General features: G+C 39.4%; 3 protein-coding genes and 1 non-coding gene across 4 annotated transcripts; 1 reads left to right on the plus strand and 3 right to left on the minus strand.

The window, feature by feature from the left end:
• Positions 1-6723: 6723 nt before the first annotated feature.
• On the minus strand, positions 6724-12563 carry LOC149302750 (mitochondrial inner membrane protease ATP23 homolog). The gene is made up of 6 exons (XM_089482190.1): positions 12410-12563; positions 10651-10696; positions 9741-9822; positions 8580-8717; positions 7471-7554; positions 6724-6927 (listed from the first exon to the last, which is right to left on the minus strand). Exons 1-6 carry the CDS (start codon positions 12561-12563, stop codon positions 6724-6726), a joined length of 708 nt encoding a protein of 235 aa, XP_089338316.1.
• Positions 12564-14114: 1551 nt separating this feature from the next.
• Positions 14115-37271, plus strand: LOC149302751 (RNA polymerase II-associated protein 3-like). Its single transcript, XM_089482154.1, has 16 exons — positions 14115-14267; positions 15202-15339; positions 16085-16210; positions 16823-16950; positions 17087-17208; positions 17885-17955; positions 18741-18878; positions 19364-19491; positions 20590-20711; positions 20983-21059; positions 22193-22276; positions 25653-25858; positions 34334-34520; positions 35419-35516; positions 36578-36678; positions 37189-37271. Exons 1-16 carry the CDS (start codon positions 14115-14117, stop codon positions 37269-37271), a joined length of 1962 nt encoding a protein of 653 aa, XP_089338280.1.
• LOC149302752 (small nucleolar RNA SNORA35) lies at positions 30978-31107 on the minus strand. The gene has a single exon (XR_016272071.1). It is a non-coding gene; the product is annotated as a small nucleolar RNA SNORA35 (small nucleolar RNA).
• A 3919-nt stretch (positions 37272-41190) lies between the features above and the next one.
• On the minus strand, positions 41191-42642 carry LOC149302753 (G protein-coupled receptor 61-like). Its single transcript, XM_089481964.1, has one exon. It carries the CDS (start codon positions 42640-42642, stop codon positions 41191-41193), a length of 1452 nt encoding a protein of 483 aa, XP_089338090.1.
• Positions 42643-72089: the final 29447 nt, after the last annotated feature.

Raw genomic sequence — 72089 nt, forward strand, 5'->3', positions numbered from 1 at the left:
TTCCACCAGGATCTTTCTCCAGGAAAGAGAGTGGAAGTCAGCTACGCAGAGCTGATCCAGAGGAATTGTACCCACCTGAAGCTCTGGAGGGAGGTTCTCCACTTGGAAATTAAGTACAAGGGGAAAAGCCTCCCAACCTTTGAGGAAAGGTTCTGGCTCCAGCGGAGGTTGTGGATGCCGTTCTTGTGGAAGTAGCCCAAAGAGGAATGGGTGGCTGAGCTGGAGGTGCTGGTCCAGACAGAGCTGAGGTTGGATGATGGATATCGGGCTCTGCGGTGGTACGCAGCACAGCTGTGCCTTGGGCTGGAGGATAAAGGTCCCACAGAGGGCTATGGTGGCCCGGGATTATTATTGAAAATTATAGAAAAGGATCGGTAGTGCGTGGGAGTGTCGGGGGGAAGACGTCCAGGAGCGAAGGGGCGGAGGATATCCCATACATGCCTGAGCTATGGGCTGACCTGGATTATTTGGTCACACAAGAATGGGAACTGGAACAGGCATATCAAGAGTTGTTCGACCATGTGCAACAGTATGCCCCAGTGACCATGGATTTCATGGATTTTACTGAGTGGTCACCTGAGGATGTTGACCCAGGAGGGGTGGATGGGACTGCGGTCTCTGCCCCTGAGTCACAGGGATACTGGACAGCTAACCCAGATCCGATAGTGGAACTATGTGACTGTACTCCACAACCGGATCCAGAGATTGTGGATTTAATTGATTTTACATCTGAGGATGTTGGTCCAGGAGGGCTTGCAATTGACTTCCCCTCCCAGAGAAAGGAAGAACGTTTTCTGGGTGTAGTAGATGGCACTGCGGTCTCCACAAGCACCCACACAGCAGAAGAGCTGCCATCGGGGCAGAGTACCGCTGTCCTCTGCCTGCTCCTTTCCCTGTTTCCCGAGCCTGACCACAGCAAGCTTGTAGGGTCCAGTCAGGCACCCCCAGAGACTGTGGTAGTTGATGGGACTGCGGTCTCCACACCTGGGTCCCCGGAATGCTGGACAGTTGGCCCAGATCCACACTCCCCAGCAGAAGCGCTGGCAACAGGGCAGAGGGCTCCTGTCCCCTCCCCCTTGTTCCTGAGTCTGAGCATGATGCTCCCGCAGTGCCCGCTCAGACCACCCCAGCCGAAATACTGGCAACAGGAGAGAGGCAGGATGGCCCCTCTCTACCAGCACTGGAGGTGCCCACAAAGCCTATAGAACAGCTTTCTCCAGGTCGGAGTGCAGCTGGCCTCTGCCCTCACTCATCAGACGTCCCTCCACCAGGGGATGGTACAAAACCAGCACTGGGGGACATGTATACCATACAGGTGGATGAGACTGTGGTTGCCACCTGTGGTCCCCAGAATTGCTGGGCAGCTGGCTCGGATCCCCAACCCTGGATTGAAGGGGGCCCGCCACCCTGTCATCTCCCCAGCGGCTAAGAAGACTCCAGAGAGAAGTTGTAATTGTCAATTCTCTCCGGCGGCAGTTATATTTTTTGGGAGAGGCAGAGGTCAGGCGGGTGAGTACTGCTCTTTTGTTAAATTGTTTTGGGGAGTACCAATTTGTGGCTGGCAGTGGCGGTCCAGATATACAGACTGACTTCGGAGTCAAACCATGTGGGATCTTATGAGACGTCAGTCTCCCCATCACTGGGGCCCCTGGAGAGGACTGAAAGCAAGCCTGCTATCCACAGATTATGGACCCTGTCTCCCTGCCCTGGCGAGTGGGACTGTTGTCCTCATCTGGGACCCGAACTCCCCAGTCTCTAAGTGCACCCCAGTACTGGTTAGTGGGACAGGTGCCTCTTGCCAGCCCCCTGCATCCACAACTCTAGGAGTGACGGAGCTGTGCTCTCCAACTGAACTTGTTGCAGACCCGGTTGGGGTCTGGCCCCAGTTCAGTCTTTTTTTTTTTTTTAAAAGGGGAGATATGTGACAGAATGACCTGTCATACAGGGCCCCAAGGTAGAGATGGCTCCAGCCTGGCTGTCAAACAAAGATAGCACAGGTAGGAACTCCATTGTTTAATTAATCCCATCAATAGGATTGCTGCCAGGGGATTAAAGGTTGTGTTGAATACATGTATCTGTTAATTTATGTTAATGCAGTTATGTGGATATATGAGTCTATGTTTTACAATAATAAACTGTTCATTCCTGTTGTACTCAATTCAAGGTAGTTGTGTCTACTTATTGAGTACACATAGTAGGGTGTTCCAAGGTGTGCATGCTGGCTGGTGCTGGAAGTGATTCCGGGGACAACAGGAGGATACTGGGTGATCTCTGGGAGTTACTACAGCTCTCTTGGAGATACTACAACATCAATGCTTGATCACGCAAATGCTCTTTTGGCTAAATGGGCATTGTAACGGGTTAACCGTTACAATGCCCATTTAGCCAAAAGAGCATTTGCGTGATCAAACACTGATGTTGTACGAGAAGGTCTGGCTCCCAAATGGCATTACAATTCATCCCATAGAAACATAAAATTTAATAGCCCAAATTTACTCAATGGGATCATGCTACCGAGGACAGGCAATTTTACGTGCTGCACCCTCCAGCACTCAGCAGGCTGGGGGATTTGTATTTTTTTTTCAAGAGCTCATTTGGTACAAACACTATATAACTGATTTCCTGATTAAAATTGTGCTGTCAACAGTCACAATCAATTATTAAGGCTTTATTTAATTTAGATTAAATGATGCTGCTTGCTCCAAGATAAGATTGTATTACTTGTCTCCGTATACATTAAAACATGTATACTTTTTCCTATATTAAAAATTAATGTCATGTTTAAAAGGTTTTACTTTTTAGTATGCATGGAATTTTTGATAATTTGCTCAATTATTAAAAGTACTTTAAGTTGTACATATATTGATAGAGCATAAACAGATGGAAGATCGGGTTTAAACAGGGAATCAGTGTTGCTGATGGGAATTCTATTGCTTCTACCAGCTGTACAAGTGAACTGGATGTCATCGACTTGACAGACTTTGAATTGATGTGTTGGGGTAAATAAGTTTTTTAGAAACGCAAATTAAGTTGCTCACTGGAGTTTTTGCCTATATATTGGCTTCTTAAAGTTTGTGAGTTAGGATGTTTAGATTAGATTTTTTCCTTTCAAACTATTTGATACACTCCATACCCAGAAGCAAAATCCAGACTTGAGTGAGCCCTTTTTTCAACTATTATTTAAAAATCTAATTTCCACATAATTATTCCAATAATGGAATGCACTGAACAGACTTGACATGTTGACATATTGAAACAGTTTGCTGTTTAATATTTCCCACAAGCATTTGGACCACTGAGTTTTCAAATCTCCGTTTATTGGTTATGCACATTGTCGAAACAGAGAGAATGCAAATAAAACAAGTACAATATGCATGATAGAGTACAGAACAGGAGGACAACGGGTAGTTATGATCCACAAGTAACAACAACAGAGCTAAAGACTACGTGGTATCCGTACCAGGCATAGACGGCGAGCCAGGGTCAGAGTAACCCGAGGCAAGTGTGGCACTACCAGCAATCCAATGTAATGACGACGGAGCGAAAACTGGAGAGTCACAACGTAAACAACAAGGCGAAGTAAAAATAAACAGTAACAAAACAAAAAGAAAAAAGCACATGCTGCGGCGGAATGGTACTGAAAAAGAAACGGCCATCACGAGACGCGACAAACAACACGACCGAGCCCAACCCTAGGCAAGGAGGGGACGGGGACCTGAAGACAGTAGGCTGTCCAGCAGAGATTCAGGAGGAGGAAAACCGTACCTCCAAAGAACCCGAGGTGGCAAGCGGGATGGGATCAGTAGCATATGTCAAGGAGGCGGGCGGATGAGATAAAGGTCGTCCAGGGGAGCCAGGTGAGATCATTCCCATATTCCCTTTTTGGACCACTGAGTTAACAAAAAGGAAATCATATAAATGTAGAGTTTAGGGTGCTGCTAAAATTACCAATTATGTACATAAAACAAAGCAAAGAATCAGCGCACAAACAGCAAATACTATTTAAAAGCAACTATCTGAAATATAAATATTGGGGATTCTGTAACACTACTGTATATACCCATATTTTGTTGAGACCTATCTATCTATCTATCTATCTTGGAAATAACATGTATTGCCAAATCCCATTAAATATACAAGTTACACAATAAAAAAGCCTAATATACACTCACTGGCCACTTTATTACACCTGGTTAGTACCCTGTTAGACCCCCTTTTGCATTCATTCTTCATGGCATACTTTCTACAAAGCACTGGAAACATTGCAGATTTTGGTCCATATGGACATGATGGCATCATGCAGTTGCTGCAGATTTTTGGCTGCACACGCATGATGCAAATCTCCTGTTTCACGACTTCCTAATGGTGTTCTATTCAATTAATATGTGTTGACTGTGGAGGCCATTGGACTACAGTGAACGTATTGTCATGTTCAAGAAACCAGTTTGAGATAATGTGAGCTTTGTAACATGGTGCATTATCCTGCTGGAAGTAGCCATCAGAAGATAGGTACACTGTGGTCGTAAAGAGAGACATGGTCAGTGTCATGTTGATCCCTTTCTCTGTAATTTTTTGCCATTCTTAAGTAATGTGCATTATGTCTAGTGTTTATATATAAAGCTATTTGCTATTGTTTCATGGCCCCTCCCACTCTGGTTCACATGTGCTTAGACTCCATCTTAGAGTTGCCTTGCTATAGTTGACTGAGCTTCTAGTAGCTATCCAAAGAATATTCTTTGACCTAACAGAACCATTTCAGGACATCCAGATCTGTTTATGCTTGTGTCTAACAATAAAGGACTTCATAAAGCATCCATTCCCCCCTGTGTGGTGATGTTTGAGTTCAACTACTGTAAGAGTCTAATAAGCTGTAAGTTGGTTTCATCTTCTTTTATGCATCAGAGGGCTGCCATTTTGCTACACAGTAGATGAAAGCAGAATAATCAGCAACAATACTCGGGTAGGCTGTCGTGTTTAAACAATGCTCAATTGGTACTAAAGGGCCCAAAGTGTGCCAAGAAAATGTTCCCCACCACATTACACCACCACCAGCCTGAACCATTGATACAATGCAGGATGGACCCATGCTTTCAGTTGTTTCTGCCAAAGTCTGACCATGCCATCTACATGTCACAGCTGGTACGTGATTGGCTGATTAGCTATTTGTATTAACAAGCAATTGAACAGGTGTACCTAATAAAGTGGCCAGTAAATGTATACGTTTAAAATCAAGTGGTTGACAAATATGTTTCCAAAACCTGGCACAAATGAAAAATGTTAAAGTCACTGTCTTTTATTTTGCAAAACTCCAAAGTGTCCCTCTTTAAGAGAATCCCTCTTTCTTCCAGTGATATCCCTGCTTCCTAGGAGTCCAAAATATATATTTTTTCATTTAAATGCCTTATTTGGTTATATAGATATCATTAGGTTACATTTGCATCAAATGTGTTGGTAAAGCTCTACACTTCAAACCACGGTCCCTAAAAATTAAATAGTTCCTCCTTAGCCATTTGAAATATTGGGAGCTATGCTTTTGACACAGTAGACCACATACCATGCAAGGGGCATTGTGGCATCAAGTAGCCTATTGAATGTGTGATTAACTAGTGACAAAAAAAAAAAAGACAAAAACGAACAAGGAGTATAAAGGAAACAGAATGCACTAATATATAAATTAAAAGGCTTTCTTTCCTTGAAAGTTTTTTTTTCATTATTAAAAATCTAGAAATATTTGTGCTTCAACATTTAATATATGGTGTAGCAAAGTACATTTCTGTTACATTTGATTAATAACATGAAGGGCATGTTTAGTATAAATGCAGATCTAGCACAATAACCCTGCAGAATATATACATTTTATTAGCTATTATATGCAGAGAGCTAGTTATTTCCTACACAACAGTAGGTTTGACAGGTTCAACACTGCACTTTTCCTGAGCTTGGGGCTCCCTCTGCTGTTTGAAGGAAATATAAAGTTTACACTATACCGTTATCACAATAAGTGGCAGTTTGAGCATTTTGGGGTTTGATATTTATTCTTTTATTACTGTGAGATATTTTGGACTTAATATATTCTTTTTTCATATTTACCCCTGTGTAAACAAGAGACCTAAATGTAAAATTGTTTGTTCAATTTTTGTGTACACTACATCGCTTGCTGATGAAAAAACAGCAAATGAAAAAATCCCAAGAGATGAAATTGAAGTGTCTGTGGCACTCATTTTTCTTTTCTCTTTTGTTTTCTTGATTTACTTCATATGTGGAATATTTGGAATTCGCTTGGAATACCAATTACATTAAAGACAGGCATTCTTTTTAGAAAATTCACTAAAGCACACTACATAAAACTTTGTTTTATTAGTTGTGTGATTGGGGTTGCTGCTGGGGTTTGGTTGAGGCGCTGGGCATTTCACAACATATTTTTTGTATTAGTAAGAGGTTGTTGCCATAGAAAGTGAAAGAGTGCAATTAAGGTTTTATCCAAGTGAAACTGCACCTTTAAAAAGGGACAGTATAGCATAATATATTATAGTCAATGTAAAAGAAAGAGTTGAGACATTTTTAAAAAGTTGGAAAAAAAAAATCTGGGTTTATTACATTTTAGGTGGGGGTAAGCACAACAAAATAAACAATTTGTAAAATGCCTATATCTATTAATTTCATGATTGCAATAAAATCACACGAGGAAGTTGATTTTTTTTTTGGCTGAACTCAAACTCATTTTCAAAGATTGGCATGGTAACGGTCCCGGTTTTGAAAATCCCTGTAAGCGTATTTTGCGTCTTTTTTGCTGTGGGGGATCCGTCCAAATGGCTCATGGTCATTGAAGCAAGAATCAAATACTTCATCCACTGCTTTTTCAGCCGTTTCTCGACTGACGTTTCTAACAGCCAAAATGGATCGAAGAGCTCTATCACGAATACAGACCTTAGAAGACAGAAGCACAGCTGTCAATTTTTATGCTATTCGTGTTTAAAAACTTTAATTTCCTCCACTTTTCATTTTGAAGCTGCCATGCTATGTCAGTTTGATCATTGTTAGGCAGACATTTTGAGTTCGAGGGCATTAGTTATCTTTGTAGTACTACCAGTGTTACACTTTAGCATGGTTTCTTTTATTACATAACAGGCTGGAACAGGTCTAGTTTACAGTCTACTTATATGAATGATTGGATACCACTGATCAAGGGATGACACTGCTGGGGAACAACAGCAAATGAAAGTACTGCTGAGGAAAGCTCTGAAACACTGAAGGTCTGCCCAACCAACAAATACACAACTCTAAATACAAATTCATGAACGGACGTTAAAGCGCTGTAAACTTCAACATTTTAGCACCTTCCTTGCAGTGGTGCACGGCCGTCTTAAGCGCAGAGCCGCTGCCCAGTTCCCTCTAATGACACGACATCCTTGGTTGTCAAAACATAGATTAATTATCAAATAAGAAGTACAATTAAATAAAGTCACATACCTTATGGTGCTCTTTAACACCGAATTTAAATCGAGAAAGCTCATTGCCAAGTGAGCAGTCTCCACTGAGATTGGCAGCTCTGATCTACAATGGAAAAGGGCAGCGATTCATTTGTGTAAATCTCAATTTGCCATTTGGTTTAGATTATGAACAATTGTTGTATTAAAGAGGTATAATGAGCAGCTTATTAAAATGACATATTTGACCCTTATACAACTGATAAGTCATGTAAAGCCTTCAGATCTAATTGGGACAAAAAAAAAAAGGTACATCAATACTTACATGCATCTAGACAGCACTAATCATTGCAGCCTTAAAGGGCTACTCCAGCCATTCAAGTGTCACTTTTAAATTAATGTTTTTTTCATCATGCAAAGGCATGGAGTGATTCATCATAATATGTTCTATGTGTTTGCACTGTCCCCCTCCCCTGCTACACACCAATGCACATGCGAGATACAGTACTGTGCAAAAGTTTTTGACAAAAATAGACATGTTAATTTTTATCATTTAACCAAATGCAAAGCGAGTGAACAGAAGAAACATCTAAATACAGTCAATATTTTTATTGCTTTCAAAACAGCATCAATTCTTCTAGAAACAGGTTCACAAGACAGGGATTTTGTAGGCATATAGTTAGGCGTATGATTAAATAAATATACCAAACAGGTGCCAATGATCATGAATTTATTAATAAAGCCAAGCAAAAAAATGTTGCATTGACAATGCACACCTGCTTGGTGCCTCTGTTCCTGACAGTCTCAAGCACCAGATACAACTTTTTACTGTTGTATGTTTTTAACAAATGCAAGCATTCTTTTTTTCCCATAATCACTTTACCTGGAGATACCAACTTAGCAGCCACACAAAACACTTCAGAATTTTGTTTTATAATCATTCTACTATATCTTTAGTGGGTAAATAGCTATGTAACAGACAAAAGATGTGCACACTGAGCTATACCCACACTTCATCACTTCTGCTTTAAGGCTGCATGGAGAAGAAGAACCATGCATGTAAATTAAATATATACGTTCCTTCCATGAAGATGAATTTTAGCAATATTCCCTTTAACCAAAATATAATCATGAATAAAGCATATTACATACCTCAGAGCAGGCCAAATGTCGAACATTGTTGAACCAATCTACATGTGCACGGCAGTGATCAAACGCATGAATCAGCTCGTGGGTAACCACACGGTTCATATGGGATTGATTCTGAATGTTGTTTTGACACAGTACAATCTGTAAGAGTAAAATCAGTATTAAAAATGAAAGTGTTTTGTTTGGCAACATATATCTTTTAAATTTATGTTACAATTACAAAATGTATATTGTTTTTAACAATGTTGGTTTTCAACGATAATATTTTTCTGACTATTTGTTCTGTTGAAGACAGCATTCACAGCATTCACAGCATTTCTATGTACTATAGTCAATATTGTAAATATGATGTTGTGACAAAAACAAGAGGTGGAGTTTTAAATAATCATATAAAAAAACCCTGAAAACTTTGGTTAGAATATATTCAATGTAAGTATCAATTCAGTTTCCTATATACATTTTTTTAAAAATGCCGAAAAATACAAGCAGATCAGATGTTGAGCATGTCTCATTTCCTAAGGTATTTAAACCTATTATACGTTATAAAAATGTTTGACTACTTTACTTTGTGAAAGTGCTAAGTGCATCTGTTAGCACGGAAAAAATAAATAAATAATTTGGCTCATGTATTGCCATTTTTAACATACCCCAATTTTAAACATACTTGTAATTATAAAAAATAAATGCTTTCTGCCTCTTCTGCTTATAAAATTATCAAAATCCACCTATTGCAATTAATGGTTGCACTTTCCACACATGTGCACAGGAGTCTGAATAGACTTCTGCATGCAGCATTCACCTGACCCGGGGCTGGAACTGAATGGAGGTGAATTATCACATGGAGGGAGATGAACACATGGGGGTAAGGTTAAAAAAAAAAAAAAAAAAAAAAAAAAAAAAGGGGGGGGGAGATTCTGCAGAATCCCCTCAAGCATTTTCCAAACTGACAAGAAAATTAAAAAGGAACCACGCAGCTATCGCACGCATATGATGGCTGGTATTAATCCCTTCCCTGCTACAATCAAACACAAATACTATTATTTCATTTGTAGATGCATAGACTCGATAATGCAATGACAACTTATGGTTAACATTTGTTTACCCTGATTTGTATGTTCTATGACTATAAGGATATGATTGGTGGCGGGGGGGGAACTTATTTACCTCTGAGGTAGCTGCATCAAACCCTCCACTCACCGCACCATCACATTCTTCACAAGAAAAGTGTCTGTCTTTGTAAACTGTGCTAGAAAATAGCAAGGTAATTTCAGGTCTACATTCCTAAACACGGTCATCTATACTACAAAAAAAATAATTTGGCTTGCCCATATAGATATGTATGCCATAGCAATCAATATAACTATTTAAACATCAATATACTTAATACGTTTTATACATTTATATGCATGCAAGAATAATTTAGTCCAGGTAATACTGATTAGGCTCTACTAAGTACATCATTTCTAATATTCTATTTATCTGAATACTACATATTAGTTTAAACACTAATGCGGATAGTATCTTACTTGTTTGGTACACACAGTGCTACATATCCTGCCATTTTCATGTTAGGAAAGGCGCATTAGGATGTAGGACAATATTTGTTTGCATGGACAGAGATGAAACACACAAGGGTCTATATACGAACTCAGGAGATTGCAAAATAATTAAAAAGCTCAGCTCCACGACTCGGCTTAACTATGGGTCATAGTGAAGTCAGGTAGTGGAAACGGTTAACCCTATTGCCAACTCCTGCTTTAGTCAACACACCCCTAACGTGTCTATGGGGCCAACAACCATTGTAAAAGTCCTTATGTTTCTGACAATGCATAATTTTGATGACTGCAACTAAATGCCCATTTTGTAGTAGACTAGACCACTCAACAGTGCATATCCCGGTGTGTTCGATATTAAACATACAGGAAAGGTGTTTGTAGTGGATGTAGGAACTAGTTCTATACTATATTGTATAAGCATACAGCTTATTTGAGGTTTGCCGTCAGTGCGAGCTATATGCATATTTGTAGTTCTTGATCTGTTCTGTAAGAGTATTTAAAGATTTAATATTACTTACCATCCATGCTGCTTCATTGCATCCAAAAGCAACTTGGCATATGGGCCTAAAGGGTCAAAGCACATAATAAGGCCAATCTATGACACAGCTAAACATTACAACCTACATTTAGCATATCTCAGAGTGATGTTCCGTTAAACTTTTTTCAATGAGGTACTAATAGCAAGTTCATTCAAATAACATTTTATTCATTGAGTATAACCAACATCCGTTTCCTACCAAACAACATAGTGTTCTGAAGTTAAGTAGGTTTTGAAGTACCCAAGTCCTGTCATATGTACAAAACATTGAGAAACCATTCTATATAGTGATTTAATTCCATACAGTAATTTTTTAGGCTAAACAATCACATTAAATCACTACATGTCAAAGTGTGTCCATGTTAGAAAAGGAGACTGCACTTTGTGAAATGCATGTATATTCAGACACAAAAAGGTAGTAGTACATACTAGACACGTGCAAATGGACCAATTTGCACAATTTTTTTGTTTTGTTTTAAGTCCATTCGTTGTCAATGAATTTTGGTTCCTGCACTTTCACGATCAGGCAAAATCAGAGGGCATTTTACATTTGGAAGCTAAATTAGTAGTCGCTCACCATCATTCATGTTCTCTTACACTCATTCACTTTTCCTCTCACGTTCTCTTGCTGAATGCCTCCCTAATTTCTCCGTCGGCTACTTCTGTGTCCCTGTCTCATTGCCACACAGCTCTGCTTCTTCTCTTGCATCTTTCTTGTTCTTCTGTCTTCGTTTACCTCTTCGTGGACATGGCCCCTCTGTGAACTTCCAAAAAAATTGGCAGAACGGGGAAGAGGCTATCCCCATGGCTCGGTTCTTTTGCGCAATTGCACAGAAAGGCAAAAATAATGCAGATAGGTCTGCACAGAAACACTTCTCTTTCTAAGTTATTCCAGAACACCCTCTCCGATTTTGCAAGGAGCAGCGGACAAAAAAAAAAAAAAAAAAACATAAGAAAAAGAAGATGCAGTGAGAAGCGGAGCTGCACGGCAAGAAGACGGGGACAAGAAAGCGGTCAGCAGGGAAGATATTTAGACATTCAGAGAGAGTGTGAGTAAAAGTGAACATTGTGATAGAGCATGAGTAAAATTCAAATGAAAATTCTGCGCTCTTGCTTTGTTTTTTTCATTTTGGGTCTTTGGAGATTCATACAAAATTGAGAAATTGGGTAAAATTCATAGAAATCTTAATGCACAAGTCTAGTACATACCACAATACAAACGTACAAAGTATCAGAAGCATAATAGCAGAAAGAAGAGCACCATGTGAGATCCCCCAATATTTCAGTGTTGTCCATTATCAAGGGTAAGGATCCACCAAAACCTTTACGAAGAGGCAAACCCAAGGAGTTTCTGCTGCTAAAAGCGCTTTGCTAGCCCCATATAATGCATAGTTAAATCAGCCAGATCTCTTCAAAGTCTCCTCACGCTTAGCATTTTATGGGGTTAGCTCAGCCCATCATGCTGGATAAATCTGCTGGTGTTGGCCATTCATAATGAATAGAGAAGCAGGGAGTTGAAGCCACAATACTATTGCCACCACTCTCTTTAGTGAGTTACCCTATTAGTGGCAATTCAGGTAACACTCATGTGCAGCAAACATTCTGGGCGCCAATAAAAAAAAAAGTAACATCTGTGGAGGAAAGAGGGGACAGAAAGACAGGACTGGCCTTAATAAAATGGTCCCCCAACTGCATATGTTGCATGTGTTTCTTCACATTTATAGCGCTGTAAGACTTACTTGTTTCTAGAGCTATATTCAGCATAACCTGGCACTTTTTATGGTTGTTAAAGAGTCTGTTTAGTGCTAGTCCTCCCTTCTTACGCTCCCCATTGTGTCTCTCCGGAAACAAATGATACCCGAGATCAGGTTCCTCTGATTTATTTTGCTCCATGAGTTTCTGTGCAAGATTCCAGTCCGATAATGAACCTAGCTGACCCTGTCAAGGAGGCCGCCATGTATACGCAGGACTGGTACGTAACCCCTAACACTGGAAGGTTACTACCGACGAGCCCTAAGCACTGGCTAGATGCTGCACTTCCCATGCAAAGTCCTATCGCGTTCTCTGTATTACTGTGTTCAGTTTAGGCGGCCACTTTCCACGAGATGAAGATTCATTAATATTTTTAAAACTACGTCCACGAAAATGGATCATAAAATAGATACAAGAGAATATGAATATTGTGTCTCCGATGTTTAGAACTTCTTGGTATTGCGTGATTACGTCACTCTCCTTGATGCCTCCGCCACCATTTTTGATTAGGATACAAAGGAAGTATTTCCCTATTTTTTTTTATAATATATATGGCTCATTCTTATCGTGCTTAACCCTTGAAAGAGTATTTCTAAGTACGTTATTTCAAAATCTCAGTTATTGTCATCGTGGAATACTTTGTTTACACTTCCGCCATGCGTGATGCTCGCAGAGGTGTCGTGGCATCAGGGGGCGCTGTCTTCTAGTGTGACAATTCGGTTTACCCGATGCCCGTGTGGCTTTTGGTATCTATGACTACCGGCTAGCGGAAGACATGCTGGTGGTTAGTGTCGGAGTTAGTGTGGTGGTTGACTACTGAGTTAGGTGAGTATGGCTCTGTTGCCCGGCTGACGTGCCATATACAGTGATTACATTGGTTTCAGTTCAATTCACCCGGCTCCAAAAATAATGGGGGAGGGTCCTATAGCGCCAGTTTCCTAAATAGAAAACATATGTTTTACTGGCTACCATTACTGCTGCTGTATTTGCTTTATGTTGTATTATTTATTAACACTTTCCACATCGATCCAGAGCTATAGAGCCAACAGGGCCCTAAAGGTAGGGGTTGCCCCACTCCAGTTCTGGAGGGCAGCCAATATGCCACAAATGCTATGTGTTATTGCTAAAAAATAGTTATTCAATGACTTTTTTAATTGTAATGTCATTGTTGAAACTGGGGTAACTGAAAACTGTGATCCTTGAGGACATGAGTTGTTCGCCCCTGTTCAAGAATGTAAAACGAACATATAACCACACGCAAGTAAACATTACCGCTACATGTGTTAATATGTTACCAGACCATTTGGAAGCATTTCAATAATTTGCCTATATGTTGCTACACGTTATGCTTAGATCAGTTGCACTTCTACCTTTTTCTTGTTTTTCTTTTGACACTTTTTTTATAAGAAGATTGTTATATTTGAGCTGTAAGTAATATGGGGTTTTTAATGCATTTAGTGACTTCAGAGACGATACAATTTAATGTCAACTGTAAGGTAGGTATAACTAATATGCTGTGCACTGATGAAGCTCATTTTGTACATGGTTACCTGCTATGTATATTTTGTTCCCCGAAAGCTGCCTGATGCAGTGATATGTTTATGCTGTTGGGGCTTGATGACGTTCCACAAAGGCATGTATTTAGTGTTCGTATTCTTCAAGGTGGACAGTTGACTTGGTTGGAAAATCAGGATGTCTTCTCCAAACAAAGCTATCGAGCTGCAGTTACAGATGAAAGAAAATGCAGAAGAGTTGCAAGACTTTGTGAAGGAGCTGGAAACTTGGGAAAAGGATATCAAGAAAATGGACGCTAAACTGCATAAACAGACGGGTCTGGATGAAGAGGCAAGTGGTGAATAAAATGGTGGTTACAAGTGTAAATCTGTACATGTGTTCTACATTCAGAGTCTTCATTTTGCTTACTTGGATTGTGAGAATTCTATATAGAAATTTCCTTTTTTATCTGACCTTTCCATTTGTCATGGGAGATATGGTTGCTGTTTCTCTTGGCTCAGGTAGCAAGGCATCAACATGCTTGCCAACTTCTTGTAGGCCTTGTCACTAAAGTATTGATTGTGTATTTATTCACACTGAGCAAGGGGTCAACATTTATATTTTGTAGGAGCGAGGTGCTCATGAAGCATTCTCAGCAGTTAACAAGTGAGGGAAACAACTGCTTTAGATACTCAAGTAGGGTCCATTCTGTAGGTTAAGGCTAGATCAAGAATGAATAACAATTTTTATGTTTTGTGTGCATTCTTTACTAAAATTTTTATTTTGTTTGCTTTATTTAGATTCCTTTTTATTGAACAACTTTAAAATGCATGTTCTAGTTAACAGTACAATAATATTTATAAAATTCAGGCTTTGCAGCTCTTGATGAGTTAAAGTTAATGGCAGCTGTAGTCAATGTCTTAAAGGAACAGTCTAGTCCGCAATTTTATTTTTAATTTTAATGCGTATAACTCTCTATGTTAATGCAGTGAAAATATGAAAAACAAAAGTGAAAAGAAAATGTGGTTAGTCAATATATGTTCTGCTTCAAAGTTTAAAAAAAAAAAAAATAAAAAAAAAAAGTGAGTGAAACCTTATGAATGAATGTATGTATGTATGTATGTTTGTATGAAAACATGCATAGCATCATTGGGTATTACTTTTTGTTGCAGGCATACTTATTAGTGGATACAAATACTCACAAAAAAAACAAATGTTTCTGGTTACAAACTTACAAACATTTGTGTTATCTGTCTGCAACATTCTTCTGCTATTTTATATGTAGGCACTACCACCAATTAGAAACAAAGATTATAAGAAGAAGAAAAAGACCAAACTGCCGACTGATAAAACGAACCACGAGGAGGTGAAAAAACCCAAGATAAAACCGCTCGATTATGAATACTGGGACAAGCTTGATGTTGTAAGTTGACAGTATTGAATTGTGCTTCTGTCACATGAATTGGGGATCTTTCAGCTTTACTGATGGTTTTTTTTGCAGGAATAGCATGCATTCTATGTAGTTAGATTTATATTTATAAATGTACATTTATTGGAACACTAGTATCACAAAAAAATGACACTAATAGACATCTCCAAAGTATGAAAAAATAGTAAAGTAAATGAATTTCAGTTTGTTCTTATGTAATGGTAAATTTGATGTTGCAGTGTTCATACACACTGTTAACTATCTAGTTCATCTTCATGCTGGTGTCACTGTACTTTACAGATAACCTTGGGTTCATTTTGAAGAAGAGAAAGCTAGTTTTACAATGCCACCAAGCTGTTTTCTCTGGTTGACTGATGCTCCCTTTTTGCGTGCAGTGATACCATTGCCAACATATATATTGATTAGAGGGGTCTTAACTAGATTCATGCTACGGCTCTGTAAGCCAAACAAGCGTTCCTTACTGCTGAAGCAGATAGAGATCATCATTTGTTAAGTTTCCACTGGCTGAGGTGTGCGCTATGATCATTAACACATGTCTGCTGTCCACTATCTGTCAGTCTGACAACCACAGAAAATGAAATGTACCTCACTAGATGCACATAGTAACATTGGCTTTCTGTTGATGTGTAATGAATAATTTCTGCCAAGATATGTTTTCTCCTCTTTTTTTATTTTAAGCAGGGAATATCATATCTGCAGTTTCTGTCTTGTTCTATAGGACAAAGCATTAGAAGAGCTTGACAAAGAGGAGAATACTCATGAGTCAATGTCAGCAGAGTCAGATTCTGGGGATGAAGATGGAATAGCTATAGACACCGAAAAAGCTCTTAGAGAGAAAGAAAAGGTGAAAATGCTTGCTTTGCTCCTATGTTAATAAATATCCATCTTTTCATCGTAGCTCAGTAGTTGATCTGTTGAGTGTTATGTAAATTAATACCTTGTGAGATAGTTTTATTTAAACCTTTTGTTCACATATCTGCTTTGTCTGTAGAGTATAGAAGAATACTATTGTGTAGGGTGCCATATTTGTAAGCAAATTACCACTTGTGAATATGCATGCATATTCAGTATTGGTGTATGTGCAATATTTTCTTAACATTTATTTTCTGTTTTAAATCTACATCACAAATGTTTATCGGTACTTTAAAATTATTACCTTCCGTACATTTGGCACAAATATATGAAAGTAAAGAAATGTATTAGTCAAGAAGTCTTTCTCGAGCTACAAATTAAAGTATTTAAGTTTATTGCACTAGAATGTTCTCTGTATTGTGGACCAAATATTCAGTGTCTTTTTGTCTTCATTTGTAAAACGTATTCATGTAGATGTGTATATATAACATGCAGAAGTAAACCATATTGTATGTTCATACACAAATGGCCTTTTTATTTGCTAGAATCTCCTTTCTTCTGCAAAATAACATGAATGTGTTACTAAAATTAAGATATTTCGCAGGGGAATAATTATTTCAAGATGGGAAAGTATGATGAAGCCATAGAGTGCTATACAAAAGGCATGAATGCTGATCCATACAATGCAGTATTGCCTACAAACCGAGCATCTGCGTTCTTTAGACTAAAGAAGTAAGTTGTGCATTAAGTGGATGTTTTAAGAAAACGGTATTACAGAATGAGAAGTCATAGATTGCTTAGTCTGCTATCTTTCTTTTGAAGCAGAACTTTGTCACTTTAAAAAAAATTTTTTTAATGTTTCTCCCAGGTATGCTGTAGCTGAATCGGACTGCAATCTGGCTATTGCTTTGAATCGAAATTATTCAAAATCATATGCTCGCAGGGGAGCAGCTCGTCTTGCACTAAAGAATCTGCAAGGGGCAAAGGAAGGTAAGCGCTGGAGAAGCTATTAGCCTGTTTTCATATGGCCCAGTTCTTTGTATTTTATACATTCCTGTTTTAATATGTATGTTGAATATTTTAAAATAGTTGTGTTAAAGACCTAACCATCCCCCCTACACGCACACATAACACGTACGTTTATTCACTAAAGGGAATGTTTGCAGGAGTTGCGATTTCAGCTTACAAACTTTACTATGCATTATAAAGGGCTATCACTGGCAAGTTTCTCCTGCAAAACAGCCAAGCTTGCCCTGTATAATTCATAATTCAATCGGTGAGCTGAATTCCAATAACTATTTCTGATCAGATTCTGATTTTTTAATGTATATATATATATATATATATATATATATATGTATATATTCTACTTCTAATGGAAGGGGTATGATATGTGTCTTTTGGGCAGGGTTTGCTGGTCTTTATAGATCTTTCCCATAACCAAGGTGACATAATTGTATATTTTATTTTTATTTTTATTTTTTTAAATGTATTACACTTTGTCAGATCACCAGTTCAATAAGCAAAATAAGTAATTCTAATTTACGCCATTCAAATGGGGTCTTTATGAATTTTGTGGACTTGGAGGAAGTGGAGTTGAAAAGTGCGCTTATATAGGTAGATATATATGTATATGATAAATGTTATTTTTTTATTTTTTTGGTAGATTACGAAAGAGTTTTAGAACTTGATCCAAACAACTTTGAGGCTACAAATGAACTTAAGAAAATTAATCAGGTATTTATATAATTTGGAAAAATGAAGTGTCTTAAAAGCTGCAGTAATGACCTGTTTTCTGTCATAACCCCTCAGCAAAACGCATTAGAGCTTCTACAATAATAATAGCGTGCTTATACTCATATCAACATATTTTTTTCTGTATTTTTCTATGAATATGTATGTTTATGTATTAATTAAAAATGTAAAGTTTCTCAAATACTCTTCTACCCATCCTCTTTACCCCAAGAATGACTTGCTGTTCAACCATTATTACTTCTTACCACCCACGTAGCCAGGATATCGCCCATTCTGTACCTGTTTGAATTCCTTACCCCATTCTGTGAGGCTTATTATTATAACATTAAGCGCTCACTGAAAACCTAACTATTCAGGGAGGCATACAATCTATCCTCCTAATACTCCCAAGTTGCATTCTAAAAGAAACCATCTGTTTTAACCAACTTCGAGATCTAACTTCTCAGCGACATCTCAGTCACAATTCACCAAATGGTCCATCATCTTGTGTCTCCAGTTTTCAACCTCTGAAAAGACTAGAGCAGGACCCTCTCCAACTATACCAGTATGTCTTAATGTATGGTAATGTTATAGTCAATCTTAAGTTTCATTCTTCCCTTTTCACCCAATGGTATCCACTCTATAAATTTAATGTGGAGTACCCTGTTCAAATTTTTTTGGTGCTTAGATAATGTTGTTTTCTTTGGATTGTGATTCTTCCGTCATGCTTATATGTACAAACATGTCTACATATATATGTTTGAGGAATAATTCAGGTTTTTTTTTAGCAAATACAGCCTTCTCCCAATACACCACAAGAAAAAAAAGACACTGAAAAGCCAAAACCTGTTGAAATGAGTGAAGAGGAGATGAAGCAGCTAGAGACACAACGGCTGAAGCAACAAGCAATTGTCCAGAAAGACCTGGTAATTGTTCCTTCTTTATTGCAACAGTAATGAAATCTCATGAGAAATTGTTGTGACGGTGTTCAGACTTTGCATGCTTACTGTTTTGTTGTACGTGCTGACAGTCCACACATCGTAATTTTTGCAAAAATGTGTTTTTATTGCGGAATGCAACAATTTTACAGATTGTACCAAGATGTTAACACAGTTGCTGATGTTGAAATACAACATATAAACCTTTCTCATTCCAGTATCTGTTAATTATCTTTTGGAAGAGGAAGATTTGCAAAATATCTGCATCTTTCTAATTTCACAGATTAATTTTGTTTGTATTCTTGCACTTAAACGCATGGTGCATTTCAAATACTGTATGTAACAGTTTGTTTTTCCTCCATGCCTTTTGGTTATTATTACCATCCTTTCTTTCATATTGAATTACAATTTTCGCATTCCATTTCTGCTTTTGGTTTTGGGATTGGTATTCAGATCATTTTTAAAATCTACAGGGCAATGCTTATTTTAAAGAAGGCAAATATGAAGCTGCTATTGAGTGCTACACTCAGGGCATGTCTGCGGATGGCACCAATGCATTACTTCCAGCAAACAGAGCCATGGCATATCTGAAAATCCAAAAGTAAGTGTTCTTTGAAAGTACTATGTCAGAAGAGTTTTCTGCAAACTTCTAATATATTATGTTTTTTTTAAATCTTAACATTATGTCAGTGTATAAAAAGTATTAAACACGCAACTTAAATTGTCTAATATTGTATTTATGTTTGCTGTTTTGGAAAAAGAAAATTCCCAAAAAATAATAATTTTTTTTTTTTTATACCATGCTAGTTTAATCTCAGACGGCAGCATGGGATATATGTATGATGTGTTCATTTAAATTATTGCTGTATAAATAACGAAAGGGACATCCTAATATCCCATACATAAATAAAAAGCCGTTATCTGAAGCTCCAGCATAACTCACCCTCTGCTTTCCTTGTTTTATACCAGTTTTGGCTACTTGAAGCCACCAGTCAAAGAGCTCCCATTGTGCGAGGGTCTAATTAGATTCCACCAGCCAAATGCATCTCAGCTAGAGGCGGTGAAAAGGGTTAATTTAAACGGTGCACACAGCTGTCATGTGCATTAAAGTGCGTATGATGGCTGGACTGTCTCTGAAAAGCGAGCCTGTCATCCACAAACGTGTGATTAGCTGTTATGTAGCAAGCTTAGAAAAGTCAGTGTTTCTCTGAAAGTACATTATTTTCACAAAATTGCAGAGGCATCTTAAACGTAGCATCAGCTTCTTTAAAAAAAAATACAAAATAAATAAAGTGTTCTCATAAAGATATAGTGGCTCTTTAATTCTCACTTATAGCTACTATTAGTTTTTGGAAGGAAAGCTAGTATTTACCATAGGCACATACAGTATACTGTGGTTTTTATATATTCATGTACAGTATGTTTATGTGTCTATCATTTTGGACCTAAATTCCAATTACATGAATTGAATGTAATATTTGTAAGTTATTTCAACTTATGTTTCTTAAAAATATCTACTTTCTTTTATCTCGTTATCTGGGAGTTGTGTATAGCTTATACGTCACACTGTATAATCCATTTAAGTAACTATGGAATAACATGTAATAATGTGTTAGTATGTGGCTTTTTCATTGCATGGTAAAAATAACCTCAGTTTAAACAAAAAATTTATTTCTGTGTATGTTATCTGTTTTACAAGATATAAAGAAGCAGAAGACGACTGCACCCAGGCCATATCTCTGGACAGTACATATGGAAAAGCTTTTGCTAGAAGAGGGACAGCCAGGTCAATGCTTGGAAAGCTGAAGGAGGCGAAAGATGGTGAGGAATACAAATCACTACCTCATGTTACTTAGGGTTCAAATAGGACATATTTATGAAGGCACAGATGAAGTATTTCTGGGGCAAATTGTTAAATGTGAGCAATCGCCAAGTAACTAATGTCATGTTCTGCCTCCAATAGACATCTTAGTTTTTGTTGTGTACCATATCAAGCATTTACATTCATGTGGCCATGTTTTAAGTAGATTTGCCGCTTTTAACCATTGCTTAATTAAAGTAACAGTTTATATTTTAATTGTTGTGTTCTCAGATTTTGAAATGGTTTTAAAACTGGAACCTGGAAACAAGCAAGCGGTGTCTGAACTGGCTAAGATATCTCAAGTATGTGTGGTTACTTTGTAAGGCCTTTGAAGCTGTGGTTATTTAACAGTTTTGTGATGGTCCAAAAATGAAAGATTGAAAACTTCCATTAGACAATATTGGGTATTACTATAGACCGACCTTCATAATTCCTCTTCACAGAGCGATCTCTGGTGTGGCGCACACTTCTGGATCGTAGATTCCTTTGAGTGTTATGTGTAAATTATTGTTCGAGTGTGTGTCAGTGTATGTATGTTTGTAGCACGAATCTGCTTTGTCTGCCCCCCCCCCCAGGCCAAAAGAACCAGCACCATGACTGCTTGTCAACCTACAGGAAAAATAATCCAATCCCTGCTTCTGTTCATGTATCACATGTGTATGATAATTATGTCCCCTACTGCCCTCTAATAAACAATAAAAAGTTCACTACCTAAACAGATGTATGATGTTTACATATAATGTAAGGAAATTTTGCTTTAGGGTCGTAGATAAATAGTACTGCCTCACATCGGAAGTGGTAGAGGCTAATGCAATACAGTTTAGACTGTCCTGAGACCTCTGAGCTCTCCTTGCATGCTGATCGTAGGTGCTGTGGTCAGGACAACGGAGCCCTGTAAATATGAAATATTAAAAATATACATAAAAAACCCTTTCTTGCCCCAAAGTAGAAAAACTATGAAACAATAGTGTAGAACATAAGGGGACATTTTATAATATGATCAAAATAATAATATCTAAAAGAAACCCTTCTTGTAGTGGGGGGAAAAAAACAATATGTAATTTTGTGTGTTCAATAAATGAAAAAAAAGAGAAATTAGAGCTAAACACAAATTGTAGAAATGTTAAAACAGCCATTGTCACAAAGGGTACAACATTTGAAAACCAGTCCAGTCACGAAGAGGCTAATGACATATGTCACTCAAATCACTCGCAAGGTTATTAAAAAATATATAGCTCTTCAAACAGCTTTCTTCATGTTTGAAGAATGTTCTAAACATTTACCATTCATTTGTGAAATATATTTATCTTGCAAATTTCTCTTCTTTCTGCCAGTTTCATCTCTTTAAAGCATGTTGTCTTCATGAAACGTAATATTTTAGTAATTTTCCTATTTCTGTATGGTCTAGGAGCTAGGTACAAGTGATGTAAGCGGCAACCAGCAACAAACTACAGTTAACAATACAGGGAATGAACAACGTAAAGTGTTAATGGCAATAAACAAACCAGAACATTTGAGATCTGCTGTAAGTATTTTTCTTTTTTTGGTCTGAAGTGAAAAAATATGGGTAGAGCCAACGGATTGCAGCTTCATGCGTGAGCTGACACATTACAGTAGTGTCATCACAGAGCAATCGTGAGAAATTATGCAACATTTGCATAAAACTTGCTATGGTTTTGGATGAACCTGAGTAATCTACATTCTTTAAATGAAATAAAATAACACATATGATAGATGATTTTTCCTCTTTTTTCCCCCCTCTTTTTTTAGTTAGCAAATGGCTATATGCATTTGATAAATTGTGTATATGTGATCTGTATGTCATTAGCTTCCAGCGCAGGAGAAAACCATTAATAGAAAATAATAGTATTATGTTTTTCTGTTTTATTATTTTTGTATTTAATAATTACATACGTCACTTAAATCACTCAGAAGGTTTTTAATAAATGTATAGCTCTCAAATAGCTATAGCTTAGAAACAGAAATTAAGACATGGAAGAATGCACAACCACACAAAGAAAGTTTCAGTAGACTAAGTAGTAATTATTTGCATTAAATATTTTGTTTTGACAGGTAATAAAAAGTAAGACTAGGCTACCCATTGTTTTTGTTTTATTTACTGCTTAGTCAGAATACTTGATCATGGGAGCCTCACTTTATTCTCCTATAGCATAGATGTCAAAAATTATCTTATGCACATGTAGGATTTTTACATAATTGTGTCTCCATCTAAGAACTTATTTTGTTTTTTGGCCTTGTCCAAATCGTTATTGCTCTTGAATTGTTTTCTTTTTTGAATTATTATGTTATTGCATAGTAAGGTTGAGAAAAAAATAGTTGAACTATTTCAAAATTTTCTTAACTGCAGTAACGCAGACAGAGGCAAAAAAACTCCTTAAACACATGCTCGTTTTATCATATAGAGTGCATTTTTGTGCTTTAAGGTGTTTGTAGTGCAGAACATCCTTTGTTTAAGAGAGAACCATGGCTAAAGTAGTCTTAATGCATGGCGCCAAGGACCTCAAATGTACTTTTATTTATTTTAACCAAGCTGCCAATTACCCAGAATAAAAACACATATGGTCAAGTACACTAAACACCTCATTTTTATTTATTTACATCTAAATGTCAAACTGTAGTCTTTACTCCCGGTATGTGGCCTTTCAACCATAAAAGATAACCGTAAAAGATAACCGTAAAAGGCCATTGATTCATGGCTTTCAAAAGTGAGAGACAAAATCAATAATGACTTGTTGATCTCCACAGCTTCAAACATCTTTGCCTTTTAAAAGTAATTAATGTCTGTGTTCTAGCGGGGGGTAGCCAAATAACTTGTATTCTTCAATAGACCGATTGTACTATCAAAAAAAGCCAGCTTTATTAAAGTTGATGGTAGATGTTTCAACCACTAATGACCTGTGCCTTTTGTATAGAGAAAAAAAAATATATAAATTTTCTTATTAAAAATGCCAGGAAAAAAAAAGGAAACAAATAATGCTTAGAATACCATCTTACAACATGCTGAAACAAGCCGCAGGGATCACACAGCGAACTGAAGAGATTGCTAGGACACTGTTCCACTTATCTAACCACCATCTCGGTGAAGTAAAACAATATGGGTTTCTCTTCTGACCCTGAGGATCCAACAGCTTCTTGTGGACTCTGAAGCAAGAAGCGATTGCTGGTCCGTCACGGCTTAAGATAATGATTGTGCAAACCTTACTTTTTATATAAATAAGGTTTGCTTAATAAACTTAATAAATAAAGTGTGAAAAATAACGTTCACCAGGACTCTAAATTACATATCTGTGTAGGACTGTATTAATGAAACGACAAGCATTTACTTCTTGTAATAGCAAACACATGGAATTTAAAGACCGGTTACTTTGGTATATCTAACTGTAGCTACCTGCCACAAAACCTCAAATCTTTAGGGTTTATTCACTACATCTGTGGCTTGCAGGTGGATTTGCAATTCTAGTTTTAACTCTCACTTCATTATGCGTTATAAAAAGCTGATGCCGACAACTTATGCTACGCACAAATTAGCTAGCTGGAGTTTTTGATGCATAATTCACTGCAGGGTGAAATTCAAGAAATTTTCACACAGTGGTGTTGGTAAATTGAAGTCATTTTCAAGCTCCCACTTCTAATGTATTATAATTCATATTCCAAGCATTCTTGCAAAAAAAAAATGGATTGTTCACAAATCCTACAGATCGGTATGCTTATTAACCCCTTCATTCCCCTATAGACGTACCGGGACGTCCAAAAAACGCCCACAAAGAAACCCCTTTGGACGTCCCGGTACGTCCAGCCCTTGTGCAGCGTCAGGGACACATCCCTGCCGCTGCACGGGAGACCAGGCTGTCCCCTGGACTCCCCCCTGGCAGCAGAAGCTGGCATCGCCGGCTTTCTGCTGCCCGATCTCCCGTAACAGCTTCCGGCATGAAAGCCGGTAAGCTGTTACAGTTGAAAGTGCCCGATCGCGCAGTTGCAAACGCGCAATCGGGCATTCCCTTCTGGGTTACTTCACTGCTGACCATCTCTCTCACTCCCCCTCCCGTCCTGAAAGAGAAAGGCAGAAAAAAAATAAAAATTAATTCATTTAAAAAATATTAAATAAATCATTAAAATAATATATATAATACAAAAAAAAATTATAATGTGAGCTGTGATGTCATTGTGACATCACTGGCATGTTCAGGAGGTCCCTAAGAGGACCTCTAACCATTTCTGTGTAAAAATAATATATAAAATATATATATATTTATATATAAAAAAAAAATTAAAAAAATATATAAAAAAAGATAATAAAAAAATTATTAAAAAACCTTACTTCCCATTGCCCTAGCATAACATCTAGCCAGTATAACCCTTCTGCCCCCGTTCACAACCCCCAAACCCGTTAAGCCATAGGCATAAAAATTATACAAAATTGTACACCTTATAGTATGCTCCCTGGTGCTGGGAAAGTCTGGAAAATCTATATAAATTAGGTATTTCTGAAATCAGGACACCTGAATTGATAAACTTGGAGGGGATTTTCCATCACTTTACCTAATTTTGTGAGGATTCAGAGGGAAAATGTAAAAAAAAATTTGTTTAATTTTCTAAAATTCGCTAGTTTTTACAAAATTTCTCATTCTAAATTTTCAGCTAATCATCCAACTATGGTATCAAACGAAAGCTCTATCTCTCCTTGAAAAAACAATATATAGTTTATATGGGTACACTATTCACAGGAAAAGAGAATCGCTAAACTGACATACCCCAAAAATGGCTAAATTGCTCTGGGCCTTGAGGTTCCAAAAACCCCTGGGATTGAAGGGATTAAACATTTATAATGGTGTTTACCAATAGTCTTACTAACATTTTATTCATATTGGGTTTCCCTCTAGAAACCTCTGAGAAGGATGGTAATAGAAGAAGTTGGAGGCCCAACAGAAAGTTCAAACAATGCCTCTACTGGCAAACTGAAAGTTTTAGCAGAACCACTTGCGACCAATCAAGACTCAAGTCAACCTAAATTAATTCCTGCATCATCAGATATTCCTACACCAAAAATCCTTAAAATGGAAGACATCAGTGACACTCCAGTTACTCAGTAAGTCTTTGAAACCTAAAATGCGTGTGTGTGTGTTTGTGTGTGTGTGTGTATATATATATATATATATATATATATATATATATATATACACGCAAATGTTCTGCTGGAGATTAAGGAAATTGGTTTCTAAAGAGACCCTCTGTGCATATGAGGAAAGCAGTCCCAATTATTTCAATTGGATTGCTTCCTTTGCCTGTTGGCTGCTTCATGCAAATCAGTGGTACAAATTATCACACCACAGAGGTTTCCTTTCTACCTAAGGAAAGTTGTTTATTTGAGTTGAATTATGCCTATTGAACTGCTTAAAAATATGCAATAGCTCACTGGAGTATTAAAAAGTCCCCTTTAAAGTTTGCTTTTTACTTGCAGGTATAAAATGTCTCCTGTTTGTAAATTAGCATTTGTAGGTGCTGTCATGTATGCAGGGAGTTATGTGTTCTGGCATATTTGAATAGTAAAAATATACAATATAGAAATTTCTTCAGTACCATTGATTAAATAAATGCCACTTTATGTAACTTTTATCAGGATCATGGCTATGACAGGAAGATATGTTTACTAGCTGCAAATACTAATAATTTTATTAAGCCTTTTAGGCATTCTTAGATACTACTGACCTAACTAAGCACCTTCCTTCCAGCTTCACAAAGATAAGCAAGAAATAATCTGATATTGAATGAGTATATTGGTTAAGGGTATACCGAGGGGGTACTAATGTATACTTACTATGTTTGGCTTTACCTCCTAGTACAATGTCTTAATTATACTTACTAAAAACACATTTTAATTTAGGCATAAATGTTTGTGTAGTTGGGGCTTACTCATTATCTTTTTAAGAAAGAATGCTGTTTTCACAAAAAGCTCCTTAGTTTTGGTTCTTGAATTATAGCCACTGGATATCACTTTTCATCTTTTCATTTTATATCTATTTTTGGATTATTGAAACCTGTAGTACTCAAACTAACATGAAAATAGATTTCTATTATGATCAAACTAAAAAAAATATAGTTCAAGCATTTCACATAGCCAGTTTTTGATGGACGTAACATTTCATACTGCAGCTCAGAACAGATCGGAACGTATTATTTTCTTTCTACCTCACTGAATAGCTTTTTCTCGTTTGCAAAGATCTCTGTTATTGAGTTTTAGTATATAAACTTTAATTATCTGCTAAGACCATTTCCCCATTTCTTTTACATCTTGTTGTGAGCCTTTTCCATTGCTATAGCAGTAAAGCACCTTTATACATAGTAGCACTTAACACTCTTCTTGCAGTCCTTACATTAGATTGCTCAAGATAAATGAAAAGTTTGCTACCAAGCTGTGTTGTACCTTCTTTTAAATAGCAACATAATTTTCAAGCAACTTTTCCAATATTTTTTAACCCACTCTTTTTGTTAAAGGGACAGTCTAGTGTCCGTTACAGCCATAGCAATGAAGAATGCATATTAAAGTACTTTGGAAGTACTCTAATACTCATTCATTACCTATGGGACGTTATTACTTTTTAGTAGAAACATCTGTGCTGGAGTCCAGTTTTGGCACTGGTTTTCAAGCACCCCGTTACTGGCATATGCTTACTGAGCATTTGAGCAGAGGGTCTCATTAGACCCCTGGGACCCTTGCACAAACTGGAGCTTGTTGGCAGTGAGTATGCTGCTTGTGTGGGTTTAGCCGAAACGTCTTCTGCAAACCACGGATCTTGGGGGACGAGAGAGGGAAAACGCATTGGGATTCTGATAAATCCCTCCATTTATTTGCAAGGTAAAGAAGTGTCATTTAAACAGGACCTATGATGTCAGGAGAAGTTGTTTAATTTGGTAGGTTTCATAAGTTGCCCCCTTAATAGTGTGTGTGAGGAGCCTTGTCCTATATTATAGGCAAGATGCACCAATCAGCCGTAACATGACGCCCTGACATGTTGAGGTTTGGACTCCGCTAGACCTTTGAAGGTGTTCTGTGGTACCTGCACTCAAACATCAGCGTGATGTAAAGGAAAATGTGGTTCATCAGATCATGCTACCATCTTCTATTGCTCCGTGATCCAGTTCTTATGCTCACATGCCCATTGTAGGCGTTTTTGTCCGTGGACAAGGATTAGGATGGGCACCGGACAGTTCTATGCAGCCACAAACACAACAAATTGTGGTTTTTTTCTATCAGAACCAGCATTAACACTTTCAGCAATTTAAGCTACACTAGCTCATCTGTTGGATTTGACTACACGGGCCCTTTAACCCCCTCACATGCATTAATGAGCCTTAGCCACCCATGACCCTTTCACCAGTTCTCCTTCCTTGGAACATTTTTAATAGGTACTGGCCACTGCAGACTGGGAACACCCCACAAGCGCTGCAGTTTTGAAGATGCTCTGACCCAGTCATCTAGCCTTCACAATGTGCTCCTTGTCACTCTTTGAGATCCTAATGCTTGCCTATATTGTTGCCAAATATATACCACCCACTGACAATGGCTGATCGGTGTAAGTAAAACCGAAACATACTGTCTGGAAACACACTGTCCTGATCACATTAGAATGTTTTTTGCCTTACATACAACTGTTTGAAAACTTTAGCATAAGGGAACGTCATTCAAGTACACATCATACAGTTATCCTCAAGTTTGCTCACCCTTGGTGAATTGGTAATATATGTACCATTTTTAAAGAAAAAGTGGGTGAGCAGGCAAAACACATTTCTTTTATTTCTTATGGGATTCATATTCAACTGTCCGTTATAACAAAATGGCACAATCATAAAACAAAACATGGCAACAAAGGAAAAAAAAAATATATACTCCTGTTCAAAAGACTGCATACCCTTAGTTCTTAATACTGTGCATTGCCCCCTTTAGCATCAATGACCGCATGCAGTCTTTTGTAATAGCATGAGCCACACATTTGAGATCTCCCTAGAGTGGCTCAATGATATTAAGGTCAGGAGACTGTGATGGCCACTCCAGAACCTTCACTTTTTTCTGCTGTAACCACTGGAGGATCACCTTGGCCTTGTGCTTAGGGTCATTATTGTGCAAGAGCGTCCCATGTGCAGCTTTCGTGTGGAAGAATGCAAATTGTCTGCCGGTATTTTCTGATAACATACTGCATTCATCTTGCCATCAATTTTCACAAGATTTACCTGTGCCTTAAGAGCTTGGACAATTACAGTGTGCCAGAAGCTGTGAGGCATGTCAAGGTGTTGTGGGGCATATTGTAACAGGGCTTTTTTGTGGCATTGGAGCAGTAAAGGTTTCTTTCTGGCAACTCGACCATGCAGCTCATTTTTGTTCAAGTATCGATGTATTGTGCTCCTTGAAACAACCAGACTGTCTTTTTCCAGGGAGACCTTTTCTCTTTTTTTCAGACCAATCTCTGTAAACCTTAGAGATGGTTGTGCATAAAAAAAATCCCAGTAGATCATCAGTTTCTGAAATACTCAGACCAGCCTGTCTGGCGCCACCAACCATGCCACGTTCAAAGTCACTTAAATTCTATTTCTCCCCCATTCTGATGCTCGGTTTGAACTTCAGCAGGTTGTCTTGTACCTAATAAAGTGGCCAGTCAGTGTATAATATATATATATATATATATAATATACACACACAATATATTGGTAGCGGTGAGGTTTTTTATTTTTTTGCATGTGAACAAGAGTGGCCATTACTGTAAATTGTATTGTGTTTAATGTAAATATAATTAAGAACTATTTTTGGAATGAAAGGGACCTATTGTACATTGTTGCATTGCCACAGTAACCAAACTTGAATTTCAATCACATCGGTAATTTATTTAATTAAATCAGCTTCTTCACCACTGCATTCTCTGGTTTTACTTTGAAGTTTAGAACTGCATTCTTTTTAATGAAAATGAATGTGTTTATTAAATACAGCAATCTTGGAAAAATATGTGTTTCAAAGAATTAATCAGCTGACATTGTGTTTTTCAGAAAACAGGCATAGAAAATGATAATAGGAAACTGAGGTTTAGAAAGCAAGAGGTTATGGAAATGTAAATCAATAACCTATAGTTTTATATTCAGTAAATGGGTATTTTTTGGCAGCCAACGCATTTACTAATTTTCAATGCATTTACTACTTTTCAAATAATGTGCTGTTGCTATTTTGGCTAATATGTTTAGTTGATATAACAGTATTAAAGGTGATCCTTATTGACCTTATTTGCATGTGCCTACCCAGAATCCCCTGTGGTTGTGGCAGCACCATGAGATTTCTGAGGCAAAAAACAAGCCGTCTGGTGTCTGTAGATGAGTGTTTAACCCCTTCGTGACAAAGGCTGATTCTATTTTTTGTACCCTTCGTGACAATGGCTGTTTTATCGTTTCTGCGGTGTTTGTGTTTAGCTGTAGTTTTCTCTTAACCCATTTACTAAACCCACACAAGTTATATATTGTTTTTTTCAGGACAAGAAGGGCTTTCTTCAGACACCATAATTTTTTTCATATGATGTAATTTCCTATAATAAAAATAATAAAATAGGACGAAAAATTGAAAAAAAAACACTTTCTCACTTTTATTTGAAAAATCTTTTATTCATCATAAAAAACTACTGAAAAAACCTGCTAAATAGATTCTACTATTTGTCCCGAGTTTAGAAATACCCAATGTTTTTATGTTTTTTTGCTTTCTTCTACACGTTATGGGGCAATAAGTACAAGTAGAGTTTTGCTAATTCAAAACCATTTTTCTCTGAATCTGGTAATTCTGTCTCTATGTGGTATTTGGGGCATCTTTGAAGCCAGCAAATTAAATTTACCCCACCAAACCATATATTTTTGAAAACTAGACACCCCAGGGTATTTTAGATGCTGATAGTTTAACCCTTTCCATGCACAAATCCTACCACCAACCCTTGTCAAAGTTTGTGATAGTAATTGTTTTTGGTGTTTTTTTCACATACTTTGTACTTCAGGTGTGAAATTACAGCTCCTGGTATATGTTGCTGTCACACAACACCCCGATATGTGTTCAGCAACATCTCCTGAGTACATTGATACCCCACATGCATGGGTTTGTCAGATTGTTTGGGGGCAAAAGGGCCACATTTGGAACATGAGCAATTCAAATTCAGTAGGAATTTTACATCTGGGTAAAGAAAAATGCTTGTACCCAACTATCAGTAGGGACAGGTTACAAGAAAGCCTGGCCTATCTCCAAGAAGGGATTTGATCTAGCACCTTAAGTGGTCCCTCATGCCACGGAATGGACACAGGGTTCACTTGACAGTGCAAATAAAAACGCTTAAAAATGGAGGAGCAAATAAAAGCTAAAAAACTGTAAATGTAACAAAAAAAAAAAAAAAATAAATACAAAAATGGAGCAGGAACAAAAAAAAATTAAAAATGGGAAACTGTGTGATACAGCTTGAAGCAGTCACCGACACAGAGTGCAGGTTTTCCAGGGCAATCTGGACAGTAAAATGTAGTGTCCTTTCTTTGCCCCCTGCTGTAGCATACCCTGCATCTCTTTTGGGGATTCTGCTTCTTTGCTGTAGGGGGGATTTTAAAAATAAAATGGGTAGCCCCAATTCTGTTGGTTCCCATCACTACTTGGGGACCAGGTGCATCACGGTACAAGATACCTGAAATTACTTCGAGCTGAAACTGCAAAAAAGACAGCTTCAGCCCAGTGTCTGCTTTTTTGTGCAGCAAAAAAGCGTTATAGGTTGCAATTTGCATTAGATAAATTGCAACCTTCTTGTACCAGGCCTTTGTCTTCCTCATAATGAGGTAGGGCTGTAGGAGTTGATCTGACAGATCAACTCCACCCATGTGCTTGTTATAGGCCCTGATGCACACTGGCTTTGTAGTGACCCCAGCTCTGCCACGGACAGAAACCTCCACGGTTCTTTCATCGTGGATGGTGCTCAGCATGCACACCTTTTCTGTCCCTGAACTTCAATGCCAAAAGCTCCTCTTGGCGTAGAGCTGAGGTCTCCCCCTTTCCTAGCCGGGTTCGTACCAGGTGTTGTGGGAAACCCAAGCGGTTCTTTTTTTATAGTACCGCAAGCTACCGTATCGAAACAATACAGCAGCTTGAACAAAGGGACGCTTGTATAGAAGTTATCTACATACAAGTGGTAGCCTTTGTTCATAAGGGGGAATATTAGGTCCCAAACAATCTTGGCACTGGTGCCCAGATGGTCTGGGCAACCTGGAGGGTCAAGGTAGCTATCCTTACCCTCGTATACCCGGAAGGCATGAGTATATCCTGTCTCGCTCTCGCAGAGCTTATACACCTTCACTCCATACCTAGAGCGCTTGGAAGGAATATACTGCTTGAATCCCAACCTTCCTTTATATTTCATCAGGGATTCATCCACGCAGATATCCCTTCCAGGTGTATAAACCTCTGGAAACCTGGCAGCGAGATGGGTAATCAGGGGGCGGATTTTGTAGAGCCTATCAAACTGGGGGTCCTCCTTAGGGGGGCACAGGCTGTTGTCGCTAAAGTGCATGAAACGAAGAATCATTTCATACCTTTGCCTAGTTATAGTTTGGGCATAAATGGGGGTACTAAAGATGGGGCTGGTGCTCCAGTAGGAGCGGATGGAGGGCTTTTTTATAATGCCCATTAACATTGTGAGTGCCCAGAATTTAAGAAATTCTGGCACGTCAATGGGAGTCCATGGCTGTTTTGCCCAAAAAGAATTAGGGCTAGCAGCACGGTGCTGCTGGGCATAAATGTTTGTTTGTGTGACAATGTCTCCCAAGACATCGTCTCCCAAAAAAACCTGCACAAATTGCAGTGGAGTGAATCCTGTAACATCAATATTGATGCCAGGAATTCCAGAAAAAGGAGGGATAGCTGGCTTGTACCTATTAGGCGCTACCCATGCCTCTGGTGCACTGCCACGACTACGTGTGGCAGGCGTCCTAACAGCCACAGATACATCACTAGATGTATCTGTGAACTGACCAACGTCAAAATCTGACGCTGTATCAGTGGCCTCAGAATCTGTGGCCAAAAAGGCATACGCCTCCTCAGCCGTATACCGCTGCATGGTAACAATTGCAGCAAAAATAGTGGGGAAGGAAAGGGTTAATGGCTATAATAAAAACTAAAAAAAAAAACTAAAAAAAGTAAAAAAAAATATGTAAAAAAAAAAAAAACCCAAAAACAATTGCCACTATGCAAGATCACTGTTTATGCAGTGATCAATGGCAATGAAGGGGTTAATATTATATGGGTGGCTCTTATAAGAGCCTTTGGATCAATATATATATATTTTTTTATTAGAGAATACCTGAAATACCAGAAAACACACCGATCTGTCTCTCTCCCTCACTAGAAACAAGTGAAGGAGGGAGGCAGATCCAATACTGATCAAAGGCAATGTTTAGAAAACATTGCCTTTGATTTAGCAAATCATGATCACTCTTATGAGTGATCTGACCACTAGGGGTGTTATTCACTGGATGTCCATGACATCCAGCAACACCCCCCCCGATGATGACAGCAGGCTCCGCCCCCCGGCTTGATGGGCGCCGCCATCTTGAAACACTGCGTGTGTTTCGAAGACGCCGGCACCGGGAAGGTAAGTTGAGCATTTAGGAAGCGATCGCGAGTCGCTTCCTTTGCTAAACAGGTGTTGCAAAGATGCCTCGATACTGAGGCATCTTAGCAACACCAGCTAAGCAAAGGAAGCGACTCGCGATCGCTTCCTAAACCCGTTTTTCGGCGGCGGCAGTCTTTCAAACATGTTTTTTTATTTGCTCCTAGGAGCGATCGGGGGGGGCCGGGAATGTTTTTTTTGGTGTTGCTCAATGCCTCGATGTCGAGGCATTAGAGCAACACCGTTTGAGTGAAAAAATCGATCACGGATCGATTTTTTTTCACCCGTTTAAAGACGTGCCGGTCCTGGCACGTCAATTGTCATAATCGTCACGATTTTCGGTGACGTGCCCGGACCGGCAATTGTCATCAAGGGGTTAATAATGCTTCTTCTACCCCCTTAATTTTAAGTGGAATGGTTTTCCATCACCTTTACCCACCCCCACCATAACTTTTGTGGTATTTCTCGTGCTTCCCCAAGCCTCAAGTGTTAAGCCAGTATCAAGCCACATAGTTTTGATTGATAGCAAAGAGCCAGACGAAACCCGATGTGATATCATTGTCTGTCGACACAAGCAGTCCAATATCACAGATACAGTACATACCGCTAAATAATTTCCTGATTTTATCAAAGTGTTCCTTGTGTACGGAAAATATTGATCATATTTGCACTTAAATCAATTTATATATGAATTTGTAAAATACTTGACCACTGAAGTATGGACCTGTTCCTGGTATTATGATGTGTTTTCATCAACTTTTTTTATTTTATTTACATTACCTATATGATACTTCTACACAGTCCATGAGCTCTCACCTTTTTAGTTTGCTAGTTAGCCGTCTATAGTTCATAGCTCTATTGTCTCCGTATTTTAACTTGTATTACAATATTTTGTCCTACAGGCCTCCGTCTGCTGTTAAAGTTCAAAATGTATCTCAAGCAGCAGCCCAAGTGAAAAGTGTTGAGTCAACTTTTACTACTGCAGCACCAAGTATTGAGATTCCTGGAGTTCCTGCAAACTCTTTCCAGCTTGAATCTGATTTCAGAAGACTGAAAAGCAACCCTGATTTACTTTACCAATACCTGAAAGTAAGACATCCCAAACTACCGTATTTGCCTGATTATAACCCCCGCTGCTGCTGGCACTTCCACCGGCTGCCCTGCAACACACCAGGGAGTCTGAGGATGGATTGTTAAATCGAGGAGGTGGGGCAAAGTGGCATATGGGGGGGGCATAAAGCATATCTAGGGGAGCAGAGCATCATATATGAGGGCAGAGTGACATAGGGGAGCAGAGCGACATATCTGAGGGGCATAAAGCAGGCAGAGTGGCATATCTGGGGGCATAAAGCATATCTGCGGAGCAGAGTGACATATCTGGGGGGCAGAGGGGCATATCTATAAGTAAGGTGCATTATGAATTAAAATGGCTATTGGTTTTCTGTTTGTATATAACATATGCTGACTAACTGTATAATAGATACCAAAAATGTTAAGATACATGTATTCCTGTTGATTAGATAAAATACTGTTTTACTATTCCACTGATGTGTATTTTTTCTTTAAAATAGCCCCAAACTTTAAGGGTGCGGCCCTTTAATGGGGTGCGGCGTATAATCGAGCCAATACGGTATATAGTAATTGGTAACCATATAATTTACCAAGGTTTACGAACGCTATAGTTGTTTGAAGGAGGCTGGGTGTAGGATGTTGAACATTAAGTTTACCCTTTTAATATCGAGTACCTGAAATTATTTTTTTTTTAAGATAAAATTACACCCCCTCCCATTTTTGTCTTGAGCTACGTATTAAATGTTATAATAGGCATATAACCCCCCTTTCTAGTCCAGCTATTTTATGTTATCTAAATAACACTGACCCTCTGCTTTATACATGTTTGCAAGAATGACAATAGGTGACTTTGTGTAACATAAACATGTTTCCAAATAAATATTTTAAATACTCTATTTTTTTTTGTTTTTGGCAGCAAATTCAACCCTCCCTTTATTCTAAACTGTTCCAAAAAGCTTTAGACCCAGATGTATTCAATGAAATTTTGAAAATTCTTCGAGATAAGTACATTGGGTGAGTGATATTTCCCCACAGAAGGTTTGGTTTTTTACAAAAGAAAAGTTATTGTGTATTTTAGTTTTTGAGTAATTAGAAAATAAAAAAAAATCAGAACCAAAAAAGGTAGCATAGTTTATACCTTGGTATTTAGGGTTTTTTAAAGTAGAGAAAATTAAAGTATATTATATAATATTGTCTTATCAGCCATTTTTTGTTCTTTAAGCAAAATTGTACAATTTCCAATATGACCAAGAGAAGCCAGTTCTCTAATGCATTTATATGTTAGTAAGTAAAATCTGATAACTTATTATAAGGATAGAACATTTTGTTTTGGTCCTTGATTGTTTTTTTGGTAAAATATTTCTGTAGTTATTAAAGGAATGATAAAATAAAGTATTAACAAGTAGGGTGTTTGGAAATGAGTGAGGCTGGTCTGTAGACTATTTTTAATATTTTCAAAATATTAACATATCAACAGTATAAGACCTACTCAAACTCCAAGCAGTGCTTCCTGACTGAGATATAGACAACAGACCATTTCCATTGTCCACATAGTGCCTATTAGATATACAGGTTCCACTGTAGAGATGCTTGACCACTTCTACCTTGAAAGCTCTCCCATTCTGCCATATCTATTTTCTACTGCACTTTATCACATTTCACCTAGGACCTAGGTAAATGCTACTGCATGATGTTCAGGGTTTCTTAATTCATATTTTAGCAAAATTATAACCATTTCAGTGATAACCATACCTGGAAACTCTCCGGGTTTGCCCAGAGATTGCCGAGTGAAGCACCCTTCTCCGGGTGCCCCGCTCCCCGCCCTTTTTCCATTTAAATTGTGGAGTTGTGTAACACCCCTGACGTCAGCGGGACCTCCCATCGACGTCAGAGGGAACGCCCACTGATGTCAGTGGGCAGTCCTGGCTGCATCCGGCAAGGGAAGGGTAGCCGGAGCCCAGAAGTTCCCAGGTATGGTAATAACATAAATTATATTGAAGAATAAAATCAATAATCTCTAGATCATTTGACTACTTTGCATCCTAACGGTGGTCTGAAATGTGTGTTTTCAACAGGAGAGAAGACGTATCCCTTATTGTAGAAATCTTACAGGGGCTATCAGAGCTGAGAAGATTCGACATGGCAGTAATGTTTTTGTCACAATCAGAAAAAGAAAGTAAGTTATTGGTATTATGAGGGTAACTTGTATGATTCTATGAACACTTGGTTTTTGGTGAGAGGATGAATAAGGAGAAGTGACCTTTTTATCGGTGAGATTATTAATAGTTTTCTAGAGGTTTCAGTTTGCACAGAAACCGGTTTTTAGCAGTTGCATTTATTCTGTGAAAGAGGAAAAAAATATTGGAATGGGTATGCATTTGCATGTAGGGCCATAAAGAGAATAAACATAGCCCTTATTTGTATACGAGAAGGATTGAATCTTTAGTCAAAGTTAATTTCTGGTAGGGTTTTTTTGTGTGGAAGTTTTGTTTTTTTTTTGGTTTTTTTTAATAAAGATGAGCGAATACATAGTTTAAAAAAAAACAGCCCTCATCCTAAAGTAGGAAAAACTGCCATGCTTAAGAAATAATTATATTATGTCAACTATAATTATAAAACAAGATCAGTCCTGTATTTTAGAAGAAAATTGTCTCTTTTCTCACGTCTTCTGTCTTCATCTTTGCAGTTGTTCATGCTTTATTTGCACACATAGAACAATCACAGACCAGTGATTCCTTAAACGCGCTGAAGAAGAAATATGGAATATGAATATTATGTTTATGACCAGAACAACATGCAGTATGCCAAAATCCTTGATTAACATAGAAATTCTGTGTCTTTTATAATAAACATTAAATTTTTTAAAAATCATGGTGTTTTGTTTTTCTAGCAAACAGATGTAGAATGTAGAAATGCAAAATATAACATATCTTCCTGAGTTACATAATCTTGACACCTATTATCAGCCCTCGGTCTATTAAGATTTCTTTGGAATTTTTTAAGCTTTTAGGCATTAAAAAACTCTAGTTATCACTACCGGAGTTCACATATCCATCTATATCTATAAATAGAAAATAGCACTTTGCACTGGCAAGCACTGTGAGCAGCAGAGTATTTAGCATTTTTGACCCACCGAGAACATCTTCCGTTCTCAAAGGGCCCAAACAGGCCATTGATTCTACACTATATGGACAAATATATTAGGGCACCTGACCATTCCACCAACGGGGACTTTTATGACATTGCATGTAGTAGTCCCCCCCCCCCCCATGCAGCCTATAACAGCTTCCATTCTGGGAAGCTGGGAAGGCTTTCCACATGATTTTCGAGTGTTTCTGTGGGAATTTCTGCCCATTCATCCAGCAGAGCTTTTGTAAGGTCAGACACTGATGTTTGACGAGAAGGCCTGGCTCGCAATCTCCATTCCAGTTCATCCTAAAGTCAGAACGTCCACACCAAACTCATCCAACCATTTCTTTACACCTTGTTTACAACCATTTCTTTACACCTTGTTTTGGGACACAGTCATACTAGAATAGAAAAGGGCCTTACCCAAAATATTCCCAGAAAATTGGAACCATAGCATTGTCCAAAATGCATTGGTATACTGAAGGCAACATACCAAGAAATTCTCAAGACGATGCTATGGTATGGAAGAACTTGACTAGCCCGCACTGAGCTCTGACCTCAACCCCACTGAGTTTTTCTGTGGCCTCATGTTAAGGACACGCTGGTGTTACTGCTAACTCTTTAAAGGACTTATAAATTATAGTGCTGTTGTTCTATATGAATTGTTAAAAAATTAAAATAAAAATTCAAGGTAAAATTTCAGTTTGCATTTTTTGTTTGCATTTAAGTATATGGTACTTTGTAATAACACAACATCATATTGGGTAATATTAATTTATCAAATTCCACCACTTGATAATGTGCATAGATCAGGTGGAGTTTTACAGTTGTAATAAGACTAACAGCCTAGGTGCAAAAATGGCAGCCATATTTACTTAATGTCCCATACAACTTCACCAATACAGAATTGCTGTCGCAAACAAGTTAAAATTCTGCAGTGGCAAATTCTTGTACAGCTGAGTGCATCTCATACAATGTAAATACATTTGGGGGAATGCATAGAGGGTATTTTCAGGAATCCCTAAATGCATTTGCATGCAAAAAATGTTCAATTAAAGGTGACACATAGCTATGATAAGCATTGACATCCAGGTGATAGCTGGAGTGATTAGCGGAACTAGAACAGCAAAACACAGATAATGACTGGTGGCAGGAGCCAAAGCTGTTTTTTCTTTCAACACCTACTGAGAAAGCTTATATATAGAATGAATTTGCATTGTGCTAGGAACTCCACATATGTCGAACGGGTGGGTAAAGGAGCAGGATGTTCAGTCTGTTTTGTTTTAAACCATCTTGTAGATTATAATAAATAAAACATGTTGTAAAGGAGCATCTTTTATGTGACCTACTTCAAAGCTGTCATCTGATGCATTTTCATTTATAAGTAGCAAATATCAAATACATGAGCTCATTTTCAGGTATTGATGTCCATTCTGTATGGACATCAATGTATTTTGCTGTGCTTAAATTGGTACATGAATTATTTTTTGCCTCCCCTTCCTGCTACATGCCCTGCGCATGCACTTTAGCAGTTCCAATTGCATACTCACGAGTTCAAAAGTGACAATCACATAGTCACATATATGCTAGCTGAACGGCTATTGATTTAAGTGGGAGTGCTAAAGAGCTTGTGTGGGAAGTGTACAAGTGTTAAGGTAGATAAATCTAATTTGCTAACTGCAATAAAATGCACACAACATGGACCTCTGTATGTATTTTACCTAACGGTAGGCCTGGGGTGTTCCTTTGGCTTAGAATGAAATCTATATCAAGAATGATATCTTCAAAAAGCCAATTCAACTACATTTACCATGTTTTTTGTTACACTAATAAACAAATGTAAATGTTGCACTGTTTATGCAGATTTATTGATGGCAATGGTACATAAAACATTTTTACAATTCACCACTTGTAGTTTTATCATTTGGCAATTTATTATTGCTAATTTGTGCTTGATATTTACCCAAAACATGCAGATGGGTGTTACAGCGCATATGCAAATAAACTTAAACTTGAAAATTAAGAAACCATTTAATGCATTGAAAAATCAAAGTTTATATCTAGCAGATTTTAAAAAAAACTAATATTTACCACAACAGATCATTTCACAAGATATTTATAAGTCATTTTCATAATAATGGGGGAAAAAAACATACCACCATCTTAATTTTTAAAATGAAACACTTTATGGTTCATAATCATCTTGAATAAAGTTTTATACTATTTGACATCTAAAATGCAGCTGAAATCACATCTTGCTTTTAATCTAGATCAAATAGATTTGAGGATAGAAAGGCTATAACACATCTATTTACCCCCATCCCTCACCCCTTAGCATGATGATCTGTGTCGCAGACAAGGTAGATATTCGAGATACCAACATAGTATTGCTCAGTGATACACAGGATTATTTTTAGGTCCGTAAAGAGCATGGTATGCAGCTTTTAAGGTGTATTTGTGACACAGCAATCTAGATTTGTTCAGGGCCTAATGTTGTTGTTCAGGTAAACATATACCGTCTACCTATGTAAAAATGGTTTCCTTTAGATTTGAATCTTACTAATGGCTAATAAAAGTCCAATAATGCTTTTATGTGCTGCCATCTTTACGACTTGAAGAAGGGTAGAAAATCCCCTTTTCAGTGCTTTATATTTTTAAATTAGGGTTTGCCTTTTCTTGGGCAATGCCATAGGAACACATAAAGGTACTTCAGTGGCGTTTGAGCCTGTAAGAATGTCTGCCCAGTACCCTAAAAAAGAAAAGGAAAAAAAAACTAAATTAACAGCTATTATTCATTTTTCTGTAGTTTGAAACATTTAGCCTACTGTTAACATAAGACAATGTGACAGATCACTGGCCGGAAAAGGTTCTCATCTAATCTTAAAGTTTTCTAGTTTTCATATTTTTTTTATGTTGCATAGAATTTTAATCCTAGAAGCAAATGGCATCCCTTATGGGCTCTTGTGCCAAAACAGGTTTGTCTGATTTCAGGGATCCCTGACCCTACGCTAGCTAAAGATACATTAAAAGATCAAATGCTGGTAATAGAAAGTATCCAAGCACATATGGGTCATTTTCATCTTCTGGAGACAAGGTATGTTTGTGGTGGAATGCACAAATAGTTCAGAAAAACAATCTCCTTATTGAAATACAATCTTTTTTTTAGAACACATTTTACCTATACTATACCTGTACAATGTCCATGGCCCTTACCAGTGGTTGTGCCTTTTGAATTTACACAAACACTGCATTCAATGTGAAAATGTGTCTTCTTTAGTTGTACTTGCACACATACATATATATATATACATACAGCTTTAAAGGCACAGCCTCATGTCTTTTTCTACATATTTTCTCATCTATTGAAATCTTCCAGTCTTTTAAGCTCTCGGGGAAGTTCTTTAGTAAATATGTTCCATTCTCCAATTAGATGAAGAAAAACAACAATGTAAACAAAAGCTAAAAATGTTTTTCAAGAGATAGGAGCACTTATTTTGTACTGTCAATGTGTCACAACAAGCATATGTCCAACAATGTCTTCAGAGAAAGAAATAAAATATCACTTTGTTACTCCTAAATAGTTATCTTGCTCAGTATGTGTTTGAATACTTCTAAACCCCACTGTGTACTCCTTTTCCAGTAGCTCTGGAGTTTCCTCCAAGATTTGACCTGGCATTCTGAAACTCAGGGTACTTTGATTAACAAGCAGTCTAGTGCCAGTAGAAATAGGAAAGCTGTTCCTTCTGTCCACCACACAGCCAGTTCTTTGGAGAAACTGGAGAAAGTTCTCCTCAACTGAGCCTTCTTGACTTGAGAGGCCCAGTTCTTCATCCAAGGACTGCTTCAGAAAGCATTTGGGTATCCTGGTGAGTTCTGCTCTGATTTGCCTGTTTAGACAGCCATAAAAGAATGGGTTAACAGTAAAGGATGTGTATGCAAACCATCTTACTATATTCTCCCACTTGTCTGATGCCTTGGATGGACTGGATTCCAAAGCATTCTGCACATGGAAAATAAAATAAGGCAGCCAACACATGACAAATTGACCCCCAATTATCATGAGTGTGAAAGCTGCTTTTGCTCCACCGATTGTCCTCTCTGGTGACACCCTATGAGATCTGTTCCCTGCCATAATGTTTGCCTGACTGCCATCCGAGTTGGTCCGTTGCCGAGGGCTAGCTGCCCAGGATGGTAGTGGTCCATGCTGCAGAGCTGCAATCCTTGCTACTTTGAAGACGTTGCAGTAGACAGTCAGTATGATTAGGAGAGGAATCACAAAATACACTGTAACAAAAAACGTCACGAACACTTTCTTGTAATTCCCTGCATTCCTCTGTAATGAGCAGCGTGTGTCATTGACAAGACTGCTAGTGTTGGGCTCAATGCCATCTAATTGTGGCGTGAAGAATGGCACGGCCGATGTCAAGGATGACTGAACCCATATAAAAACCATGACAGAGATGGCCAGACCCAGGGTCATCTTCACTTCATACCTCATGGGATGCACTATATAGTAATAGCGTTCTATGTTTATGGCAGACACTGTGAGGATGGATGCGCTGCTGAAGCAGACCTCCAAGGAGACATATGCTTGGCACAGAGAATCTCCGAACGCCACTCGCCCTGTGCTCGCCACAATCCCCAAAGGCATGAGCGTAATGGCAGCTAAGACGTCTATAATGCACAGGTGCACCACGAACAGAAATTTCCGGAGTTTGGGCGTTTTGAGGATGACGGCGGCCACAGCCACATTCCCGGTCACCGCTACCAGATCCAGGAGGAGCATGAAGAAGAGCCCAATGTACCGAGAGATGGTGTCCGCATCGTGCAGAGCTCGGTCCGCAGTATCCAGCAGGGGGAGAGACGAGCTGTTGTCGCTACTGCTGCTATTCAGGGCTGCGTCGTGTGTCTGCAAAGCCTCCATGCCCAGCACGGTTACCGCAGGAGCTGCGGTCATTTCCCCGACAGCTATCCAGTAAAGCAGGGCTCTTCCCTTGCTTGAATCGGTCATCCTTACCTCCCTCCTCCACCAGCCGTCCCCGGTGTAGCCAATGCAGCGGTATAGCGGTGCATTCTTCACCTGAAGGTGGACCCTTCACATCACACATCCCCTTAGCATCTGGCTACCAATGCCATACCTGTAACGATCCACTATCCCCAGCCCCGCGGGCGTGTAAATGGGTAGTGCTGGCTTCCCACACTGGCTGTGACAGAGGAGGAGGCTGCCTGTGACTATCCATATGATCACACTTGACGTCAGGTGACAGGGACTGACCCCGGTTGCACTTATTATCATTGAATTCTTCACATTGAATCTTTCCCTGGGGCTTTTAATCAGGTGTACCTACGATGACGTCATTGGCTACTATAGCGCACTATTACCAAGTGTGGGGGGGGGGGCATATACAACACTGTAACAGCACGTTTGATGAAGTTGAGCTCCTCCAATTACCCATATAGCCAGAAGAAGACAAAACATGTTCTACACAGGAGAAAAAAATGCTTGACTTGAAGGCATTTTTCTCTGGAAATTCCATTACAATTCTTGTACTAAAATACTATGAAGTATCAAGTGCATCCTCAAATACAACTTTTCTTGGCAGTACATTCCACATTATAACTGATCTGACTGTAAAAAAAAACTTTCTATCTCTAACTTTTGTAAAACGTTGTATGAATTGTAAGATCTCCATACAGTTCTTTATGGTTACCTAGAATATACTTGTGAACAGCAATCATATCCCCAGTTTGGTAAGTATTTTTTTATAGGTAGGATACATTCCTTTAAAGGGACAACCTAGTGTCCCAAGGAGCCCCCTCGAAGCAGCTAATCGGTTGCAGGAAAGTGCTCCCATTCCCAAATCCCATTAGACCCCAAGTCTAGTTGGGGAGTGGGAAAATGGCCAAATTAATTTGGGGACAATACAATGCATATCATGGCTAAATTATATGATGTGTATGATATTGCAAGTGTGGTCTTGCCAATGCTATGTTTTCAACTCATACATTTATTTATCTTTTAATACTATATAACAACTTGGTTTCTTTTGCAGCAACTGCTACTGCTGGGAAGGCTAGTATCAGCAAATATTCCTGGATCTTTCTCCATAGATGATCTCCCCATTAAGCAGCCATCAATTTATAATTAGCAATTTTCTGTCCAAGTATACGTATTTTCCATCAAGCCTTTGTGTTTTCGTTTATTTAATTACCTGTGGCACAGGTATCAACTTTTTATTAAAACACATTTTTAACCATTGACAGCTTTTACTGTACTATATCATATGTGTATATGCCAAGAAACAACCACATGGCATGTTTCTATTTAATGTTCAGAGCTTCAATGTTTTGTGTCTATTATAAGGGGAAAATTGCCAAACATTATTAATCAGCTTTAAACAAGTAAAATTCTACCTGTAGTTAGATATTTGGTTCCCTTTACCAGTTATTAGTTCATTTCCAGGGATCCGGTGCAGAAGATTTCATTGGCACCAAGTAAGATAATTCCACAAGCTTTCAGAACTCCAGTGCTTAAGGTTGTTTAAAAAGGGGATGCGTAACATATTTGCAGGGCTGGAATGGGAATGAAAAGCAGCCTTGGAAATATTTGGACACCAGCCCCATATATTTTATGGTGTGGTCTAGTTCTTGTGTCTGCTTATACTTATATTTATATTTACCTATCTGAGTTGCCATCCAAATAGCTACAAATCATTATTTTTAAAATTATATTAAATTGTTCCTGATAACAAAATACCACATTACTGTTGTTAAAATCCCAGGAACCAAAACTGTTAAAAAACAAAATTAGTACCTGGGGAACAGGTATCCAGCCCCCCAACTTCACAAGCAACATGTTCCATAGTGTCACCTTTGCCCCCAAACAGTTGAGTGCCACCTTTGCTCCCAAACAGCATGTCTGTGCCTCCTTTTCCCCAAACAGCATGTCTGTGACATCTGTTTCCCCTAGGTAGCTTTTCTGTGCCATATTTGCCCCTAAACAGTTTGTCTGTGTTGTATTTGTCCCCAAGCAGCTTGTCAGTGCCCTCAAACAGCTTATCTGTTCCATCTTTGTCCCAAAACATCTTGTCTGCATCTCCAAACAGCCTGTCTGTGCCATTTTACCCCAAACAGCCTGCCTGCGCCATTGCCTCCTTGCTTCCCCTGACCAGTAAACGAGAGGTTGCTCGCACAACATGTGAGCGCCACAGTGGTAAGTTGCAGGTCCTAGAGAGGAGAGCACGGTAGCAGTTGCAACCCGTGGTTGCAGCGCAGTGTTGCTCCATGAGCCCCCGGACAGTCCGTCCAGTCCGTCCCTGCATATTTATGTACAAAGTCTAATTTCTGAACACATTTTCCACTGCTTGTAAACATAGTGTCATATTTAAGAGTGCAAAACATTATAATGCACTACTACTCCAAGGCATGAGGGACATCAGGGAAAGGGAGGAGCACAGAGGTTCAACTAATTTGCAAGTAGATAATCACATGGACTAGTGGTTGCAAAAAATTACTTGAAATACTTAAGTATTTGCAATATTTAAAGTCACAAATCCTAACAAGTTGAATGACACATTCCCTATTGCTGGTTCACTGGTGTACATATGTTAATAATATAATTGAATTATTTAATTATTTGTGTGATTTGTTGGATTTTGTTGAATATCTACATTATGCATATTGTTATATGCCTTTTATTACATATATTAATATATATTAATGTTTTCTGCACCACCTGAAAAAGACATCTTTCTTGAAAAATAATTTGTTTCTTATTAGAGAGCAGGGCTATCTGTGTGCCACTTTTGATGGCACAGAAGTACTTTTTGAAGAGACTGTTCCAATTTGTTTTTTAAAAACCCCACTGTGTTTACACAAAATTAGCATAAATCAAATTATTCAATTATTCAATTTTACATTTTGACAAACCAAATCTGTTAAACTGCCTATTCTATGCAATGCGGAGATTAGGTTTCTGAATTAAAATGTACAATTCTGGAAAGTGAAAGAATAAGGATAAATATTTTAAGGAGGTAAATCATGGAGAACGGGAGGGTCACAAACAATAACCCCTAATTTTTCCACCATTGAAAATAATTGTTTTATTGAGTAGTAGTGCCATATATCTAGGGCATAGAGGGCAATGTTTTTAGAGATACCATGGGAGGTAAAATTGTATCTTTACAACGAATATTAATAGAACAGCTCCCTAACAATTAAACAAAAGTAAGACACAGTACCCCATAGAACACACATAACATGGGGGGGGCTACTATAAAAAGAAAAGTAGAAGTGGTAGTGGGTTCTTTGGTAGCTATCCATTCAAAAGCATACCTGACATTTGAAATTGTTGAATTTATTAAATACTCATTCCATAATCCTAATTCAAAATTCTAATTCATAATTTACAATCTCTATATGATTGGATCTTAAATTATCAAAAATGTGTAATATCAGTGGAGTATACTAATTGTTATGACGTTCCAGGAAAAAAATCTGTGTATCCATAACATAAACGGTTGTGTCTTTCACCAGAATGACTGTGGGCTGCAGTTCCATATGGCATATGAAATCCACAGGTGATTAAAATAAGGCCTAGCAATAACGATGATGATGAGTTCATTTTTTTTAGCGATATTATCGTACAAACACAACAGGGTACTTTTCACAAAAGATTGGTAAAGAAGTACACAGAAATGGGTATACCAGCAACTATAATGTACATCAAGAAATCAATCTTCTGATATCTATTCTGATCTATGATGATATCCCCACTGTTTCAGATGAGATCTCTAAGAAACACCATCATCATTTCTACAATTTTGTTAATGGAGACAAAGACAAATCCTAAAGACTTCAAGTGCTTTTGTAAGGATCAGGTGCTTTTAGACAACACGTGTAAAATATTATCTTTGACGTAGAATACCTAAAAACCTGTTTTTTTTAACGTACGTGCAAATTGCTACTTCTCTGCTTTTCTCTCTATATGACCAGTTAGGGAATGTAATGCATACTGTACTTAAAGTAGATATACTCTAAGCCTAAAAATTAAAGGGCGTTTTCTTCTGTAAAACAATTATCCACTCAAGGTTAATAATTTTCTTTTTCTTCCCAAAAATGTAAAAAGCTCACCAAATGGTAAGTCAATTCTAGCTACACAGTAAGGAAAGCAGCAAGTTTAATAGATTCATGGAGCCTTTCATTTACTTGGGTATGAGTCAAATAAATAACAGAGTTTAAGTAAAACATGAGTGATATACTTAAACATTATTTAAGATGGTTTTTTTGTAAATTTTGGTCAAATGTACCGCATTTGCTCGATTATAAGACGATACGTATTTGCTCGATTATAAGACGACCCTGATTATAAGATGACCCCCCAAAATCTGAATATTGATTTATGAAAAAAAAGAAAAAGCCTGAATATAAGACGACCCTATAGGAAAAAAGTTTTACCAGTAAATGTTAATTCATGTAAATTATGTGAACATTTTTTTTTAAATAAAAGCTATGATTGAGAAAAATATTTTGTTTTTATTTTCCTTTTTTTCAACCTGCCCCCCCCCAGTTATGCACATCTGCCCCCTGGCTTGCCACTCTGCCCCAGAAATCCCTTATACCCCCTGTATGCCACTGTGCCCCATGATATGCCTTTTAACCCTCTAAATGCCACTGTGCCCTATGATATGCCTTTTGACCCCCTATGTGCCACTCTGCCTCCAGAATTGCCTTATACCCCTATATGCCACTCTGGCATTTAGGGGGTTAAAAGGCATATTATGGGGCAGAGTGGCATATAGGGAGGTATAAGGCATTTCAGGAGGCAGAGTGGCGTATAGACGGTTTAAAAGCATTTCTGGAGGCAGAGTGGCATTAAGGGGGTTAAAAGGCATTTCACAGAGCACTCTGCCTCCAGAAATGCCTTATGCCCCCCATTTAACACTCCCTCCCCCCTCCTTCCTCCAAACTTACCAGAGCTTCTGAGTGCCCGGTGCGTAGTCCGGGCAGCATGAAGAGCTCTACGCGATTCGTGTAGACAACTTCTGCTGCAGCCGGGAGGAGGTGTGGTTAGCAGCGGGGGTTGTCTGTGTCCATTGCGCAGACCTTCCCCGGCTGTCAGATCACGAGGAACTCTGATCTCTGACAGTCGGGGAAGGTCTGCGAATCGCGTAGAGCTCAACACTCTGCCCGGACTAAGCACCGGGGACTCAGAAGTACCGGTAACTGGGGGGGGGGGGAGACAGGAGGAGCCAGGTCTCCTGCATCGCTGCGGGGGATCTGGATCTTAGTCTCATAGTCAGACCTAGTTTGATTATAAGACGACAACGAGGTCTGATTATAAGACGACCCCGATTATAAGACGAGGGGTATTTTTCAGAGCATTTGCTCTGGAAAAAACCTTGTCTTATAATCGAGCAGATACGGTAATTAAATGTTGCACTAATGATGCCCACGGGGTCTGCATAGACTAGAGGGGGCCTTGACAGGGATGCGGAGCAGGGCTAGGCCAGGGGGGTCATGTAAAGTTCAGATGGGAGGTGGAGAAAGTGAAGGGGTTATATAAGGTTAGGTGGGGGTTCTGGGCTGCTTTGTTGTGCCAGCTTACCCCGTGTGTTTGTCCTACCCTTTATTTATTGTGAGATGTTTTCTTGTTGCTATGTTTCTGGTTGGTGTTCATGTTAACTAATTTTTTCTGTTTCTGTTCTAGTCATTTTGTCATAGCCGGGGGCGGTAGCTTGCCAGGTAGCTGGGGGATGTTATGTGGTGTTCTAGCCACTGATGGAAAAGTGTTGGTGGAGGTTCCTGCCTGTGCGTGTTTGGTGGAACCTCGGATGGGGGTAGGGCTACATGGGATGCCCTCAAATAGGTGACGTTTATGGTTTGGCCCCGGTTTCCTGGCAAGCTTATGGGTGTAAGTGGCTTTTGGGTCATTGTCGTGTTAACACACCTTTTATGTTCACAGGTTGTATGGCAATACATTGGCTGTGGTAAAAAGGTTTTGTACCGTGTTAGCCATTGAGAAAGCAGGAGAAAAGTGTTTTATTTGTGGGGTTAATTGGGCATGGCATAGCCCGAGAGTCGAGGCTACCCCTGTCATTGCACTTCGGATTAAGAAGTGCCAACTCCAGTGAGCTTCTTCTGCATCATGTATGATGCATAGTTGAACCAGTAAGATTTGCTGGAAGTCATTTCACTGAGTGAAGTACGCATGATGCAGCCCCAGATCAGCCCTTTTTGCAGGAAAAACTTGTCAGGGATGGCCCTAAATAATGTCTGATGAATTCAGTGAATTGATACCACACATGTGCTGCAAACTCCCCTGCCAACTCTAACTATAATGAATAAGTCCAATTTTAATTCCCATTGAGCAGGAATGTGCAAATTCTCATCAAGTAATAGATTTAGTTGATTAAAGACGACTAACCCATTGTGGTGTTTGTAACAACCAATCAATAACTTCTTTATTTTATCCATAACTAGAGATAAGATTTCAGTTAATAATATATATATACAAAAGTGAATATAACTAAAGGTTATGGTATAATGGAATTTTAAATCTATTCTTATTGTCGAGAAGAGTGGCTGTTGGGTCAGCCACATTTATATGTTTTCTAGTACTAAAGCCTAGGGCCGACAGGCCCAGGGCATAGGAAATCATTTGCCCAGAGCCAATCCTTATTCTCCAAATAGGGTTGGCAAACTCGGAGAGGCAGGGCTCAGCAGGGTCACATTTTGTGGCATTATGTGACCCCGAGGTAGTAGTGCAATGTGTGACCGCACATGACAACAGTTTTCCTTCTAATCTTTAGGCATAAATGAATGAGGGTGATCACTGTCTGACCTCATGTCATAATCAATATCTGTGGAATGTCCCTCCACTGCAGTGTTCACAGAGACAGCTTACAACTTTGGTCACTAATGTTATAAAGATTCCTGAAGCAGACAGGGGCAATTAATTATATGAATCCCCAAATCTCCATGGTGACACTGTTTGTGTTTTGTCATTACATACCAGATAGAAAATTTTAATATGAAAGCTCCATTTAAATATAGGAGAAACCTCAGTTGGGTCACATAATTACTTATTCTGAATATATAAAGGTAAGTGGATTTTGTTCCATTATAGGACTGTTTACACACTAAACAAAAAAACATGGATCTTTCCTATGCATGTATTATTTACTGAAATGTAGATCTGACGAGTCCCATGAAGGACGAAACAGCTGTCCATGAGTGGTGATCTGGCTACTGTACCTCTTCCCGAGTTTTGTCTAAAGGCTGTCTTGTACAGCGGGCAATTACTTTCAAGGGATCCATGTATAAAGTGGATATAGAGGCAAAGGTGATAATTGTTAACCTTATTTGCATGTGCCTACCCAGAATCCCTTGTGGTTGTGAAAGCACCATGAGATTTCTGAGGGAAAAACAAGCCTTCTGGCTTGTCTGGTGTCTGTAGATGAGTGTTTAATAATACTTCTACTGCCCCTTAAATTTAAGTGGAAGGGTTTCCATCACCTTTTACCCACCATGTAATGGTATTACTGAAATGTATAATACAAGAGGCAGTTGGTTATCTGAGTTGATATTTAGTTGTTTCTGATTTACCTCTCTTTTACCGCATTATATATCCACCATTATTTCTCTGGGAAAAGTTATTACTCTATTTGGGGGTTTGTCAGCATATTACAAATACCGAATACATAGTACATTACAAACTGAAATAAAAACATTAAATAGATCTTTGCTATACCTTTGCAGGGGGTATTTTATTAATCTGTGTATGTAGTAATAATGTGCACTGTTTATCAGATCTATATAAATTAATTGACATTTTTACATAGTTGTACAAGTGCCTAGAATTATGTGGTGTGTGGTTGCCAAGCAACATTATCAGAATATTAACTTACAGAGTATAGCACAAATGTTGATTTTGAACACCAGAAACAGCCATATATAAAATATACTGTACAAGATAATAGAAACTTTTTAATACCAAACCAGAGACAATTTGCCAAGCATGGGCAGATGGGGGGGGGGGGGTGATTGGGAGTGGTTTTGGTGGTCATGTTTTTTTTTGGGGTGGGAGAAGGCAGTAATTCATCCTTGGACCTAAGCAGCCCAATGAGTCCGCCCTGTAACCTGTAACACACAATGATTATTTCACAAAAAATATCTGTACCGAAAAACACAGAATTTGATGGCAGATAAGGCCCATCCGGCCCATCTAGTGTGCCTATTTTCCTGATGTAAAGACTTAACTTTAGTCAGTCCTTGGTCCCATCTTAGATTCAGGATAGCTTTATACCTATTACATGCATCTTTAAACCCCCTCATTGTATTTTAAACAAATTTTATCAAATCAGCCTGCAAGTTGATTCTCTAAGAATTACATGTTCACATCTTTGTAGTACTTTACAAGGGAAAAACAATCAAAGGTGTTCTATCTTGAATTAATCCCTTATGTTTTGGAAAAATATATTTAGGAGATAACCACCCAAACTGAAAAAAACCCACTACTGACACCAACTGTGAATTAATTGTAAATGGTAAAGAACTTGAATTGATCAAATTAGTATTTTCTAGCTTTGAAATTCCCTTTTTGGAAGACCAATAATTAGACTTTCGGGTCATGCTTTCAGACAATGTAGTAACATGACAGAAACTATATACAGAAATACTGAGAATGAGCCCAAATAAACCAAAATAAGTTAATTTAATCAACTAGTAACACTAGGTGATATGATTTGTGGTCAGCTTTGAAAAAAACAAGATAGCTAAACTCATTACCATGGAGACTCCTCATTAAAATCTTTCCCAATATGGTAAATATGGTGGGGACGTATAGGCAACTCTTTCTTCAAATCAACCTGAGATCAGTGGGAATTAGACAAGCCACATAATTCATTTCACATAAGCTACTTCAACATTCCACCTAGTTTTTTTTTACTAGCCTGTGTTGTTAGGGGATGATAGCCATGGAAGTTATTCCATTGATATAGTTGATTACAATATTTACACATATAACATTATTATTTATCATTTAACAAAATCATATTTATCATTTTAAAAATGATATTTCATAATGTTACATGGGTAACTAATAGAGAAAAAAGGGCACTGTCACAAGTGTCCATGTTTGATTTTGAGTCTTTGGTATAAAGAAATTAAAAATATATATATTCTAGATATTACTTGTCTTGTTATAGTCTTGCAAAACTGACCCACACTTCTTGCAAATGAATTAAAGTGACAGTTTTATATTTTCCTTAATTAAAATGTACAAATGTTTGGATTGCAGTGTATAATTCTAAATCATAGATTAAATAAATACACTTGCACCTGACATTTAATATGTAATTATTTCTAAATTACTTAGCAGTTTATCACTGAAAGTGCTTTTTATCTTTCTAGGCACATAACTTACAAGATATTGATGCATTTTTTAACTAATGGAGGCTTTTATTGGATACTGAATCAATCTCTGAGTTTGTTTTCCAATAAACATTAACTGCATATTTGGCTTGTGTAATATTACTAAATGTGCAGGTATATATCTATATGATATATCTTTGCAGCTTAGATATAAAAAAATCTTAAAGTTGTCAAAACAATAGAAAAAAAGAAGATTCTACAAACTCTTCTATTAATTGTGCTTTTCCACTTCTCAATTATCTCTATTCACCCCCAACCTATTCTTACAAAAGTTGCCTGAGCTACTCCACAAAGATCTACAACTTAACAACAAGGCAAAGATAATTTAATTGGGAGAAATAATCATGGAGATATAGAGAACAGGTCATTTAAGATATTTCTTAATATGATTTATAAACACTATCACATGGGTTTATTCAGTGCAGGGGCGTCCAACATGTGGCCCGTGGGCCAAATGCGGCCTGCCAGACTTCAAGGTGCGGCACACGCGAGCAGGGCCGAACTGGCCGGCCGGTCCGTAGGCTGGCACACAGAGATGCCATTGCGGCAGTTGTGTGGCCACCTCCGCCGACTGCTTAATGATTTTGAAGCGGCCGGCGTGCAGGCAACATGCCCCCCAGTGCTTTAGTGAGGCTCTTCGTCCCTCCCCTTTGAAGATGCGACGTGATGCTCAAGGGGGCAGGCTCACAGGGAAGAGTTAATCGTGTCTGGGAGAAGAGCATGTTGGAGGACAGCAGTCTGTAAAGTCTTTAAAAAAAATACTTGGTGATATGTGGAAGGGGACCCATATTCAAAGGGGGGCTGCCTTGGGGCAACAATTAAATAATACAAAAACGGGGCAGCTGAGGGTTATAAGCACACAGCAGGGTGGTTGGGGCATCACATAAATCAGTACAAAAATGGGGGTGGTGGCTGTTTACTATACACATGGGTATGGGGCAGGGGCGTAACTAGACGCCTCAGGGCCCGGGTGCGAGAATCTGTTAAGGGCCCCCCCACCCCCTCACCCCCCCCAAAAAACATGATTTTTACCCAACAATTTTTTTTCAACTAATTCAACAAATTCAATTTACATATTGAATCATATCTGTAAAAAAATCAAAGAAAAAGGGGCGCATGTACAAAGGGCATAATCCAGGGGTGTCCAAGTTTTTTCTGCAGTGGGCCACTTCATCAGAATTGTATACGTGCGCGGGCCGCACTTATTTTTCACTGTGACAAAAAATATGGCCTTTAATAAAATATGCAGATTAAAATAAAGTAAAATGACACAAAACCTTTACTCTTCCTCTCACTGATTTCTGGGCCTTGAAAGTTTTGCGACTACAAATTCAGGATTCCCTAGATTTATTCTAGGGATGAACTAAAATGAAAATTCTGGACCAAAACATTCAGGGTTCACTTAGCCAAAAGTGAAAATGACCCCCACCTTTAAAAATAATAATAAAAACTCACATGTTTAATAAAAGTAGGTAACACACAATTGGACAAAATTAGCAATATGACTTGGCATGATAGGAGTGTGATTGCTAACAGCAATCACACTCCTATCATACCCAGGCAACCAGTAAATGCTGGTACCTAGGCATGATGGGACTGTGCTCGCTGTGATTGCTGTTAGCAATCACACTCCTATCATGCCAAGTCAGCCAGTACATGCTGGTACAGGGTGGCTGTAAGTGATGTGCAGACCCCATACTGCTGGCAGCATCACTACACAAGGGGGGCAGCTAGCTAGGTTTCAGCATGTACTGGCTGACTTGGCATGATAGGAGTGTGATTGCTAACAGTAGTCACAGTCCCATCATGCCTAGGTTCCAGCACTTACACATCCATCCAGTAAATGCTGGAACCTAGGCATGATGGGACTCTGATTGCTATTAGCAATCACACTCCTATCATGCCAAGTCAGCCAATACACGCTGGTACAGGATGGCTGTAAGTGATGTGCAGACCCCATACTGCTGGCAGCATCAATACACAAGGGGGGCAGCTGGCCAGGTTTCAGCATGTACTGGCTGACTTGGCATGATAGGAGTGTGATTGCTAACAGCAATCACAGTCCCATCATGCCTAGGTTCCAGCACTTACACATCCATGCTATCACACACACACACACACACACACACACTCATTTATTCATATAATCATTAATTCACAGATTCATTCCCTCAATCACACACACTCATTCAAACACCCTCCCCACCCCCTTACCTGCACTGCATCTCCCTTCGATGCCGCTCACAGACTTCAGCAGGGGGCGCGGCCTCCCTCTGCCTTCTCTGCTAAAGCACAGAGGAAGTAGGATGTCACGTGAACTCCGCTTCCTCTGTGCTGTCCAGAAGACCCTCCCACAAGTAAGTAGCAGGGCTTGAGGTGCGGCTCGTGTAAGATCGGTTGCCCTGGCTGCCGATCTTACGCGGGCCGCACCTCGAGGTCTCGCGGGCCGCATTTGGCCCGCGGGCCGCATGTTGGACACCCCTGCCTTATTTAAAAAAAAAAAAAAAACTTAAAAAAGATTTCGGGCGGCCCCTTGGCTTGGGCCCCCCTGCCGCCGGGGCCCGGTCGCAGTCGCGACCCCTGCGACCCCGGTAGATCCGCCACTGGTATGGGGGGCATTACATAAAAATCAATACACAAGGGTGTTGGCTGGGGGCACAAATACACATGGGGCAATACACAAGGATGTGGGGGGAGTACATTAATACTAAAGGGGGCCTGGCTAGGGCATTAATATACAAGGGGGCAAACACACAAACAGCAAAGCAGTGTGGAAAGCATTTGTTATGCTTTGTGTAGCTTAACCCATCCTTATGCGGGTGTCGGTGTGGCAGAGCATGTCCAGGTTTGTGTGTTTGGTTGTCAGTGCGACAGAGCCCGTCCTGGAGTGTGTGTGTCGCTGTGGCAGAGCCTGTCCTGGTGTGTGTGTGTTTGGGTGTCGATATGGCAAAGCCTGTCCTGTCCCCAGAAATCAGTGAGAGGAAAAGTAAAGGTTTTGTGTTATTTACTCTATTTCAATCTGCATATTTTATTAATCAGATCAGTGACACTAAATTGTGGCTTCAGGCATCCTGTGTATGATTACTTTTTTAGTGTACTGCTTAATCCCAATCCCATCACAAGATTGTCTCTTCTATTATCTGCCGAACACTGATGTCATCTTTTACCAGTACACATTGATGCCAAAGAGTTAAGATTCTGTCTATTTTATTTACTTCCATAAAATGGCCAAAATCCTCAGCACCTGGCCCATGATGCCCTTAATCCGGCCCTGATCAACTCAGTGTGCGTCAGTCATCTTAAATACGGCTTGTACCCACAGTGTGCTCCAGCCTTGTGCAGTTTTATTTGGCTAAACTTGTTTTAAATGGTTTGTAGACTGACTTTGTTTTACTGTTTCAGTGATTTAGTATTGATAGAATGACATATAAAAGTCGATAAAAAATGTTTGTCCACTGCTTTTTTCATTATCGTTAAATTAACCCTGTATTAATATGCATTATAAAGCTAAAAGACCATATTTTCTCTCAGTGAAAAATGAGTGCGGCCCACGAACACATACATTTCTTAAGTGGCCCACTGCAGAAAAAACTTGGACACCCTTGGCATATGGAGTGCATATGTTAGAGTGAGTGCGTGCACTGGCGTAACTACATGGGTCGCAGCGTGCCACTAGGGCGCCCGGTGCAACCCCTACGACTGCTTCTTCCTGTCTCCTCGTACTGATTCAAAATAGTTTAGAAAGGGCCTTTCCATACCTCCCAACATTTCAAAATGTGAAAGAGGGACACTTTTTAAAAAAAATCTCGCAGAACTCACCGATACAAGCAATTGCACTTTACAATGTCGCAGATGCTAGCTGTGAACAAAAATTCCCATGATTCTCAGCCAGCCAGGTGTCCACCATAATGCTGGCTGAGTATCATTGGAAGACTAGTCCACAGCAGCAGAGATTTTTTTAAATGAAAAAGCCTCCCTCCCAGGACCCTTACACACATCTGCCCATAAACATACATATACATATACACTATCTTTACACACACATATACACTGCCCTTACACACACCTGCCCATAAACACACGTATACACATACACTGCCTTTACACACACATATACACATACACTGCCCTCACACACACACACACACACACACATGTATATATATATATATATATATATATATATACACGTACACTGCCCTTACACACACATACACATACACTGCCCTTACACACACACATATACACGTACACTACCCTTACACATACACACACACATACATGTACACTGCCCTTACACACACCTGCCCTTACACACACATATACACATGTTCATTGCCCTTACACACACATATACACATACACATACACTGCCCTTACACACACACATATACACATACACTGCCCTTACACACACATACACATATACACGTACACTGCCCTTAGACGTACACATATACACCTACACTGCCCTTACACATATATATATACACGTACACTGCCCTTACACACACATATACATGTACGCTGCCCTTACACACACACACATATACACATACACTGCCCTTACACACACACACATGCATGTACACTGCCCTTACACACACACATACACACATACATGTACACTGCCCTTACACACACACATATATACACATACAGTGCCTTTACACACCAGCTAACAAATACATATACTGCTCTTACACACACCAGCCCATACACACACAAGCTCTGAAGTGACAGACCTCACGCTCCCTAATGTTGAGCCGATTAGAGGGAGATTGCAATCTCCCAGCTAGTCTGCAGGCTGCAGCTGCTGATCGGGTGGCTGTGTGCCCCCCGCAGCTGCACCTGAGGTGAGTATCGCTCTCACCTCACCCTTCCTCTGCCCCTGCAAAGTAGGGATAGTTGGGGGGCATGCCTTTACAACATGGACATATCGGGGTCATGTGATGTCACGTGACCCCTCGGTGAAACCACACTATGCGCGAGCAGCCTGAGAGAAAGCTCCAGGAGCGGTGAGTGGTAAGCAGGGGCAGGAGGTGGGATATATGTATGTGTACTTGAATACGGTTTGTCTGTGAGCATGCATTTGTACTTTGTGTGTGTGAGCATGCATGTGTACTTCTGTGTGTGTGAGCATGCATGTGTACTTCTGTGTGTGTGAGCATGCATGTGTACTTGTGTGTGCTTGAGCATGCATGTGTAATTGTGTCTGTGTATGAGCATGGATGTGTAATTGTGTAAGTGGGGTGAGATGGGGTGCGTGTTAGTAAGTATGTGTGTAATTTGTGTAAGTGTGTTTAAATATGTTGTATGTTGGTAGGGGGGAAGGGGCAAAGAAGACACAGACCAGTTGTGTCGGGGCAATGATGGCAGACTAGCTGTTAAAATTTTTGCACCAGGGCCCTGCTGTTTCTTGTTACACCCCTGAGTGTGTTAATGTATTGTGTTAGTTAGTATGTGCAATCTGTATGTAAGTGTGTGTGCAATATTTGCAGGGGGGCGCTAAAGAAATCCTGTATCCAGGCTCCAATAACCATAGGCTATTAGCTTCTTCCTCTTTCTGCTACAAACCATTACTCTATTTTTAAATTGAACATGTAATTATGCTATTAGAAAAAGTGAACTGTAAGAAAATAAAACTCTGTAAGGATTGTTTAATTATACTTTATTTTATTATTATTGTATAGTTAACTATTACTTTATTTATCACAGTGTGTAAAACATTAGTTTGTGGGCATTGTGTAAAAGAGTCCTTTGAGTTTAGTGTTTAAATAGTTGGTTTCCTTGACACTATTGCCATCTCCTGGACATAATTCAAATTGCATGACTGAGGTAGCGTCAATGCAGCACCTTCTCCCCCCCCAAATAAAGACACAAACACAAAGGTAATATAACAATGCTTTATTATAAAGTCAACGATGGATAATTTTTGCCACGGTGCAGTCCGCTTTTCGTATGTGACACTGTGACACAGATATAAAATGACTTTATTATAGTACAAACATACAATATTTGAAAACACATTATAAACATGATATCATATGGCAATGCACATGCCGCACCACATGACCCACTTGTAAACACGTGCAAGCCTTAAATATAACAATCAAGTATCTAAAAGGCTACAAAGTGCCAACACCTAAATTGTTAAACAACCACTTACATAACCGTAAACTACACCGACCCAGCTGGCACAGGCGTAAAACCGTAACACTGTAGAGACTACCGGCGTCCCATGCACGGCAGCCCTTGTCATGACTAGATTGAACAAGGCACCAGCCCAAGGAGTGTCCTGCACTTAGGCCGAGGGCCTGTGTACCACGAGTCAAACCACACCTAAAGGTGGTTAACCCTTGCTCTATGCCAGCCCAGTAACCAACCGCCAAAGCCAGGGAGTGCGACCACCTCACTGGCACCCCACCACAGACAACACACGCTCCAAACCAGACTGGACATTAAGCAACCAAATGGCCAATCCAACATCAGACAAATGTGTCCCATCCCGCCTAAACAAACCCACAGGATCCCCCTCCAACTCAATATGCTTAACTACGACCTCACCCTGAAAAGAAATGAGACAGGAAATAGTCTTATTCACCTGTTTGCGAGCCCTTTCAATACCCGCATGAGAGTTAGCCCCGCGCCACCGAACACAAGGAACAATATCGGACCATACAAAAAACATCTGTGGATAAGCAGCCCAGAACTGCTGCAAATCAGCTTTCATGGTCGAGATAAGAGACCTGATAGGGACCTGACCCAAATCATTCCCCCCAACATGAAGAAGCAGGACCTGGGGCACCCCATGCAACACAACATGCCGTGACCACTCCCTGGACACCCGGTCCCATCGCAGACCCTGGAAACCGAGCCACCACCTTAGACGGGTCAAAACCAAGCTGTTTACCCACAGGACAAACAGCAGCCCGCCGCGCTGCCCAATAAACCAAGGAGTGCCCCAAGATCCACACGAGAAGCTTGCCTGAACCTAAAAGAAAGAGCAAACACATAAGACAATAAGCCGACCTAAACAATAAAGAACTCACAACAAATGCGGGCGAACAAAAGAGCGGAACCTAGACGACTCCCATCGCCCAATCCTCATAATAACATCTTGGTGAAGACCCCAACGAGCCGCCTCGGTAGCAGCCCCAATTCAGAAAGAGTGGGTCCCATATTCCTGAACCGAGAGGCCTCCAAACAGCGCTGAAACACTGCCATAAACTGGTACCTGGACAAAGGAGAACCGTCTAAATACAACAGGAACGAACCCTACACATTGGGTCGGATTCCCAAGAAGGCAGAAACTCTGCAACAGGGCAGAACGGGCTACCTGGAATAGCCTGAAGAACCACAAAACAGCCTCTACTCGACTGGTCCGTCTTGGAACGACCAATGCTAACCTGAACCACGCTCTCCCCCATCAACAGGTCAGAAAACCACCATGGACCCTCCTATTGACTAACCAGATCACCAACACGAAAAGCACCAAAAAAGGCCAAAGCAAAAGTCAGACGGAATAAATAAAATTCCTCCCTTGACCGACAAACCGACTCTGAGACCCTGACCAGCCCAACCAAATGCACATACGATATAGGCTGGTGAGAGTCCCTAACCCGAGACCCCCTCCAAAAACCCCATAATGCCTGACACACCCCCACCGCCTTAAAGTGAAAAGCCAAAGCTGCCATCCTGCGGTCCAAACCAGAAACAGAAACACCCAAAGTGAAAAGATGCCCATTGAACCACAACAAAACCTCACTCTTGGCCACAGAACCCTGAGGAGAACCAGCCAACTCCCAAAATTCACCCCAGTCAACCCAGACCTTGGCGTAGAACTCCGGAACCAACAACCTCAACAAGAGCTGCCCAGCTCCAACTCTCCCAGCCACCACATCCACGTGGGAAACCGGACGCCCACCTCGTCTGTCTTTGGTGCCAGACGAAAAAATCGCTCCCACTGCAAACAAGAAAGAGCATCGGCAACACTGTTATCAACTCCAGTAACATGAACAGCCTGAAAACACATCTTAAGCCGCAAACAACAAAGGACCAATCGGCTCAAAAGCCTCAGCACAGGAATGGAAGAGGATGTAAGGTTATTCACCGCCTTAACCACCGAAAGATTGTCACACCAAAAACGAACCTGGCAGTTAGCCAAAAGGTCCCCCCAAATCTCAACCACCACCAAAATAGGAAACAATTCCAAAAAAAGGGATGTTCCTAGTCAGGGCCGGCCCAAGGCAAAATGCCGCCTGGGGCAAATTTTAAAATGCCGCCCCCCCCATTATCTGCCCTTCCTCTCCCTCCGTCCCTGCCTCCCCCCCCCTTGTACTTACCTTTCAGCAGTCCTGCGGCGAGTCTCCCTGTTCGGTCTCGGTGCCGGCTTGTAATGCTGAGCGCCGGAAATCTTCCGGCACTCAGCATTACAAGCCGGCACCGAGACCGAACAGGAAGACTCGCCGCAGAGGAGACAGAGAGGGGTGCCGACCGGGTACTGACAGCTTGGCGCCCCTTTCTCTCTCTTTCACTTTAAAAAAAAAAAAGGGCTTGGGGCGGCAAAGTGCCGCCCCTTCAAAAGTGCCGCCTGGAGCGGTTGCCCCACTCGGCTCCATTGTCGGGCCGGCCCTGTTCCTAGTGAGGCCTGAGGACTCTCAAACGTCCGGCCAAGACCACACTCACCAGTGACTTCGAAGATAGGCCCCAAAACCCACAGCCCCGGACGCATCTGTCCAAAGCTCCTAGTCCCTGTTAGCCACCGAGGATCCCAACCACAGAGACTTCCCATTACAATCACGCAAAAACAAATCCCACACCTGCAAATCCTCCTTTAAACAATTAGTCAACTGAACAAAATGATGAGGAGCCTGAACACCGGCCGTGGCTAAGGACAACTGGAGTGAAAAAACCCTGCCCATGAGAAGAACCCTACAGGCAAAATTAAGCTTGCCCAACAAAGACTGCACCTGGCGAACATTGACATTGGCCAAACCCAAAAAACTCCCCACCGTGAAAGCGCAGTTGGCACAGCATGAGCTCAGAGTCTATCTGTAATGTAGGTATCAGGTAAGGAACCCAGTATGCATGGATCAGCAGACGAGAAACAGGGACAGGCACAACTGGAGAGTGATAGCGATCAAACTTTAATCAGCAAGCGAATCCAAACAGAAATACTGAGTCTTACTTTGGCAATAAAGCACGTGAGCAAGCAAAGTCCATATAGTTATAGGAACTGAAATGCTGAGCCTCACTTAGGCAATAAGGTACTGGAGCAGGCAAAGTCCATATAGTAACAGGAACAGAAATGTGTAACCTCGCTTAGGCAATAAGGGACTGGAACAGGCAAAGTTCATATAATAACAGGAGCAGGATTGCAGGACTCATTTAGGTGATAAGACACTGAAACAGGCAAAGTCCGTATGTTAACAGGAACAGAATTGCATGATTCACTTAGGCGATAAGGCACTGGCTACTGTATCCTGCTGCAGGTACTGAGCAGCAGGCAGACACGACAATCAAGCACTGAATGAGAGTCAGTGCTCAGTCCTTCAAATTCCAGGAACAAACAACAGAGTCCCCATCCCGAAACGGAATATGAAAACCCTCCCGAAAACCGTCACCCAACAAAACAGCAGCCGCCCTATCAGGATACCTAGTCAGCAAGGGCAGCATCGTCTCCAGTCCTATTGGAGTCTCCCCACTTGGCACCACCAGTGAGCTTGCCCCCTTTTTGCCACTTGGAACACTTAGACAACACTTAGACAACAGATGGGATCCATTGCAACCGGAACACTCGTATTTAAAATGGCAGAGGGAACCCCACTTGCATTGACCCTCGTTATACCTCCAACAGTAACCCCTTGGCATCCCAGTCGACAACCCGGAGGCTGCTGAAGCACTGGCTGATCCCGAAAAGGGCTGAGAATGAGGACGACCTGGAGCCATGACACGCAACCACAACGCAATGTCCTTATGATCCCAACGAAGCCCTTGCTGACATCCGCTGATGAAACTGCTCGTAATAACGCAGCCAAGACTGACCACCAAAAGTACGATAAGCCTCCCCAATATTGTCCAGATAACACCTTCTGACCAATAACGCTTGCCAGTATAGCAAACGCATGTAACCAATTAGAAAATGTTCGGGGAATAAGCCAATACCTCCTCTTCTCCTCATCCTCCTTCTTATTAATCTCCCCTTTAGAAGGCCGATCCAGGTTAAATTTTTCCTAAGGAAGAAGGGAGAAAATCTCCACATATTCCCCCTCCAAATCTTTTCCCGAACCTCCTGCTTCAAATGAGTACCCAAAGGGGCCTCGAAACAAACATACACCTCCACCCGAGCGGAATCCCCCAACCGGACCAAATCACCCTCAATTACAGGAGCAGGAGGCTCAGCCACAGCCGTAGAAACCACCCGAGACTCAGCGAAACCAGGAACGACAGGTACGCAAGGAACCACACTAACCTCCCTAGAAGCCCCACCCGGCTGAGCCCCAGTAAACAGAGATGCACCACCCGGAGCCGAAACCGCAGGCTGGTATAACCTTCATGCCCCTACCGCAGCAGCCTCCGAAACCTGGCTCCTGCACTTATAAAGAAAGTCACCAAACCTGGCCAACAGCTGAGACAAAACTGGAGCAGAATCCACTAACCCGCCAGAAGCACCCCCCAGCATTCCCAGAAGCACCCCCAGCATTTCCAACAGCACCCCGAGCATTCCCAACAGACTGCTCAGAAAAAGGAAAAAGAGAAAAAAAGGGAATGGAAGCATGCTCACCTGCGGCTTGATTGCCAGGCAAGGTAGGTGCCACAGGCGTAACCTCAGAAACGGGTGCAGGAGATGAACCCTGTCGAAAAACAGCAGGTGTACCCATATCCTCAAAAGTCTCAGCTCCAGAAAATTAGGGGGCATATGAGTTTCGTCAAAACTAAACACACCACTGGCTAATAGTATTTAAATGACAATAAAAGGCAGTTATACACATATATCCACTCAAACTTTTCAGTACCTACAAAAAAGGGATACTAGGGGAAGAAAGATATTTATTCCACAATGTCCATAGATGAAGTAACAGCTGTTCTGATTCTTATTCATATAATTTGGGAAGACCTCTCTGCACAGGATTATTCATACTGGAGCAGTCTTGCACAACTCACCTGGAGAACACAAGGTTCATTCATCAGAATTCTTATCAGGGCCGGCCTTAGGGGTGTGCGACCTGTGCGACCGCACAGGGCGCCATGGTAGCAGGGGCGCCTGCCCGGGACTTAACTTGAAACATCGTTTTTTTTTGTTGTTTTTTTTTTAAACTTTATTTAACATCATTCATGTTAAAGTTTAAAAAAAAAACCCAAAAAACCCGGATGCTTTAATCTAAGTCCCGGGCAGGGCTGCCGAGCAGTTGCTCGTGAAGTTCTCAGCAGCCGCTCGGCGCCCCTTACTCTCTGTGACTCCGTCGCAGTGCCGGCATCTCATGTTGAGCGCCGGACTATTCCGGCACTCAACATGAAATGCCGGCACCGCGGCAGAGCGAGAAGATGGATGCCTTCCGCTCTCACCGCAGTACTCCGGCAACAAGGTAAGTGTGTGTGTGTGGGGGGGTAGTTTGAAGGGGCAGAGGGGGGGTGTAGTTTGAAGGGGCAAAGGGGAGGGGTAGTTTGAGGGGGGGTAGTTTGAAGGGGTAGTGAGGGGGGGCGCCAGAGGAGTAGTCCGCACGAGGAGTAGTCCGCACAGGGCACCACAACGCCTAAGGCCGGCTCTGATTCTTATGCACAGGAGTTGTGGAAGTGGATGATTCAGTAGCAAATCATTACCTATACTATTGGTTCACTTGTGGAATCATTAATTAGAAAGGGTACATGTTGTATGAAGACAGCTAGAAGCAATACTTCATATAGTATGGGAGTAACTTTTAATAACAGTCAACATTTGTCTTGACTTATTTATTTATTTTAGTAATCATCCCAGATGTATGCCAGATGCAAAATTTATATATCATTGATCACATACAAATAATGGTTGCCAAATAATCTAATGGTTAAAGGAAAAAAAATTAAATATTTATAAATGTTCCCATTCAAAATGCATATTATAAATTCTAGCAGATCAAAAATGTGCCTTGAAGCCTTTCGCTGTTTGCACACATATTTGATTCTAGGAATAATTGCTTATTTATTTTTGTAATAATTAATTACCATATGTGCTCCAAGGAGTTTAATTTCATTTCAGTTAGACAAGATTGTACATGGTATGCCCATGCATAATGCTGAAAAAGTGGTATATTACCATAAGTCATCAGTTCCAGATCCACGCATTTGTACAGTGGTCACATCTGTTTTACCTATTAGCACAATGTTCATATAAAAATAGTTAAATATTGAGGAACCGTGTACAATATAAAACAATCACACACTTTAATGTTAATTACAATACGAATATACAATAGTTTTCTTCAACTAAGCAATATAAAGCTAGATTAGAGTTTCTAACTGATACAGTATTGTTTTCGGGGCCCTGTTGTGTTATGTTTACAGCTGCTGCACAATGTGCCCATGGCGTTGTTGATTGCCCCTAATGCAATTTTCCACTCAGAAGTTGTGTGCATGGCGTCACATAATGATACTCATCCCATGGCAGTAATTGAGAAATTCTTTCTTTAGATTGAGTTTAAGCATATCGTGAAATACTGTTTGCAAAAACTGGAAGGGGTAGAGTATCTGAAGCAAAAATCTGTGCAAATGATATCCAATGGTTAATGACAAGAATATTGTCTGTACTCTGGCAATTCGTCCACTTATCATTTGTCAACTCTTCCACCCAAAGAATTTCTCCAATTGTACATTCACTAGATCAAACCTTTGTTTACATGATTTTCTGATTTGTTTCAGATGAAAATCGGGGCATTTTAAATTCGGAAACAAAATGTGTTGTCTGAAGCCCACATTTACTCTCACTCTTTTGTACGCCCTCTCTCTTATGCTCTCTAAAGGTCTCCCTACCTCCTCTGCTGACCACTTCTGCTTCCATGTCAAAATCGTGGAGCTTCTGGTGACATACTCTTCCTCAATCCCACAAACAGGGGGAGAGGAAATCACCGCAAGCTCTGCCATTTTGGCTGAAGTTCACACAGGGTTATCTTAGGGCAAAATGGCAGAGTTTCTGATGGCATCTTCTTCCCAGACCCTCAAATCACCAGATGCTCTGCCATTTTAGTGGATGTTCACAAGGAGGTCATGTTCATGGAGATGTGGACAAAGAAAGAAGGTAGAAGAAAGAAGAGAGAAAACAGAGCAACAAGAATATAAAGAACAGATTTAGGGCAAAGTGTTTTGCTTATTTTTTATCTGTTTTGTGGGGGGGGTATGGCCTCTTTTCTGAGATTCAAACAAATTGACAAAGATTTTATGATTTGTATGAATCTGAATGCACAAGTTTAATCATTTCTTTAAAAAAAAAAAGTAAAAGTGGACCATGTCAATGCTCAACATTTTGAGATTTATAAGATAATTATACAGACTAGCTCCCATGCTCTAATTCTCTTAGGTCAGACTGTGACAACAACCAATTTCTATCCCTGTAGTATAAGGTTTTATTGTGCACTAGCCTATGGTCTGATAAAAAAATATTGTACACCTACAAAACCTTTTTCATGGTGTTGATGCGTTAGCTGCCCCTACTTGGTGGTTGTAAGTAATATACTGCTCATGAACATTTTCCCATGAACATGTTTATTTGGTAAAAGAGGAGATGAAGGAAGAGCAGCAGAATCTATTTGTGATGCTTGTCCCTCTAAAATTTTCAGGACATCAGCAACACTTTAGACGGAAAATTACTACTGGCACAACCGTCCTCATCATCGCTAGACAAAACACATGATGATCTTATTGCATTACTGTAAAAACACTTCTCAAATACTGAGCCTGTGCACATTCTCCCAGCACCTCCCATGCTTCCTGTAAATTGTGTTGTTATTAGACTTGGGCGCCCGAATATGAATGCACAAGTCTAGTTGTTATGAAGACTGCATGCTATACAAATTAGTATCTGTGCTGAGGCTAACAGCAATTAGCTAATATTATATGTGGCTGAGATACAGGAAGTACGATGGTGATGAACAATGCCATTATTAACTTTCAATGATAATTAATTTAATGAAAGCAAACTTATATGAATGTTAACTCATGGATGATAAGGGGGGCACCATATTTTCTCATCTCCTGCTGCTTGTATTTGCATGTGATGCTAGTGTATTAGGGGGCTGTTAAGACTAGCAGTTGTAACACTGGCTAGGACATTGTAGCGCACATTTAAGTAGATGCTAAGGGTAAAATTGGGATTGAAACATTACATATGTTTCTGTGTACATCACCATTTAGTCAGTGTCTATGGCTACGCAAGTTAGCTTGGGCTCAAGCTCGGCTTGAGGAGAACACAAGTCTTTACCTGACTCGACTAAAGGGATGTAGCCCTAGCCAGAGAAGTTCCTTAAAAACCTCCTACCCTTTAGTAGTTTCTTCTGGCATTCGATGAGTGTTCTGCTTGACAAGCCAAGGAGCCTGGCTTAGCCAAGTCTCCGCTCACACCACTTCATGTCTGGCTTACTCACCTCTATCATTTTGCTTGCTTATAAATAAACTTTAATTGTGCATAGCCCTTAGTTCATCATTTGAAGAGGAAATTACAAGACATGGCCTGTGAAATATGTAAGTTTTGAAATTAACTAATAAGAAAAAAAGAATTGATTTTTAAAGGTTTCCAGGGAAAAGGATACAAGCTGCCACTATGAAGAAACCCAATTTAATTTCTGGCAACAAGAGATTTCCTCTTTTTATGCATGTACTTGCCAAAATAAATTGGCTAAGGGAAGAATAAAAATGTTCACAATATGCAAATGCTTAAAATACAAACCAGAAGTATTTAGAGAGCTTCATAGCAGAGCTTATGAACAGAATATCAGTTTAATAAATAAAACGGCCTTAGGCTGTGTCATGTATACAAAAATTATGGGGAGTGACTAATAAAATAAACAACCTTGTGCTTATCAGATAAACAGCAAACAGATCAAGATATTTGTACAAAAAGGATACTCATTTTTGCTTATTTATTAGGCAATAAGGAAAGTGTATAAGGACACCAACTGGCAATGATTGCATTTCTATGATATTCTGTGTAGTCTATGTACTTAAGTGAGAGACAATGTGCACTCTTTTGTGTATTAATTATACAAATCAACTATGAAAATTAGTTAATGGAATTTTTGGTAAAAGGTTTAACATTTTTGGTAAAACTTTATAACACTATACATTACCAGCAGATGGCAGCATCACGACCCAGTTCTAAAGCTTAATTTCTGTGAGAGTTTAGCTGATTGTGGTTTAAAAGCAATGCTACCATTTGTTATGTAATATATTAATTATTAATTGTAATACTACACATATTTGTGTTTATCCCTTGCAAACAGTCTCGGTATCGTAGAAGACTGTGCTATACTGCAGGATTTTAATGAAGGGTTATCAGATGATACTGGTAGCCATGGAAGCAGCAATCTTAATGTCAGTATGAAGTGGACAGATGAGCAAAAGCAAATGAAAGCATATGTCCAATGTGAGAAGATGCATTTGTACTAAAAGTGCACAGGCAGAAAATGAAAAGGGACTATTTTAATACAAATATATGATGTACATTTATTAAAGTTAGTAGCAATTGTTGATATTTATTTATAGGTAAATTGCCATTTTAATTAACCCCTTAAGGACCAGGATGTTTTTTGGGGTTTTTTGCACCCTTTGTGACCAAGGCTGTTTTAACACTTTTGCGGTGCTCGTGTTTAGATGTAATTTTCTCCTCACCCATTTAGTGTGTTTTTTCAGGACAAGAATGGCTTTCTTCATATCATGGCATCTAATTTCCTATAATCATCCAAAAAAGCTAATGAAAAACCCTGTTAAAAATAATCTACTATTTGTTAGAAATTTAGAAATACCCAATGTTTTTATGGATTTTTTTTTTTTGCTTTCTTCTGCAAGTTATTGGGCAATAAGTACAAGCTATTTCAAAGCAATTTTTTTTCCAAATCTGGTCATTCTGCCCCATGTGCTATTATCTTTAAAGCCAAATGCAATTTACCCATTCAAACCATATATTTTTGAAAACTAGACACCTCAAGGTATTTTAAATGCTGGTATTTAACCCTTTCCATGCATGAGATTCTACCACCAGCCTTTGCCAAAGTTGGTGGTAGTAATTTTGTATTTTTTTCACATGAATTGTACTTCAGATATGGATTTATAGCTCATGGTATGTGCTCAGCAACATCTCTCAAGTACAGTGATACCCCCCCATGCATGGGTTTGTTGGGTTGTTTGGGAGGTAAAATCCCACATTTGGGAAGTGCGCATTTTTCAACGTGGAACTCTAACAACTATAATTTTTGAAAACTAGACACCCCATGGTATTTCGAATGTTGGTATGTTAACCCTTTCCATGCACTAATTTTACCACCAGCCTTTGTCAAAATTTGTGGTTGTTGGGGCTTTTTTGGTACTTTTTATCACACAAATTGTATTTCAGGTATGAATTTACAGATCCTGGTCTCGCAACATCTTTTGATTACAGTGATACCACCCATGCACAAGTTTTTCTGGTTGTTTGGGGCTAAAAGGGAAGTGTGCTTTTTTCCTATTTTGTTCAGTCTGTGCCTATGCCGTAGCATTGAACCCGGCTGCTCCAATTTACCCCATTAAACTATTAATTTAAAAAAAACCCAAAAATAGACTCCCCTTGGGTATTTGAAATGCTTTTATTTTAACTCTTTCCATGTCAGGATTTGGGGAACATACAGCGCTAATTTTAGCACTTGCTCATAATAATAAACTTTTATTTTATTTATTTTATTATTTTTGGACTTTTTTTTACATTTTGCTGGAACTGGATGGTCCCCCTGATGGTGACATCACTGCATCACTGCATAATTATTTTTAAATGTTACAACATTTTTTTATTTTTTCCATATTGTTCTTTTATTTTTTAAATATTTTACTAATCACATTGTGATTAGAAAGTTGGGCTCCATTGACTTGCATGGATGAATGAAGTACCTGTATTCAACCTGCAAGGGGAGGCATAGTTCTCACGAGGGTCTGAAGAGATCCTCTTGGAAACTTTGGCAACTTGCTTATTTTTTAAAGGACGCACAACCATTTTGCTAGTGTCAAAATCTCTCACAGTGACGGTTGTGACCGCTCTTCTGTGGCTGGGAAAGTATTTGAAGGGCTATTAAGGGATAATATTCAGGAATTCGTTGGGAAGAACAGTGTTATTAGCAAAAATCAGCATGATTTTATGAAACATAGGTCATGTAAAACTAATTTAATTGCATTCTATGAAGAAGTAAGTAGAAGTGTAGATCAGGGTGTTGCAGTGGATGTAATCTACTTGGATTTTGCCAAGGCATTTGACACGGTTCCGCAGAATAGGTTAGTATTCAAAGTGAAAGAAATTGGTCTAGATGCAAATTCTTGTTCTTGGGTTGAACATTGGCTTAGTGATAGAGTACAGAGAGTTGTCATAAATGGTAAATTTTCAAGCTGGACAAAAGTGGTAAATGGTGATCCTCAGGGTTCTGTCCTGGGACCAATTTTATTCGACATATTTATAAATGACCTTGCAATAGGCATTGAAAGTCATGTTTCCGTGTTTGCAGATGACACTAAACTCTGTAAAGTAATACAATGTGAGCAGGATATTACTTTGCTGCAGAGGGACTTAGATAGACTGGGGAACTGGGCACACAAATGGCAGATGAAATTTAACGTAGATAAATGCAAAGTTATGCACTTCGGGGTAAGGAATGCACAAGCAACTTACACCCTAAATGGCAGTGAATTAGGGATAACAACAAATGAGAAGGATTTGGGAATTGTTATAGACAACAAACTAGGAGAGAATGTGCAACGTCAGTCAGCAGTTGCTAAGGCCAGTAAGGTATTGTCGTGTTTAAAAAGGGGCATCAATTGCGGGATAAAAATATAATTTTGCCGCTTTATAAATCAATGGTAAGATCATACCTTGAATATGCTGTGCAATTTTGGGCACCTATTCTAAAGAAGGATATCATAGCACTGGATGTGGGCTACAAAATTAATAAAAGGAATTAAACACTTTAGTTATGAAGAAAGGTTAATTAAATTAAATCTGTTTAGTTTAGAAAAACGGCGCCTCAGAGGGGATATGATAGCATTATATAAATATATTTGGGGCCAATACAAACCATTGTGTGGAAATAATAAACAGGACTATGCATAGGAGACGTGGTCATGCACTTAGACTCGAAGAAAAGGAGATTTAGTCTAAGGCAAAGGAAAGGGTTTTTTTACAGTTAATGATGTGGAATTCTCTGCCTGCAGAGGTAGTTTTATCAGTCTGTACAGACATTTAAACAACAATTGGATGTATATTTGCAAAAACATAATGTTCAGGGATATAATTTTTAAATTATGGGGAAACAGCTTCTTGATGCAAGAAGAGATCTAACTGCCATTCTGGGCCCAAGAACGATTTTTTCCCCTAGTTTGTGCAAAATTGGAAAGAGCCACAACTGGGTTCTTTGCCTTCTTTTGGATCAACAGCAAGAAATAAACAGATATAGGAAAGGCTGAACTTGATGGACACATGTCTTTTTTTCAGCCTATCTAACTATGTAACTACTTACTTGAGACTGGTCTCTGATGGTACTTTAATTTGACCTTACAAATAAAGACCGGGTGCGGCACCTGATAAGGTCAACTTGTGGTCACCCAGTAGGAGGGCCTACATTGAGGACCTAATTTCTACATTATTGCTTAAACTATTGCAAAAATCATTATAATACTGCTATACGCTTCTTATCTTGCAAAACATACCTCACAAACTGCCTTATATGTTAGCATGGGAGAAAGACCTAAACAATTCTCTCACAACCCATTGGTGGAGGCGAAATTTGGAAAGCACATCTTTCACACTTTTCCAAACACTTTGAATTGCAAATAGAAAAGCTCATCCTCTTGATTCCTGCATGTTAATCACACATCTTCCCCTGATTGGCTCACATTTCTGAAAATATACTTTTTGGCTCCTTCAGAAAACAACAAATGTAGATTTATCAAACACACTAGAGGCAGCCTCCTACACATCTTCCCAAAGCCGAAAAAAATATTGATAGGTCAAATGCTTATAGCAGCTAAATCTCTACTTGGCAAGCAATGGAAATCGGTAGACCTAACTTGACAGAACTGAAAAATCAAGTTGATCACAACATCAATATGAAAGGCTACACTAAAGCTCTACGGATGCAATGGACAGTTACAACAAGATTCGGGACCTCTGGATAACTGAAGCCTAAAGATCGACAGCTCTAGCATACTTTTACATGTCCTCTCATCCACCATCTAGCTATTTTTATGCCGAAACACGATATCAGCCTGATCTCACGCTAAATTACCCTCAGGGATTAGGGAAGTGGCGACTAGTCTTAATTTTTCCTTATCTCTTCCTTACACTTTTTTATTTTTTCCTCTGTTTGCTAATTTGACTGGTAATTTTCAATTAAATTCAGGCAATGTATAAACGTAATCTAATATGAATTTATCCATGCAAAGATTGGAATATTTATTTTAGCATCATTTTCCTATTTGTTTAACGCCAAGAAAGGAATTTTCCTTTTTCCGATTTTAATCCAATCTAAACATTTGGCAAGTACCTAATTGACTCCTTTACCATTAAATACGGCCTCAAGTATATCACTAACTGTGTTATCTCTCTATACAACTTGCTATTTAAAAAGTCCTTGACGCAGAGGTAGTTAGAAACTTAATTCGCTGACAGGTTGAACTCCTGTGACATTTAAAGAATGGGTTTTATTTTACCTCCTGAAAGTATTTGTTTGATATAAATAATATTTTGATCCTGCCATTCTCTTAAATAAATGTCAGCTACACATGATTCAATTATCTGACATGTACTAATGATTTTTGATTTTT

Source organism: Sceloporus occidentalis, unplaced genomic scaffold, assembly GCF_023333645.1.
Source record: "Sceloporus occidentalis isolate IW3139 unplaced genomic scaffold, rSceOcc1.0.p SCAF_17, whole genome shotgun sequence".
NCBI lineage: Eukaryota > Metazoa > Chordata > Lepidosauria > Squamata > Phrynosomatidae > Sceloporus > Sceloporus occidentalis.

Coding starts and splice junctions, on each gene's coding strand:
- LOC149302750 (XM_089482190.1), bottom strand. CDS start 12,563: ATGGAGCAAAATAAATCAGAGGAACCTGATCTCGGGTATCATTTGTTT. Junction 8,718..9,740: donor TTGATGCAGCTACCTCAGAG/GTAAATAAGTTC, acceptor TTACTCTTACAG/ATTGTACTGTGTCAAAACAA. Junction 6,928..7,470: donor GTGTTAAAGAGCACCATAAG/GTATGTGACTTT, acceptor CTGTCTTCTAAG/GTCTGTATTCGTGATAGAGC.
- LOC149302751 (XM_089482154.1), top strand. CDS start 14,115: ATGTCTTCTCCAAACAAAGCTATCGAGCTGCAGTTACAGATGAAAGAA. Junction 17,956..18,740: donor AACTTAAGAAAATTAATCAG/GTATTTATATAA, acceptor GTTTTTTTTTAG/CAAATACAGCCTTCTCCCAA. Junction 34,521..35,418: donor TACTTTACCAATACCTGAAA/GTAAGACATCCC, acceptor TGTTTTTGGCAG/CAAATTCAACCCTCCCTTTA.
- LOC149302753 (XM_089481964.1), bottom strand. CDS start 42,642: ATGACCGATTCAAGCAAGGGAAGAGCCCTGCTTTACTGGATAGCTGTC.